The 72,089-nt window shown below is 37.1% G+C and overlaps 2 protein-coding genes across 3 annotated transcripts in view; both read left to right on the top strand.

Moving 5' to 3' along the window:
• Positions 1-23,098, top strand: part of LOC133646770 (uncharacterized) — a 37,333-nt gene extending 14,235 nt beyond the window's left edge. For both annotated transcript variants that reach the window (XM_062042526.1, XM_062042525.1), the window contains exons 8-15: positions 12,515-12,559; positions 13,073-13,135; positions 13,197-13,259; positions 18,456-18,521; positions 21,968-22,030; positions 22,181-22,237; positions 22,340-22,468; positions 22,651-23,098. In XM_062042526.1, the coding sequence (XP_061898510.1) occupies positions 12,515-12,559; positions 13,073-13,135; positions 13,197-13,259; positions 18,456-18,521; positions 21,968-22,030; positions 22,181-22,237; positions 22,340-22,468; positions 22,651-22,931 (767 nt within the window). In that variant the 3' untranslated portion in view covers positions 22,932-23,098. The remainder of the gene's footprint in view (positions 1-12,514; positions 12,560-13,072; positions 13,136-13,196; positions 13,260-18,455; positions 18,522-21,967; positions 22,031-22,180; positions 22,238-22,339; positions 22,469-22,650) is intronic.
• Positions 23,099-58,245: 35,147 nt separating this feature from the next.
• Positions 58,246-66,212, top strand: LOC133645758 (forkhead box protein A1-A-like). Its single transcript, XM_062040627.1, has 2 exons — positions 58,246-58,347; positions 64,735-66,212. The coding sequence occupies exons 1-2, from the start codon at positions 58,285-58,287 to the stop codon at positions 65,800-65,802; spliced, it is 1,131 nt and encodes a 376-aa protein (XP_061896611.1). The 5' UTR covers positions 58,246-58,284; the 3' UTR covers positions 65,803-66,212.
• Positions 66,213-72,089: the final 5,877 nt, after the last annotated feature.

Here is a 72,089-nt window from a genome sequence, read left to right as displayed (position 1 = left end):
AAGGCGCTAGACAAGGCTAGGAAAAAATACAAGCAAACCTGAGAATGAAGCACAAGACGAACTAGTGAGTCCGCTGGCGAGTCTAAGTACAACTGCGTCTGAAGCAAACAGTAGACAAAGTTCCGGCGCCCACCTGCCGTCAGTAACCAGGTTAAATAGGTTACCCCTAATCAATCTCAGGTGTGTGCTGCTGCCTTGCGCCAGCTGCACTCAATACTGTGGACGAGAGAGAGAGTGAACATGGTGTGCAGACAGGCCTACCTGGCCTGTCTGGGAATCGAACGTAAAATTCCTTGATCAAGTCCTTGTCAATTATAAGCGATCTAGAAATCCATGACCGTTCCTCCAGGCCGTACCCCTCCCAGTCTACCAGGTATTGGAAACCCCTGCCCCTTCTTCTCACATCCAAGATGGTGTTTACTGTAAATGCTGGGTGACCCTCAAGCAGCCTGGGTGGAGGAGGTGGTACCTCAGGAGGACTGAGCGGGCTGGATGCGACAGGCTTGATGCGGGACACGTGAAAAACAGGATGGCACTTGAGAGATCTAGGAAGATGGAGCTTGACTGCAACACGATTGATGATCTTGACAATGGGGAATGGTCCAATGAACCTGGGAGCCAGTTTCCTAGATTCGGTGGCCAATGGTAGGTCCCGGGACGATAACCAGACCTTCTGTCCCAACTGGTAGTGTGGGGCTGGTGTGCGATGGCGGTTGGCTAAGAGTTGGTTCCTGGCCGATGTTCTTCTTAACGCCGCCCTGGTGTTGCGCCAAGCCTGGTGAGCCCGATGCAGGTGTGCAGTAACGGATGGAACGTCGGCACTGGGTTGGGTAGAAGGAAAAACTGGTGGTTGGAAACCATAGGCGACGTGAAATGGAGACAGGCCGGTGGCAGATCTAATGAGGGAATTGTGAGCGTATTCGATCCATGGGAGATTCTCAGACCAGGTCGAAGGTTGCTGATGACAAGTGCACCGGATGGCTGCCTCCAGGTCTTGGTTGGTCCGCTCGGTCTGTCCATTGCTCTGAGGGTGGTAGCCGGAGGACAGGCTAGGGGAGGCCCCCAGAGATTTGCAGAATGCCCTCCAGACGGCCGAGGAAAATTGTGGTCCTCTGTCGGATACCACATCAGTGGGGATGCCGTGCAGCCGGAAAGCGTGGAGCACTAAAAGTTGGGCTGTTTCAAGAGCTGAAGGCAGCTTGGGGAGGGCCACGAAGTGGGCCATCTTCGAGAACCGGTCCACAATGGTCAAGACAGTGTCATTTCCCTCGGAGGGGGGCAGTCCTGTGACAAAGTCCACAGCTATGTGTGACCACGGGCGGGAGGGGATGGGTAATAGGTGTAACAGTCCTGCTGGAGCCTGGTGGGATGCCTTGTTCCGGGCGCAGATCCGACATGCTGCCACAAACGCCTTCGTATCTGCCAGAATGGATGGCCACCAAAAACGCTGGGAGAGGACAAAACTGGTGCGACGAATACCTGGATGGCAAGCGATCTTCGACCCATGTGCCCAATCCAGAACGCTGGAACGGAGCCGAGGAACCACAAACAACCGACCTGGTGGGCAGCCCCGAGGAGATGTGTCCGACTTCAGGGCCTCCAAGACTTGCCGCTCGATGTCCCACTGGAGTCCCCCAATGATGTGGGTATGGGGAACAATAGGTTCATGTGAAGAATTCTCAAAGGACGACGAGTAGAGACGGGACAGGGCATCGGGCTTCCCATTCTGAGAACCAGGTCGGAAAGTGATGATAAAGTTAAAACGGGTCAGAAATAGTGCCCACCTGGCCTGGCGGGGTTCAGTCTCTGTGCGGTCCTTAAGTAGGACAGGTTCTTGTGGTCCGTGTAGATGATGAATGGTAGCTCCGCCCCTTCCAGCCAATGTCTCCACTCCTGAAGGGCCAAGATGACCGCCAGAAGCTCCCTGTTGCCAATGTCATAATTTCTCTCAGCAGGGGATAGGCGACGAGAGAAGAAAGCACAGGGGTGCAACTTCTAGTCGGTGATAGATTGCTGGGAGAGTACGGCCCCTACACCTGAATCAGAAGCGTCCACCTCAACAAAAAATTGGAGAGAACGGTCAGGGTAACACAGAACAGGAGCCGAAGTAAACAATCTTTTCAGCCTCAAGAACGCGGAATTGGCTTCGGGTGTCCATTCAAACGGAACCTTAGTAGAGGTTAGCCTCGTAAGTGGCTCAGCGACGCGACTAAAATTACGAATAAGTCGCCGATAAAAATTAGAGAAGCCCAAGAATCTCTGAAGGTGCTTCTTGGAAACCGGAGTGGGCCAATCTACTACTGCTTTTACCTTGGCGGGGTCCGGTCTGAGTCTACCCTCCTCAATGATAAAACCTAAGAAGGGAATGGAGGCTGAGTGAAACTCGCATTTTTCCGCCTTTACGAACAGTTTGTTCTCGAGCAATCGTTGAAGGACTAACCGAACCTGCTGCACATGTTCGTCAAATGTTGATGAATAAATTAATATATCGTCCAGGTAAACAAAGAGAAACCGACCTGTCATGTCCCGAAAAATGTCATTAATGAAGCCCTGAAAAACGCCAGGTGCATTAGTAAGTCCAAAAGGCATGACAAGATACTCAAAATGTCCGAGAGGAGTGTTGAATGCGGTCTTCCATTCATCCCCCTCTCGGATGCGAACAAGATGGTAAGCGTTACGTAGATCGAGTTTAGTAAAAAACCTAGCTGATTGTAAGGGAGTAAAAGCAGAATCAAGGAGTGGAAGAGGATACTTATTCTTGACAGTAATCTGATTAAGAGTGCGGTAGTCTATACAAGGCCGTAGGGACTTGTCCTTCTTTTCGACAAAAAAAAATCCAGCGGCTACAGGTGCGGTCGAAGGGCGAATGAGGCCCGCAGCTATAGATGTGTTTATGTATTCTTCTAGAGCTTTGAGTTCGGTGTTAGACACCTTGTACAAACGGGTCGATGGTAAAGCCGCTCCGGCTAGCAAATCAATGCCACAATCGTAGGGTCGGTGGGGGGGAAGTGAGAGTGCTCTATCCTTGCTAAGCACCGCTCTTAAGTCATGGTAGTTCTTGGGCACGTTTGTCAAGTCTATGTTCTCTATAACAGCGGTAAGTGGCGGTGTGTGAGATCCTGCTGCGGAACGAAGACAATGTGTGTGGCAGGTCACACTCCAATTAATAATGGCCGAACGAGGCCAGTCTATGTGCGGGTTATGCTTATGTAACCAGGTTAACCCTAGAATGACGGGCGCGGACCGTGATGGCACAACAAGAAAAATTATTTTCTCACAATGATTACCAGACAAGCGCAGGTTGAGCGGGAGTGTCTGGTGGGTTATGCTGGCTAATAGGCGCCCATCAAGAGAATACACCCTCTTGGGCACATACAGTTTGACAACAGGAATCTTATGGAGTCTCATGAACTCAAAATCCAAAAAGTTATCATCTGCTCCTGAGTCAATAAGAGCACAAATGTCTATTTGTTGGTTAGACCAAGAAAGAGTACCTTTAAGCTGCATTCTGCCTGCGGCCAACGAAGGAGAACGGCGACCTCTGGTGGACGTGTCCTCTGGTGAGTGAGGGCGTACTCGTGGCCGTGCGGCGGGGCGCGGCAGTTCTTTGCAGCGGGAGATGAGATGATCAGCGGCCCCACAGTATAGGCAGAGTTGGAGGCGAACGCGGCGTTCCCTCTCGGCGGTGGTGAGTCGGCGGCCTCCCAGTTGCATCGGCTCATCTATCTGCCACGAAGGAGAGGTGTCTTCGGGAACGAGTTGCTACGTCTTGCAGATGGCAGGTCTAGCAGGCGCTGATTGGCTGCTAGGTGGGGCTTGTCTCCCTCGTCGATCCCTCCTCTCCTCCAATAGGCGGAAGTCGATTTGCACCGCCAGCTCAATGAGATCATCCAGATTCGTCCTGAGTGACAGCGGGATTATCATGTGACGAATCTCGTCCGCGAGACCCAGGAAGAAAGCGTCCAACAGCGCCGAGGGACCCCAGTCACAGTCAGCGGCCATGGTGCGGAACTCGATCGCGTAATCCGCGACCCGTCGTGAACCCTGTTGCAGCCGGAAAAGGGATCTTGCTGCCTCTCTACCTGGGAGTCGTCGTTGGAAGATCTGCTTCAAGGATTTGGAAAAGTCCGCGTATGTGGAGCTGGAGGTGGTCTGACGGTTCCATTCAGCAGTCGCCCAGGTGCCAGCACGGCCAGACAGGTGAGAAATAACAAACGCTACCTTAGCCCGCTCAGAGGTGAAAGCGGAAGCGTTTAGTTTGAAATGAAGTTCACACTGCGTAAGGAATTGTCTTACGTCTTCCTTTTCCCCGGAAAAACGTTCGGGTCGGGATAGCCGTATGTTGCTGGTACTTGCGGGTTGTGTAGGCTGGTTGGATGCTTGGTCAGGCACAGTGGTCGAAGTGGGTACGACGGTGGCTAGCAGCATGTTGACTCGCTCCAACATGGCGTCTTGACGCTCCGACATCCCCTGTAGACCTCGGCTAAGGTGGTCCAGCTGGTCCCCCTGCTGGTTGATCCGTTGAGCATGGCCTTGAAATGCTCTCTTCCAGGAGTCTGTCTCTGCGGGTTCCATAGTATTGGCCGGAACTTTCTGTAACGATCTGGAGTGGTGGATCCCAAGGATGCAGAGACGTTTGCGTGCTGTCAATAGTCTTTCTCTTCATTCAAGAGGAGCACACAATAGCAAAAACAAAGGCGATGGTGGTAAACTAACAAAAACACACCATGTAAAAACTACCAATATAACTACCTACAAAAAAACAAAAGCGCTAGACAAGGCTAGGAGATATACTTCATGAAAGAAGTATTACTGAAAAAAACAAAGTACAAAATAAAGGCGCTAGACAAGGCTAGGAAAAAATACAAGCAAACCTGAGAATGAAGCACAAGACGAACTAGTGAGTCCGCTGGCGAGTCTAAGTACAACTGCGTCTGAAGCAAACAGTAGACAAAGTTCCGGCGCCCACCTGCCGTCAGTAACCAGGTTAAATAGGTTACCCCTAATCAATCTCAGGTGTGTGCTGCTGCCTTGCGCCAGCTGCACTCAATACTGTGGACGAGAGAGAGAGTGAACATGGTGTGCAGACAACAACAGAAATGAGCAAGGATAAATCAGATTACCACACACTGTTTCATATCATTTCTCTTTACAGGAGTAGGAAGAAGTAAAGCTTATTTAATCCTACCCCTTTCCCACTTCATACAAATATATACATCATTTAGTGACCTTTTTATAATAAAATATCTGTGAATTAATATATACAACAGTTTTGTAATATGTAATTAATTAATTCAGTCATTATTAATATACTGAGATGAAGAATATCTTATTTTTAATAAGGTTGAAAGTATTTCTCATAATTCTTCTTCTTTGTACTTTGTAAGCACTATTCATTTGAACAACCTCTTAAACTGGATCATATCAGTACAATGTTTACCTTCTTTACTTAATCCATTCCATCATTTACTTCCACATCATTTTAGCTGTTTGCAATTTTACCAAATCATCAAACTTTAATATTTTTGACTCAATAAATAAAGTGTTTGTATTCTTTATATCCAACATTATGTATCAGTCTAATTAATTTTTTTTGTAACACGGTTAACGAATGTAGCGCACATTTGTAGTTATTTCCCCACATTTCTGCACAAAAACTCAGATATGGTAATACTATAGTAGCGAGCAGTAGAGAATGTGAAGTGATTTGTTAAACCCAATATTGTGTTTTTTTCCATATACAAGAATCGATAAGGAATCGGTTCGATAAGAGGATTCGATAATAGGCTCGAACTCGATAATTTCTTATCAAACATCATCCCTACCCAGTACTATGTAGTATTTGTAGTAAAAAGTACTCCTTAGTATTTCTAGTTATTACCCTTTATTGGTAGTGGGTAGTGGCCAAGTGGACTTGGCAACTACTTCAGGGCGTGACGACCCTGCCTGACACGAGTCCCGGGCTCAGCTGGCTCCGGCTGACAGTACCCGGTATGGGCCCCTGTCCAGAGTTACGGATAACGGAGTGGAGCCCTGCAGGTGGTCTGGTGCTCGATACAACACTTTTCCGGCAGCTCCTGCAGCCAAACTGATGCCAAACGTATTGCTATGCTTTCCTTTGGACTACGTTAGTAAGGCCGAGAGGGGGATTCTGACGAATGGGCTACCCAGGATCTCCATACCTCTAGCCCAGGCTTGCGCCAAAAAACTGGAGAGGCTACTTCAGTGCCACTGTCAAAAGTAGCAGAAACAACACGGGAGATAGCAGTTACGAGTTATAAGCCGTTTTCGATTGGCGTAGTATATCGGCGCTACGGGTTATCTCCGTCAGTGGGAGGGACCATCGCGTCCTACTGGTCAGTTACCGCCCACCTTAAGCTGGGCAGCCCCTGGTTAATAAGGTACTGACCGGCCACGGGCCGCCTGCTTCATCGGGTGCTTGGAGCTTAAAGGACTGACTTGAAAAGCGGACTGTAAATACTGCACCAGGCAAACAACGAAAACAGAAAACACAGCTAGTCTTGCGTTTAGCAAACTGGAACGTCAGGACCATGAGTCCTGGCTTCTCGGAAGATCTATCCACGGTTGACGACAATCGGAAGACGGCCATCATAAACCGCGAGCTCAAGAGGCTTAACATCGATATTGCTGCCCTGCAGGAGACGAGACTCCCCTCAGACGGCTATATCAGAGAAGAAGACTACACCATATTTTTGTAGGAAAGAGAGCCACAGGAACAACGTCTGCATGGTGTCGGACTTGCAGTGAGGAACTCGTTACTCTCCTCAACTGAACCACCAAATTGAGGCACAGAACGCATACTTTCTCTTCGCCTGTCAAGTGCTTCAGGTCCAGTAAACATCCTGAGCATTTATGCTCCTACTCTTTGCAGCTCTGCAGAGGCAAAGGATCAGTTCTACAATCATCTGGACTCTATCATCACTGACATTCCTGCCACTGAGCACCTGTTCTTACTAGGAGACTTCAATGCTCGAGCGGGATCAGACCATGACCCCTGGCCCAAATGCATTGGACACTTTGGCATAGGAAAACTAAACGAGAATGGACAGAGGCTACTAGAACTTTGTTCCTACCACCACCTTTGTATTACCAACACGTTCTTCTCGACAAAGCCACATCACAGGGTTTCCTGGAGGCATCCCAGATCAAAAAGTTGGCATGAACTAGATCTAATCATCACAAGAAAATCGTCAATGAACTGCGTTCAAATCACCCGCAGCTATCACAGCGCTGACTGTGACACGGACCATTCACTGATTGGCAGCAGGGTGCGTCTTCAGCCCAGACGGATTCACCGTACAAAGCAGAAAGGTCGCCCACGCATAGATACTGCCAAAATGCATGCCCCCGACCTACGTGAATGCTTCGCCGAGTCCATCGAAAATGCACTCCAGGAAAGCCCTGCTGGTAATGCTGAAGAACGATGGAACTACATCCGCGATGCTGTTCACAGCACAGCCATGGCCATCTATGGTAAGAGAGAAAAGAAGAACCCAGACTGGTTTGTCGCTGGGCTTGCAGAGATGGAGCCCATCATCGAAGCCAAGAGAACAGCCCTAATGAGTTATAAGAACGATCCATCTGCAAAGACACTTGAGGCTCTCAGGAAGACAAGAAATAACGCCAAACGCATTGCAAGGCAATGTGCTAACAGCTACTGGCTCGACCTCTGCGAGAGTATCCAACTGGCTGCAGATAACGGTAATTCTCGTGGCATGTATACAGGTATGAAGAAAGCTTTCGGACCAACTACCAAGAAGGTAGTGCCACTGAAATCCTCCACTGGAGAAGTCATCACAGACTGTGGGCTCCAGATGGAAAGATGGGCCGAGCACTACCAGGAACTCTACTCCCGGGATATTGCAGTCAATGACACTAAAATTGAGAACATCAAGAACCTACCTGTCATGGATGATCTCGACAAGCTTCCAACCTTAGCGGAGCTCAAGATGGCAGTCAACTCCCTTACCTGTGGCAAAGCTCCAGGGAACGATGGCATTCCCACTGAGATCATCAAGAACAGTAAGGACACTGTTCTTCTAGACCATCTTCATGAGCTTCTATGTCAATGCTGGGATGAAGGAACAATTCCTCAGGATATGCGTGACTCAAACATCATCACACTGTACAAAAATAAAGGTGATCGCAGCAACTGCAACAATTACCGTGGAATATCCCTCCTAAGCACTGTCGGGAAGACCTTCGCTAGAGTGTTACTCAACAGACTGCAATTGCTTGCGGCCCGTGTATATCCAGAATCGCAATGTGGATTCAGGTCGGGGAGATTGACCATTGACATGATATTTTCTATCAGACAATTACAAGAGAAATGCCGTGAGCAGAGACAACCATTGTATATCGCCTTCATCGACCTTACAAAGGCCTTCGATTTAGTTAGCAAGAAGGCTCTCTTCAAGCTTTTGCACAAGATAGGCTGCCCACCAAAGCTGCTGAAGCTGATAACATTATTCCATGAAGATATGCAAGGAACTATCCAGTATGACGGCTCCGCATCAGCTCCATTCCCAATTGAGAATGGAGTGAAGCAAGGATGCGAGCTTGCTCCTACGCTCTTCGGAATCTTCTTCTCGTTGCTATTGTCAGAAGCCTTCAAATCATCTGACGATGGTGTTTACAAGGAGCGACGGGAAACTGTTCAACCTCGCACGTCTCCGGGCAAAGACTAGAGTGCGTAAAGTCCTCATCAGAGAGATGCTCTTCGCAGATGATGCTGCTCTGGCCTCACCATCAGAGGAAGAACTACAGAGGCTGATCAACAGCTTTTCTGATGCATGCAAAGACTTTGGCTTAACTATAAGCCTCAAGAAGACCAACATTATGGGACAAGAAATGCGCAACATTCCAAAGATCTCCATTGGAAACCACACCCTGCAAGTTGTTGAGAACTTCACCTATCTTGGCTCAACCATATCCAGCAATCTCTCTCTCGATGCCGAGCTCAACATCCGCATCGGCAAAGCATCTACAACGATGGCTAGACTCTCCAAGCGTGCTTGGGAGAACACACTGCTAACCATCAACACGAAAATGAAGATCTATCAAGCCTGTGTTCTCAGCACTCTACTTTATGGCAGTGAGTCATGGACCTCGTATGCACGCCAAGAGCGCCGTTTGAACTCCTTCCATCTTCAGTGCATAAGGCGGATTCTGGGAATCAAATGGCAGGATCGCATCCCGAATAAGGATATCCTTGAGAAAACAGGAATGAAGACAATCTTCGCTCTCCTTACACAACGACGTCTGAGATGGCTTGGCCATTTAAGTCGAATGGATGACACTCGCATTCCAAAAGACATCCTGTACGGAGAACTGGCCTCTGGAACAAGGGCTGTGGGAAGACCTGTCCTTCGTTTTAAAGATGTGTGTAGGCGTGATATGAAGGCCAGTGACATCAACCCATTAAACTGGGAAGATCCTTCAGCTGAACGTGGGAAATGGAGGAAGTGAGTGAAGGAGGGCGTACATCAGAGTGACTTAAGAAGAGTAAGACAGTGGGAGGAGAAGCGTGAACGTAGAAAGCGAACAGTCACACCCCCACTGAATCAACCAACAATACAATATGTATGCAGGAACTGCAACAAAGCATGACTGTCAAGAATTGGTTTATATAGTCACAACAGGCGTTGCACATGAATTGACATTTGAGCGCAAAACTCTATTGTCTCTCGAGACAAACAGATGCCAGTAGTATTTCTAGTAGAAAGTACTACAGTGTTAGTAGTATAAAGTACTATTTAATCTAGTGGTAAAAAGTACTATCTAGTATTTGTATTACAAAGTACTATGTAGTATTAGTAGTAAAACGCACCAGCTAGTATTTGTAGTAAAAAGCATTATGTACTATTTGGAGTAAAAAGCACTATGTAGTATTTGTAATAAAAAAATATTATCTACTATTTGTGGTAAAATGTACAATGTAGTATTTGTATCCCACTGAATTAGTAGTAAATAGTAATATGTCGTATTTGCTATAAAAAAGTACTATCTAGTATTTGTAGTAAAACGTATGTGTGTCTCACCGCTTTAGTAGTAAATTGAAATATGTAGTATTTGTTATAAAAAGTACTATGTAGTGTTTGTATCCCACTGCATTAGTAGTAAATAGTAATATCTATTATTTGTAGCAAATTGTAATACCTAGTATTTGTTGTAAAAAGTACTATATTGCATTTGTAGTAAAAAAATTATATTTAGTATTTGCATTAAAAAAATATTTAGTATTTGTAGTAAAAAGTACAAAACCCAAAACTAGAGAAGTTGGCACATTGTGTAAATGGTAAATAAAAACAGAATACAAGGATTTGCAAATCATTTTCAATTTATATTCAATTGAATAGACTGCAAAGACAAGATATTTAATGTTAGAACTGAGAAACTAAATTTGTTTTTGCAAATAATCATTAGCTTAGAATTTAATGGCAGCAACACATTGCAAAAAAGTTGGCACAGGGGCATTGTTACCACTGTGTTACATGGCCTTTCCGTTTAACAACATTTAGTAAACGTTTGGGAACTGAGAAGACCAATTTTTGAAGTGGAATTATTTCCCATTCTTGCCTAATGTACAGCTTAAGTTGTTCAACAGTCCGGGGGTCTCCGTTGTGGTATTTTAGGCTTTTTTTCAATGGAAGACAGGTCTGGACTACAAGCAGGCCAGTCTAGTACCCGCACACTTTTACTATGAAGCCACGCTGTTGTAACACATGGCTTGGCATTGTCTTGCTGAAATAAGCAGGGGCGTCCATGATAACGTTGCTTGGATGAAAACATATGTTGCTCCAAAACCTGTATGTACCTTTCAGCATTAATGGTGCCTTCACAGATGTGTAAGTTACCCACGCCTTGGGCACTAATAAGTTAAAGTACCAATGATTGTCACACACACACACTAGGTGTGGTGAAATTTGTCCTCTGCATTTGACCCATCCCCTTGTTCACCCCCTGGGAGGTGAGGGGAGCATTGGGCAGCAACGGTGCCACGCCTGGAAATCATTTTTGGTGATTTAACCCCCAATTCCAACCCTTGATGCTGAGTGCCAAGCAGGGAGGTAATGGGTCCCATTTTTATAGTCTTTGGTATGACTCACAACCTACCGATCTCAGGGCGGACACTCTAACCACTAGGCCACTGAGTAGGTATTCAGCATTAATGGTGCCTTCACAGATGTGTAAATTACCCATGCCTTGGGCACTAATACACCCCCATACCATCGCAGATGCTGGCTTTTCAACTTTGCGCCTAGAACAATCCGGATGGTTCTTTTCCTCTTTGTTCCGGCGAACACAACGTCCACAGTGTCCAAAAACAATTTGAAATATGGACTCGTCAGACCACAGAAAACTTTTCCACTTTGCTTAGCTCGGGCCCAGCGAAGCCGGCGGCGTTTCTGTACTATATCATATTTGTAGTAAAAATGACTACGTAGTATTTGCAATAAAAAAAATATGATCTAGTATTTGTAGTAAAAAATATTTGTGTCCCACTGCATTCATAGTAAATAGAAATATCTAGTATTTGTAGCAAAGTGGAATATCTAGTATTTGTTGTAAAAAGTACTATGTAATATTTGAAGTAAAAATTACTATGTAGTATTTGCTATTAAAGTATTATTTGGTATTTGTAGTAAAAAGTATTTGTGTCCCACTGCTTTAGTAGTAAATAGAAATAATTAGTATTTGTTATAAAAAAGTACAATGTAGTATTTGTAGTAAAAATACTATGTAGTACTTGCAATAAAAATACTATCTAGTATTTGTTGTAAACAGTACTATATAGTATATGTATCCCACTGCATTAGTAGTAAATAGTAATATTTAGTATTTAAAGCAAATTGTAATATCTAGTATTTGTTGTAAAATTCATCAATCAATCAATGTTTATTTATCTAGCCCTAAATCACAAATGTCTCAAAGGGCTGAAAGAAACTGAAAGTACTATGTAATATTTGAAGTCAAATTACTATGTAGTATTTGCTATAAAAAGTACTATTTAGTAATTGTAGTAACATTTATTTGTGTCAAACTGCTTTAGTAGTGAATTTAAATATCTAGTATTTGTTATAAAAAGTACTATGTGGTATTTGTAGTAAAAATACTATGTAGTAATTGCAATAAAAAATATTATGTAGTATTTGCAGTAAAGAGTACTATAAAGTATTCGTATCCCACTGCATTAGTAGTAAATAGTAATATCTAGTATTTGTTGTAAAAAGTACTATGCAGTATTAGTAGTAAAATGACTGTGTAGTATTTGCAATAAAAATAACTATGTAGTATTTGTAGTAAAAAGTACTATGTAGTATTTGTGTCAAAAGTTGGATCTAATTGAGCACACACTTGTTCGTTGTACGTCAAATATCAAAACTGTTATAGTCAGCACTAATCATTGTTGTCACGACAACCAATTGTCATCATCTAGTTTCTATAGCGACAACTTCAGAGTGCGTGTGTGTGTGTGTGTGTTTGTTTACAGCCGCTGTGGGGACCTCACTGAACCACACACGAACACAAAGTGAAGGTAAACACGTGTGTGTGTGTGTGTGTGTGTGTGTGCGTGTGTGTGTGTGTGTGTGTGTGTGTGTGTGTGTGTGTGTGTGTGTGTGTGTGTGTGTGTGTGTGTGTGTGTGTGTGTGTGTGTGTGTAAATGGGTTGTACTTGTATAGCGCTTTTCTACCTTCAAGGTACTCAAAGCGCTTTGACACTATTTCCACATTCACCCATTCACACACTGATGGCGGGAGCCATAACCACGACCCATCAGGAGCAAGGGTGAAGTGTCTTGCTCAAGGACATAACGGACGTGACGAGGTTGGTAGAAGGTGGGCATTGAACCAGGAACCCTCAGGTTGCTGGCACGGCCACTCTCCCAACTGCACCACGCCGGCCCCCCCCCCCCCCCCCCCGTGTGTGTGTGTGTGTGTGTGTGTGTGTGTGTGTGTGTGTGTGTGTGTGTGTGTGTGTGTGTGTGTGTGTGTGTGTGTGCGTGCGTGCTTGCAAGAGGAGGACGCACTGGTGAGCTCCTTGTGTGCAGGTGTAAAGGTGCGCCTGAGTGTGCTGGAGAACCTGCTGGAGGACTTAAGGAGGACCAAGTCAGGTGAGGTCCTTGAAGGTTCTAGAAGGAGCAGGCAGTTCTAATCCATTCTTTCACCTTTCAGTCCAATCCAGTCAACTTTCCAGCATGGAAGTGCGACTGGCTGACAGCTACAACAACACTGCAAGTATGCTAATTAGTTAGCCCAACACATCAGATATGTTAGCAAGGATGCTAAATACACATTAGCAGTGTACATTTGTGGGGCGCCGACATCATGGCAGTGCATGAAGACGGTTCCAATTCAAACAAGTTACGAGTGTTAGCAGAAAGGTACACTTCACGTCCTTTCATATCCCAAGATCCTTTGCACACTGAACTCTGAAAATCATTTTCAACATGGCAGCGCTATGCGGAGCAGAAAGAGCACTTAAAAATGTAAGTATATCTTTATTTACTCATTTAAAACAGCTAAAAGCAGACATGTGGTGACAGTAGTGATTAACATTTGTTTTCAAATATGACACCTCCACTATTGTATTGTTGAGGGTCCTCCGTGCTCTTTACTCCTGTCTTTACCCCGAGGGAGAGCCATTTATCCGGCCACTGCAGACGGCTTTGTGCCCGGAGCTTTTCTCAACGTTGGAAGTAAAGCCTTACATCTCTTAATTTACTTTTTTAGACTGCAAGAAGTTGACTTAATTATGTTCTAGTACTATGTGGCCGGAATAATGAAATATTGTAAATGTGTGCATCAATGAAGTGATATTAGCTATTCTGTTTTTTGTGTATATTTGCATGTTATTTAAAAATGTTTTCTATAAATGATTAATGTGTTTAACTTTTCTATTTTGTTTTGCTGTGCAGAGCAATCAAGGAGGAGGACTTGGACAACAACAGACCAAAAAGAAATGACACAAAACACTTAAATACCAGTTTGGAGGATCATTAAAAATAAAGTATTTTTATAACATGTATAAATTAATAAACTCATGTACTGAAACTGCAGTTGTTTCGATTCATTTTCTCTGCCATCATTGAAAATAATCACAATATTGTGTTATCCCAATGTTTACTGTTACTGGCTATAATGCAAGGAAGTAGAAAAGTACATCAATGGTGAATGACATAATAAAGTAACTGCTAAATAGGATTGTGTGGTATAGACTGTGAGGACTCCTTTTGGAATGTCTGCGTGTTTTTAAAGATACATGTCCCACTATTACAAACATTACAATACCATCAACTAATATTCATGACAACCATCTCCCATAAACGCTGTAACCACAGGAAAATCAGACACCGGCGTTGCCGTTAGCTCTTAGCCACTTCCTCTAAAATAAGGTAGAGGACCAAGAAAACACAAAAAAACAATCCAACATTCTTTTTTAAGTTTGTCATTATTCAACCTCGTGGCGTGACTGTAAGGGCGGGGACAACAGACCTAACCGGGAAGTGTCTCGTAGGCTAAACCGTCCCGATTCATATCACAGGACTCTCGCCAGGACCCACACTTTGTCGACCGTATGGGCTGGGTCCTTGGAAGGATGCAGCCCCTGAATTGACACAATTGACAGCTATCATCTGATGAGAAATGTTAGCAATGAAGCTAACTACACATTAGCTAATGGAGAAATGTTAGCAAGGATGCTAAATACACATTAACTAATCAGAAATATTAGCAATGATGCTAACAAATCAGAAATATTAGCAAGAATGCTAAATACACATTAGCTTATCAGAAATGTTAGCAATGATGCTAATAAATCAGAAATGTTAGCAAGAATGCTAAATACACATTATCTAATCAGAAATATTAGCAATGACACTAAATACACATTAGCCAATTCAAAAATGTTAGCAATGATGCTAACTACACATTGTCTAATGAAAAATGTTTGCAATGAAGCTAACTACACATTAACTAATGGGGAAATGTTAGCAAGAATGCTAAATACACATTAACTAATCAGAAATGTTAGTAATGACGGTAAATACACATTAGCCAATTTAAAAATGTTAGCAATGAAGCTAACTACACATCACTTAATTTGGAAAATGTTAGCAAAGATGCAAAATGCACATTAACTAATCAGAAATGTTAGCAACGATGCTAATAAACCAAAAATGTTAGCAAGTATGCTAACTACACATTAGCTAATCAGAAACGTTAGCATAGATGCTAAATGCACATTAGCTAATGTGTCACTTACAGTTAGGAAAGTCTCTGTGTGACACATTAATAAAAGTAAAAAGTATATCAAAGTACTTCATTTACTTACTTAACTACTAATCAGTGAGACAAGTAAACAAAAGTACCGTATTTTCCGCACCATAAGCCGCACCTAAAAACCACAATTTTTGTCAAAAGCAGACAGTGCGGCTAATAACCCGGTGCGCCTTATATATGGATTAATATTCATATTTATTTTCATAAGGTTTAGGTCTCGCAACTACGGTAAACAGTCGCCATCTTTTTTCCCCGTAAAAGAGGAAGCGCTTCTTCTTCTACGGTAAGCAACCGCCCCATAGAAGAGGAAGCGCTTCTTCTTCTACTGTAAGCAACCGCCAAGGTGAGCACCCGCCCCCGGAGAAGAAGAAGCTCGCGGATATTTAATTTCATTTGTTTTTCTGTAAAGACAACAAAATGTCTCCTACTAAGAGACACGCGTACAAGGTTCCACTGGCTTTTGATATTCATGTGAACCGCACTGTGGATACAACGGGAACACGTACGGTGAATATTCGCACCACAGGGAATGAGAAGTCGTCCTACTGTGGTTCTAGCTTGCCATGCTAACGGCCCGAAACTTCCACCCACGGTGATATTCAAAAGGAAGACCTTGCCAAAAGAGAACTTTCCAGCCGGCGTCATCATAAAAGCTAACTCGAAGGGATGGATGGATGAAGAAAAGATGAGCGAGTGGTTGATAGACGTTTACGCGAAGACACCGGGTGACTTTTTTCACGCAGCGCCGTTCCTGTTGATCTACGACTGCATGCGCGTCCACATCACAGATGGTGTCAAAAAACAAGTGAAGCACACCGAAGAAGAATAATTCGAGGGATTTGTAGATGAGTAATAACTTCAGAAAGTGAGCTTTAAATGTTTATTTTGTGTGTTGTGTGACACTGACGTATGAGCAACGTTGAGTTATTGATGTTGCTATTGCTCTGCACTATTTTGAGTGTTACTATTTTTGTGATTGCACATTTGCACATTACATTTTGGGAGTGAACAGAGTTGTTAGAACGCTGGTTTGTAATATATTATTAAAGTTTGACTGACCTATCTGACTGTTTTGTTGACATTCCCTTTAGCGTAGCGTAGGTGCGGCTAATAGCACGGGGCGGCTAACAGGTAAACAAAGTTTTGAAATATGCCGTTCATTAAACGTGCGGCTAATAACACGGGGCGCCTTATGGTGCGGAAAATACGGTACAAAGTATATCAAGGTACTTCACTTACTTAACTACTAATCAGTGAGACAAGTAGACAAAGGTACAAAGTATTTCAAAGTACTTCACTGTGACGGACTCGTCCCGTCTTGCGGGTTCCCTGGACCATCAAATAGAGACATCTTCGCTTCAAGCAGGGTTGTGACTTTGTTTATTTTTCAATATCAAGTCTTTTGTGCTTTTCAGCACTTGCCTCCCTCTGCTGCTCGTTCCGCCGTCTCTTCAGATTTTCAGCCGGCCGCGTCTTCTGCGACTTTTGCTCAGTCTCTCTCGCTCCTCCAGCACTCCGGGCTCTCCACCTCCTTTCACCCCGTCGTCCTCGGCCGCCGCCTTCTTAAACACTGCGAGGGGATCATCAGCTGATTGTGACCAGGTGCGCGATCCCCACACCTGGTCACGATTGCCTCGCCGCTTGCTCGCCGTCCCCGCCTCCTCGCCGCCATCCCGGAGCGGGCCTCGGCGCAGCACGCCCAGCCGTTGGTCCTCCGTCCCCGCCTTACCACATTCACTTACTTACTTAACTACTAATCAGTGAGACAAGTAGACAAAAGTCAAAAGTATTTCCAAGCACTTAACTTACTTAACTACTAAGCAGTGAGAAACGCAGATAAAAGTAAAACGTATTTTAAAGTACTTAATTTACTTAACTACTAATCAGTGAGACAGGTAGACAAAAGATACAAAGTATTTCAAAGAGGGCTCTGCAGGATGTGGGTCTGTCCCTCAACAGACCATCCTTAATCTGCTCGGAAAGTCCGCGATGGAACGCGCTCTGGAGAGCTCTGTCGTCCCAACCATTGTCAGCCGCAAGTGTGCGGAACTCGAGGGTGTAGGCAGCCACAGAGCGTGATCCCTGCTGTATGGTGTGCAAACGCCCTGCCGCGTCCCCCTAATCCTTGGGGTGGTCGAACACCGCCCGTAACTCGGCCCGGAAAGCAGCGTAGTCGGTGCCCAGGCCCACGGTTCTGTCCACGGCAGCAGTGGCCCACTTGAATGCCGGTCCTGTCAGTAGCGCAAAAATAAAAGCAATCTCGGCCCCGTCGGATGAGTAGCCCGAGGGTTGGTGCTGAAAAAGTAGGTCGCACTGCAAGAAAACACTCTACAAAGTTCAAAGTCGCCCTCGAAGGGCCTTGGGCTAGCAATCTTGGGTTCCCGGGTCAGAGTGGTGCTTCCAGGTCCAGGAGCAGGAGTGGCAATAGGGCTAGCCACGGGTTCGGAAGCTTGCCTTGGGCTAAGGTTGTCCAACCTAGCATGCAGCCGCTCAGGACCGCTCCCATGATTGCGAGATCATGTGTCCGTGGGATCTGGACAGGGGGGCAGACTGGGGTCTGCCGGTGTCGCCTGGTTCCGACACTTACTTACTTATCTAGTGATACTTACTTAACTACTAATCAGTGAGACAAGTACACAAAGGTACAGTGTGTATCAAAGTACTTCACTTACTTAACTACTAAGCAGTGAGAAAAATAGAGAAAAGTCAAAAGTATTTCAAAGTACTTCATTTACTTACTTAACTACTAATCAGTGAGACACATATAAAAGTATTTCAAAGTACTTCACTTACTTACTTAACTACTAATCAGTGAGACAAGTGGACAAAGGTACAAAGTATTTCAAAGTACTTCATTTACTTAACTACTAATCAGACCAAACATTTGACAACAACACTTCCTGGTTATGCACCAATCACGGTTAAGGCAAACGAGCAGCATTCACAAAGCTAACATTAGAATATTTGTATACTTTTTTACATCATTCAAGTATTCAAAGTACATCAACTTGCATCTAACACAAACCTGAAAAACAAAAATACAAGGTTTTTCAGCAAAAACTGTGTCTTCTACTTTTAATCTCCAAAAGGGATTAGCTCCGCCCTAATAGGATTAGCTCCGCCCCCTGACACTTTTATCTTGTTCTCCTTCAGGTCAGGCCAAGCAACTTTCCAGCCTGGAGGCACAACTCACTCACACCCTCAACAAAACTCACACTGGTACTGTTTTGTTCAATATCATCTTCTTCTCTCATGTATTATATATATATATATGTATATATATATATATATATATATATATATATATATATATATATATATATATATATATATATATATATATATATATATATATATATATGTATATATATATATATATATATATATATATATATATATATATATATATATATATACATATATATATATATATGTATAGTGTTTGATGGTGCTGATGGCTGCTTCGAGTAGCAGGTCATGGTCCAGCGATAGTGACCATCATCCAGGGCCTTTGGGTAGCAGCTGAGAAGATGTTCTAAGGAGCATCTACCAGAGCATAGAGAGAGGAATCTGTCACACCCTCCCCCCCACACATGGAGGTTTGCTGGCATTAAAGACTGCCTGCAGTAGGAACCGGACGCGGTGGAAGTCTGCCTGCATAATGTTTGACCAGGTGACTTTGTGCAGGCTCTCCCATCTAGCCAATGCTCCCTGCTGCCAGAGTCCCACTTGCTCTACCTTCAAGCCTGCTTGGATCTTTTCCTGGAGTAGATGGGGTTCTCTCTTTGCCCCAGGCCCAGCTGACCCAGCACTTAATGAAGTAGCCTAAGCCTGCTCTTCCTGTTACTAAGACCCCCATTGGTGCCTTTTGCCTTAGGCATGACTCTGCCACCTCCACTGCTTTTGTTGACCTCCACTCCCTGCCTGTCCTCACCTCAATCCCGCAGTCCCTAGAATCTCTGTCCTGTTGGGCTTCACTTGTGCGGGCCACCTTGGATTCTTCAGGGTAGCTGCCAGGGTGTTACTTGTCCTGTACAGGGCAGCGCTGTTGAGGCTTCGAGGAAGGCTCAGCCATTTTGGAAGAAAGCTGCTGATCTTCCTTTCAAACTTGTATACCTTGGTGAGCCACCCTCCTAGCTTTTCAGTCGACTTCTGGATAGCAGCTGGGGTCAAAGAGCTTTCCCAAACTCGTGACCGAATGGGATTTTCATTTTTGCGATAGAGAACTGGAATTTATCCACCACCTTTCCCCGCTTTAATACCATGGACCAAGACTTGGAGTGTTTGAAAACTAATCTGAGCTCATGTGAAGAGTCTCCCCAATCCCTGCATCATCCACTTGCTCCCTGGGACTGATGTTGTTGGGATGGTAAAGTCATCCATATGGGCTTTTAAAGGGGGCTGTCCAACACCTGATCTGGATTCTCTGCATTCCACCTCAGCAGCCTTCACCACCATGTTCATCTCTAGTGCCAAAAGGATAACGGAGATAGTACAGCCTGTTAACATTCCTTTCTCAAATGATGCCAGTCTAACCCTACTTAGCCAGAACCTGTAATTATAATAATCCAGGATCAAGTCTTTGGTCTTGCTGGGAACATGGTGGCGGTGTAGCGCAAGTTGAACTAGTTTGTGTGGGATAGACCCGTAGGCGTTAGTAAGGTGCAACTACAACACAGCAAGAAAGACCGGTGGGACTACACAAGTGTGCTCCTTGCAACCGGGACCTCCAGGGATTACACCCTTCAATCAATCAATCAATCAATGTTTATTTATATAGCCCTTCTACAATGAAGAGTCCATGTAGTTGTTCTCAAGGAGGAACTCAGTCAGTCTTCAGGAGACGATGCCAAAGAACACCTTCCCTTCCACACTCAGTAGAGAGATTGTCCAAAACCAGTTGATGTTTGGAATTGTCCAGGGTCTACCCTGCCGTCTGCCCGACTGCAGCTGGGATAGGCTCCAGCCCTGCACAACCCCGAAAGAGACAAGTGGTAGAAAATAGATGATGTTTTTCGAGTCCTTCTTGAGAAGCCAAACTCCCTCTGCACACCTCCACTAGTTGGCCACTCTCCCCCTGCCTGAAGAAAACATGGACACTTCCAGTCGGTGATGGCTTACATAAGTATACACAAGTTGACACGTCTCTTACTGCAATGGACATCAGCATTTCCAGGAAGTTGGAGCAAGAACAATGAAGAAGAGTACTTGTGGTCACTGGAAAAGCCAGACGTGGTGCTGTTTTTTCTTGGTTTTTCACGATTCCATCGTTTTGTCACTCGGCTTGGTCCTTCACTTCCAATCCTTTTCTTCTTGTTGATATTTGAAGGACAGAATCAATCTCACTGTACTTTGATAAAACAAAACATCAAAAAGTGGAATAAAAGAGCAAACAGGTTAAATGTAACAAGAAGAAGGTGTAACCACTAGACCACTGAGGTGGATTATAAGAAATAATAAAATCGTATAATAGACAAATTAAACTGAAATGTATCTAGATACTTAAGTGTTAAAAGTAAAAATATATATGTATGACTTATTTTTAACACTTTTATAAGTGGGAACTAACCTGACTCTCGCCAGATCCTTGTCGTTCGCTGAGCTCCACACATTGATCTGGGAGTTCTCAATAGACAGCAGCAGCTTTATTATTGTCCATTCTTAACATGTACAAGACACATAAGAACTGAAATTACATTTTAGGAGATGTATTTCAGAAGGCGGGGCCTTGTAAAAAAATCATTGTATGTGATTGGATAAACCACTTGTTCGTTATCTCGAATGACGTGCTACTTCAACCACTCACATCGAAATCAACCCTGTGACGCTAATGAGAGCGGCGCTGGGAAATCCAAACCCGGTCGGAAGAAGAGCCAAAACATCCTTGCCACCAATAAATGCCTTCAAAACCATCCTCTGTTCATATTTTAAATCATTAATATTGGATCGATGTCGCAAAACAGTTGCAATAGCAGAATCAATATGAGCACACGACTCCTCGCTACGTGCCGCCATTGTTGTTTGAATCAAACAGTCACTTCGGCGTTACGTCACATCTATGAAATCCCACCCGACGATCATGATTGGTTCATTATTTTTTGCTATCTGGAAGGAGTTTACAATGCCCTCGAGCCCAGACCCTTGTGTTGAGCTCAGCGAACTACAAGGGTCTGGCGAGAGTCAGGTTAAGTGGGAACCCTTTTGGATCCCCAATAATTTTAATGGCATTTATTTTTAAACTGGCATTGCTCTAAAAATGATAATGCATCAAAACAATGTTGTTATGAGTTATTGGCATTATTATTGAGGAAATATTGCATATTTTGTGTTTTTGCCTTATAAAAACAATGTTGTCTTTGTCAAAAAGGGCCTAAAACAAACAAATAAAAGAATAATGAAAACCTATAATCAATGTATAGATCTGAAGTTGATCTTGAGATTTAAGGATTGAAAGTTATTTGAAAAACTACGTATATCAATTATTTTGAACATTTTTATGAGTGGGACCCTTTTGGGTCCCTGGGAATTTTAGTGGCATTTTTTTAAAATTGTCATTGTGTGTGTGTGTGTGTGTGTGTGTGTGTGTGTGTGTGTGTGTGTGTGTGTGTGTGTGTGTGTGTGTGTGTGTGTGTGTGTGTGTGTGTGTGTGTGTGTGTGTGTGTCAGTGTTGCAGCACAAGTTGAACATCACTGATCAGAAGATGAACGTATTGAAGACGACAACAGAAGGTCAGTGTGTGTGTGTGTGTGTGTGTGTGTGTGTGTGTGTGTGTGTGTGTGTGTGTGTGTGTGTGTGTGTGTGTGTGTGTGTGTGTGTGTGTGTGTGTGTGTGTGTGTGTGTGTGTGTGTGTTGCTGACGTGCTGTTTTTCCTGCCACAGAGCTGATGTTGCGCATGCGTGTTTTGGAGCAACACGGCCAGCGGTCAGATGACAAAGGTATGTGTTGAAAAGTGTGCGGTGGGCGTGGTCAGGTGGCAAAGGTGTGTGTTGAAAGGTGTGCGGTGGGCGTTGTGTTGACGTCAACGATGTCGTCACCAGGCGAGACAAAGGTGGCCTTCGCCGCCGCACTCACCGACTCAGGGTCAGTGGGACCCTTTGACCAGGAAACTACGCTGATCTTCTCCAAGGTTTTCACCAACGTGGGCCAAGCTTACGACGTGACCTCAGGTGACCATGGACGTGTGTGTGTGTGTGTGTGTGTGTGTGTGTGTGTGTGTGTGTGTGTGTGTGTGTGTGTGTGTGTGTGTGTGTGTGTGTGTGTGTGTGTGTGTGTGTGTGTGTGTGTGTGTGTACACGTGTAAGTACGTGTGTTTGCGCAACGACGTCACCATCTCCTTCACCGTGCGCAGGTGTGTTCACGGCTCCCATAGGCGGCGTTTACGCGTTCAGCTTCACGGCGGCCGACTTCCTGAAAGGCTACATGGGCGTCGCCTTGTACCGCAACCAGCAGCCAATCGTCTTCAGCCTTGACCTCAACGACCATGGAGGCTACGCGTCCGTCGCCAATGGAGTACTGCTGGGGCTGGAGGCGGGCGACCGCGTGCGCCTGAGTCTGCCCGCCAGCTACCGTCTCTACGACGATGCCCGAAACTTCAGCGTCTTCAGCGGCTTCCTGCTCTTTGCGCTGTGACTCATCGACTGCAAATAGACAATCTTTGTATACAGGAAGCAGTTTCAAAATGTGTCACATTGTTTCCATGGTTACACTAAAGTTTGTTCAAACGACAGTCTGTGGTTTTTGCTGTTTCTTCACACCGGAAGTCACATTTAAAAGGAGCGGGTCTAAGTGTCCTTGAGGGGCAGAAACTCCCTTTTGACCGCAGCAGAAGTGTGTACTCCTCCAGCAGGCTTGCCTTCAAAAAGCCCCCTGCCGGATCCCAGTGTCAGAGAGTCAAGCTCCGCCCCCATGGCCTGGAGGGCTTCTGATAGGTGCTGGATCATATGACTCTGAAGGTTTCAAACCTGCATCGTCCCTTGGCTCTGCGCCGCCGCCAGCCTGAGGCCCCTACCCCGGCATAGTGGGGGTCGGGGATGGGTGGAGCTCCAGAAGGGGTGGTCTTGATGGTAAGGGGTGGGGCAGGATGGTTACCATGCCAACTTCTGGAGGAAAAAGAACAGTTAGGGCGGCGCTAGCTTGAGGGTGCGTGGCTTGAGGGGTAACCAGACAGGAGAACCTGGCCCCCGTTGCCCCCGCCGGGAGGTCCAGGGAGGCTCGATCGAGGGCGTCTCCCAATGAGACGGAGCAGGACAGCTTAGCCACGGAGCTAGTCATGGGGCTCATGTAGGAGCGCGAACCCCCCGACCCAGATGGGTAGAAGAACTTCCTGAGCGTCGTCATGGCAAGGGAGAGAGTGTGGGCTTTGGCACGGCAGCGGTGAGGTGGCGGCAGGGGCCATATGGGAGGCTGGTGAGACGGACCGGAGGTGAAAGGTGAAAGGCAGTCTGAAAGAGATCCAGCAGTAAAACATGAGTTGTCACTTCCGGCCTGTGCATGTGTTCTGATGGTACCTGGCTAAACCAAATGGGACTGGTCCACTAAGGAAGTGTCAGGCTGGAAGACCACACCCACTTACTTTCTGCACACCCTTCTTGCTGTGGGAGGGTTGGAGGTTTTGCACCTCATCTTCCAGAGAACAACTTTCCTTTTGGCTCTGGTCCTGGTTTTGGTCCATCAAAAGATGAACCTCAGAGACCAGAGGATAGGACTTCTTCTCCCTGGCTTCCGACCCGGTCTGAGACCAAGGTATGATATCATCGTGACAGGGCACCGAATTAAACCAAGATCCTATGCGAAAGCTGTGAATAATGAAGGTGAACCAGATGAAATGGATATTGTCTCAGCAGAACAGCAAGTGGTCAACTTTCTGCAATCAAAGGAAATTGAAATCGACACTAATACCATCGAAACATGCATCCCACTGAACGGAAGAAACAACAACGCCACTCCAGTCGTGTTCGTGGAACTCGTAAACAGAAAATCTAAAATGGCATTGCTGAGACAGGGAAAGAAGCTGAAGGGAACAAATGTGTACATGAATGAGCATCTCACAAAACGTAATGCTGGAATCGCCAAGAAAGCACACGACTTGAGAAAGCAGGGAAAAATCCAGGGAACTTGGAGTGCCAAATGTAAAATCTACATCAAGCTGAATGGAGGTCCAGAAGCAAGAGTACTTGTTGTCCATGACATCAAGGACCTGGACACATTTTAAAGTTTACACAGCTTCCACAACAATGATGATAATGGACTCTGACAGAAAACAAGCACCTAAATTCAACATCAACACTACTATGTTCCAAGGGACGACTAAACAAGAAGACCTAGATTCCGGATTGCATCCACCTACACTTATTGAGATTATTGAAGCAACATTAAAAATTGTTGAACTAGAAAATATGGAACTAAAAAACTTCTGCAAAAAGATCATAAAAACCAGGATTTGGAAAATGATATAGATCCAGATACAATTTTGTTCTCCCACATCAGTAATAATTGTTTTTATTACACAGATGAGCAATGTAATAGCAACATTAAATGTGATAAGAAATTGTCAATTATTCATTTTAATAGCAGAAGCTTGTATGCAAATTACAACAACATTAAGAACTTTTTGGAACACATCAATGAACCCTTCAAAGTGATCGCTGTCACAGAAACATGGATTGATGATAAAAAAGGAATAGATTTTGATCTGGAAGGATATAAACTAAACTACATCAACAGAACCAACAAAAATAGAGGAGGAGTAGTTGTGTACGTGATGAAGAACCTGAACTACAAAGTGGTAAAAAACATGTAATTTTCTATAATATCTTAGAATGTATAACCATTGAAATATGTCAGGAAAAAAGCAAAAACATATTCATCAGTTGTATATATAGATCACCTAAGTCATGTATAGAAACATTTGAAGAATGGATCAAGGCAAATTACAAGGACAATGGTAAAAAAATAATGTTCTTATGCGGTGACTTTAATATTGACTTATTGAACCCTAACAAGCAAAAGTCTATTGATGACTTCATTGATACAATGTACAGCATGAGTTTATATCCTAAAATCACAAAGCCAAGCAGAATCACGGGACATTGTGCCACGCTTATTGATAATATTTTTTACCAATGATTTTGATAATAACACTACAAGTGGTCTACTTATAACCGACGTTAGTGATCATCTGCCAGTTTTTACAATATATGATGGAAACTACAAGAAGAACATGGAAGACAAAAGGACATTTTGAAGACTGTGCACAGAGAAGAGGATGATTGCTTTCAAAATTGAGCTACAAAAGCAAAATTGGGACAATGTGTGCAATGAAAAAGAGGTTGATTAAGCATATGAACATTTCTTAAACAAGTTCATAATACTTTATGACAAACATTGTCCATGGAAACAACTCAGTAGAAAGCAGAGAAAGAATAATCAACCATGGATGACAAAAGGATTAAAAAATGCTTGTAAGAAGAAGAATACACTGTATAGAAAATGTATAGCACAAAGAACTAAAGAGGCAGAAATTAAGTACAAAAAGTATAAAAACAAACATACTACGATCATGTAGAAAAGAATATTACAGTGAATTATTGGACAGGAACAAAAATAATATAAGAGCAACATGGGGCATCCTCAATAGCATTATTAAAAACGGCACTAAAAGGGATTACCCCCAATACTTTTTAGATGGAAATAAAAATAATGACAACATAAAGGAAGTAGTTGAAAGTTTCAATAATTACTTTGTAAATATTGGACCAAAATTGGAAGAAAGGATTCCAGACCCAGTTTCAATTGAGGACTATAATGATACCATAGAGCGAAATCCCAACTCCATGTTCCTCAGTAATGTGACACAGGAGGAAATAGTTATCGTGAAAAAATGTAAATCCAAGACTTCAACTGATTGTAACGGAATTGATATGGAAACGATAAAAAAGGTTATTGAAGAGATCTCAGGACCATTAATGTATATTAGTAACCTATTGTTTCAAACAGGTACATTTCCAAACAAAATGAAAATAGCTAAAGTTGCACCAATTTATAAGACTGGAGACAAACACCAATTTACAAATTATAGTCCTGTTTCTTTACTTCCACAATTTTCTAAAATCATTGAAAAACTGTTCAATAACAGATTAGAGAGTTTCACAAACAAAAATAGAATACTCAAAGAGAACCAGTATGGATACAGAGCTAATGTTTCAACTTCAATGGCTTTAATTGAAATTACAGAAGAAATTACCAATGCAATAGATAGTAAAAAATGTGCAGCAGCAGTTTTTATGGATCTAACTAAAGCATTTGACACAATGAATCACGATATTTTAATCAAAAAAACTGGAACGATATGGCATCAGAGGGTTAGTCTTGAACTGGATAAGAAGTTATCTAACAAACAGGAAACAATACGTGAAGCTAGGCGAACACACTTCTACAATGATAAATATATCCTGTGGTGTACCTCAGGGATCAATACTAAGACCTAAGTTATTCAATTTCTATATATATGACATTTGTAAAGTTACACAAGATTTAAAGTTAGTATTATTTGCGGATGATACAACAGCGTTTTGTTCAGGAGAGAACACACAGAAGATAATACAAATAATTACAGAAGAAATTAACAAATTAAAAAGATGGTTTGACAAAATCAGACTATCGTTGAATCTCAGTAAAACTAAAATAATGCTATTTGGTAAGAGTAGAAGAGAAAGTCGAACACAAATACAAATAGACGGAATAGAAATTGAAAGAGTAAATTAAACCAAATTTCTAGGTACAATGATTGATGATAAATTGAACTGGAAATCTCATGTAAAAAATATACAACATAAAGTAGCAAGAAACACATCAATAATGAATAAAGCAAAACATGTTCTAGACCAAAAATCACTTCATATTCTCTACTGCTCGCTAGTGTTACCATATCTGAGTTACTGTTTAGAAATATGGGGAAATAACTACAAAAGTACACTTCATTTATAAACGGTGTTACAAAAAAGATCAGTTATAATAATACATAATGTTGGATATAGAGAACATCCTTTATTTATTGAATCAAAAATACTGAAATTCCATGACATAGTGAATTTGCAAAGAGCTAAAATTATACACAAAGCAAACTATAACCTGCTACCCAAGAATATACAACAATTTTTCTCAAAAAAAGAGGAGAAATATAATCTTTGAGAAAAATGTAATTTAAAACATGTGTATGCACGTACAACACTTAAGACCTTCAGTATATCAGTATGTGGAATTAGATTATGGAATGGATTAAGCAAAGCAATCAAACAATATACTAATATGATCCACTTCAAGAAACTGTTCAAACTTAAAGTGTTTACAAAGTACAAAGAAGAAGAACCATGATAAACATTCTGAATTTATTTCATCCATCCATTCTTTCATTGTCAAAATAATCTTACTTTTCTCATCATATGAAATATAACTTACTTCACCAATTATTATTTATTTATTTATTTTTATTGTGATTACTTATGGAGTATATTGTGAATACATTGACAACAGGAAGTGAACAAAAGTTTTAGCAACTGTTATGTAAAAGAAAAGGGGTAGGATTAAATCAGCTCTGCTTCTTCCTACTCCTTTTCGAACATGTTGAAAAGAGAAACTGGAAATTGTGATGTATCATGTGGTATGCTTGCATGTTCGAAATAAACTCAAACTCAAACTCAAACTCAAACTCAAGGTACGGCCTGATTGAGGAGCAGAACCGGACGAGAGCACAAATGAAAAGAGAACCATAGTGTAAGTTGTAAAAGTTTGGCTCGTACCTTGCAGCAGAGTTCTGGGAAAGGAACCTGGACAAGATGCTGAGGCTCTCGTTGGAGATGTGAGCGCTTCTGCTCGGTCCATCTGCCAAAAGAATAGAAACATGTGGCACGTGCCCCTTTGGACTTGGAGCAGAGTCACCTGTCACCTGCGACGTGATGAAGTGTATCTTCAGGAAGGCCTCCTGGTCCGGAGTCTGAGGGACAGGTCCAGCCTCCACCTCCTTCTCCAGCGAGTTGCCGTCCTCACTGAAGTGTTCCGTTTCTGACAAGATACAAATCTGACTTTTTGACTTACCTGCACTGAGTCAAGGTCCTGATCTGAGGCCTCACCTTCTGCTGCTGGTTCTGGACTTGAGTTTCTGGAATTTAATCTGGACTCGGTTTGACCCTCTACCAGGCCGCGAAAATACATATTTCATTTGATTGAGTGAGAAACAACTCCTTGCCCATTTCATCTTAAAGTATTTGCCGAAAGCAGACCGAGTCAAGCGTGTGACGGCCTCGGTTAGGGTTAGGGTTAACCCAACCCGTTGACCTAACCCTCTGTGCATGATTTACTAGTATACTCTTAGGAGTATTAAAATAACTATACACTTTACTTGTTGAAGCATCCTTTAAAGAGCTGACATGTATCCCCAAACAGTGGTTGCTAAAAAGTATTTGATAGTAATAGTTTTAATATTGACACATCTCATCTGTGCATATACTCCTTAGGAGTATTACATATATGTTAATAAAGTACCTGTGAAACTGGGTACTTGTTGAAGTATCCTTTAAAAAGCTTAACCCAAAACGACTTCTTAGTGGTTGAGAAAAAGTGACTCAAAGTAATATTTTGACATTGACACATCTCATCTGTGCATAATTTACTACATTGCCCTGTGGAGTACTATATAATTCATAGTAAAGTACCATTTACACGTAAAAGTACACACTTTATATTAAAGTTGAAATGACAATAGGGTTAGGGTCGGGTAATCCTGACCCTAACCCTACTTTATTAGGTTTAGGGTTATGAAATCTGTGTCAATATCAAACCATGACTTTGTGTCACTTGTTGGTAGGGTTGATGTGACTTTTATAGAGGGTACTTCAACATGTAAACGGTACTTTATCAGAAAAGGAGGAGCTGGTAGAAAATAAACAATGCTACATCCGTGATTTGGACGTGGTTCAGGGTTGAAAAGTCAGATGTTGAGCAGAAATTGTCATTAAAAATGATATGATAAAACCCTAGGACTTGGCTGGTAGTAAGTCAATCCATCGAACGGAAAATGAGAACCAACTCAATAACTTTGTTGTCAGCGATCACTAGAGTTGGGGTTAACGTGACAAACCTTGATCTGTTTTTCATTTTTCATAAAATAGAAGTGTGTTTTTAATCACTTCAAGACACAGGCAACAGTCCAAGCCCTGCAGCTGGGCACTGTGGGTCCCTTGAAAAGACCAAGGACATTTAGAAACCAGGACCAGACTATGACTGGAGCTGCTTTAGAACCTCAGAAGTACAACAATTCTTATGGGATATAAATAAATACATATTTCACCTGATTGAGTGAGAAACAACTCCTTGCCCACCAACTCTCCAAGAACCCGAGTGAAGAAGACCCAAGAAGACCGGAACAGCTTGAGGACAAGTTTCAAAAAACCCGAGTGAAGAATACCCAGGAAGACCAGACCAACCTAAGGACAAGTTTCAAAGAACCCGAGTGAAGAAGACCCAGAAAGACCGGAACAGCTTGAGGACTAGTTTCAAAGAACCCGAATGAAGAAGACCCAGGAAGACAAGACCAGCTTGAGGACAGGTTTCAAAAAACCCGAATGAAGAAGACCCAGGAAGACAAGACCAGCTTGAGGACAAGTTTCAAAGAACCCGAGTGAAGAAGACCCAGGTAGACCGGCACAGCTTGAGGACAAGTTTCAAAGAACCAGAGTGAAGAAGACCCAAGAAGACCTGAACAGCTTGAGGACAAGTTTCAAAGAACCCGAGTGAAGAAAACCCAGGAAGACCGGAACAGCTTGAGGACAAGTTTCAAAGAACCAGAGTGAAGAAGACCCAAGAAGACTGGAACAGCTTGAGGACAAGTTTCAAAGAACCCGAGTGAAGAAGACCCAGAAAGACCGGACCAGTTTGAGGACAAGTTTCAAAGAACACGAGCGAAGAAGACAAAGGAAAACCAGAACAGCTTGAGGACAAGTTTCAAAGAACCTGAGTGAAGAAGACCCAGGAACACTGGAACAGCTTGAGGACAAGTTTCAAAGAACCCGAGTGAAGAATGCCCAGGATGACCAGACCAGCTTGAGGACAAGTTTCAAAGAACCAGAGTGAAGAAGACCCAGGAAGACAAGACCAGCTTGAGGACAAGTTTCAAAGAACCGAAGTGAAGAAGACACAGGTAGACTGGCACAGCTTGAGGACAAGTTTCAAAGAACCAGAGTGAAGAAGACCCAAGAAGACCTGAACAGCTTGAGGACAAGTTTCAAAAAACCAGAGTGAAGAAAACCCAGGAAGACCGGAACAACTTGAGGACAAGTTTCAAAGAACCAGAGTGAAGAAGACCCAAGAAGTCTGGAACAGCTTGAGGACAAGTTTCAAAGAACCCGAGTGAAGAAGACCCAGAAAGACCGGAACAGCTTGAGGACAAGTTTCAAAGAACCCGATTGAAGAAGACAAAGGAAGACTGGAACAGCTTAAGGACAAGTTTCAAAGAACCCGAGCGAAGAAGACCCAGGAATACCAGAACAGCTTGAGGACAAGTTTCAAAGAACCCGAGCGAAGAAGAACCAGGAAAACCGGAACAGCTTGAGGACAAGTTTCAAAGAACCCGGGTGAAGAAGACCCAGGAAGACCGGAACAGCTTGAGGACAACTTTCAAAGAACTAGAGTGAAGAAGACCAAAGAAGACCTGAACAGCTTGAGGACAAGTTTCAAAGAACCCGAGTGAAGAAGACCCAGGAAGACCAGATCAGCTTGAGAACAAGTTTCAAAGAACCCGAGTGAAGAAGACCCAGGAAGACCGGAACAGCTTGAGGACAAGTTTCAAAGAACCCGAGTGAAGAAGACCCAGGAAGACCGGAACATCTTGAGGACAAGTTTCAAAGAACCCGGGTGAAGAAGACCCAGGAAGACCGGAACATCTTGAGGACAAGTTTCAAAGAACCCGAGTGAAGAAGACCCAGGAAGACCGGAACAGCTTGAGGACAAGTTTCAAAGAACCCGAGTGAAGAAGACCCAGGAAGATCCGGAACATCTTGAGGACAAGTTTCAAAGAACCCGAGGGAAGAAGACCCAGGAAGACCAGAACATCTTGAGGACAAGTTTCAAAGAACCCGAGTGAAGAAGACCCAGGAAGATCCGGAACATCTTGAGGACAAGTTTCAAAGAACCCAAGTGAAGAAGACCCAGGAAGACCGGAACAGCTTGAGGACAAGTTTCAAAGAACCCGAGTGAAGAAGACCCAGGAAGACCGGAACAGCCTGAGGATAAGTTCCGAAGAACCCGAGTGAAGAAGACCCAGGAAGACCGGAACAGCTTGAGGACAAGTTTCAAAGAACCCGAGTGAAGAAGACCCAGGAAGATCCGGAACATCTTGAGGACAAGTTTCAAAGAACCCGAGTGAAGAAGACCCAGGAAGACCGGAACAGCTTGAGGACAAGTTTCAAAGAACCCGAGTGAAGAAGACCCAGGAAGACCGGAACAGTTTGAGGACAGGTTTCAAAAAGCTTTGCAGCCTGAGGAGTTTTTACATTGACTTTGATTTTTAATAAAAATACATATATAATCATGTTTGAGATGTGATGACATCATCAATAAAAATACATGACTATAATCATGTTTGAGATGTGATGACATCATCAATAAAAATACATAAATATAATCATGTTTAAGATGTGATGACATCAGTAAAATACATACATAATAATGTTTGAGATGTGATGACATCATCAATAAAAATACATAAATATAATCATGTTTGAGATGTGATGACAACATCAATAAAAATACATAAATATAATCATGTTTAAGATGTGATGACATCAATAAAATACATACATAATAATGTTTGAGATGTGATAACATCAATAAAAATACATAAATATAATTATGTTTGAGATGTGATGACATCATCAATAAAAATTAATAAAATCATGTTTGAGATGTGATGGCATCATCAATAAAAATACATAAATATAATCATGTTTGAGATGTGATGACATCATCATTAGAAATACATATATAATCATGTTTGAGATGTGATGACATCATCAATAGAAATATGTATACAAGCATGTTTGAGATGTGATGACATCATCAATAAAAATACATAAATATAATCATGTTTGAGATGTGATGACATCATAAATAAAAAAACATAAATGTAATCATGTTTGAGATGTGATGACATCATCAATAGAAAACCATATATAGTCATGTTTGAGATGTGATGACATCATCAATAAAATAAACAAATGTGAGATTTGGACAAGAATGGTGCAAACGCTTCATTAAAAGCATTAAATAATCCCATGAAGTGATGTTTACAAAGTATTCAATTCTTCAGTAATATACAAACTACTGTATTTATGTTAATAATGTTTAACAATCAATGCATCATTTATTCTAAGCATTTGCTTAGTGATTACTAAAATGAGAAATGTATCTACGATCTACATACCTGCTATTTTTTACGTCACCTTTTGTTCGTTTTAATTCATGGATTACATCACATTATTCATGCTGAAAATCATATTGTTTCCATTGTCGCCACCACTGTGGGAGTTCTGCTTTTTCTTCTTTGTCTGTTATTTCTTTTTGTCGGCACTGTCGGCCTTAAATCGACTCAGAGTGTAAACAACTGGCGAGAAACACCAAATTGTGCGTGTGGAACAAAAAGTGGAAAAACCGTGACAGAAGTATCAACTTGAAGAAAATTGTTTTTCTACTTGCAAATCCTTTTCAAACATTTGTTTGTGTTTGAGAAGGAATTGACAATGTTTGCTCAAAACGAAGGAGACAATAATGGAGGACACTACTGGAGAACGTTTGGTCCCAGGGACTGCAAAGGAGACTCCTCCTGGTGAAGGTGTGACGGTCACTGCGCCTGAAGACCAGCTGGACACAGTTCCTGCGCTGAGAGGGTCTACACGTAGACTTTTGTCCTTGGTGCTGATGAAAAGACACTGGTGGAGTCTGTGCAGAACGTGGCCTTGAACTAAATTGGTTCCTAGGTTCCCTGAAGACATCTTCTTGCTGATTGGTCAGTCGTGAGGCCACACCTCTGGAAGTAGCTCCAAGCAAAAAAATAAACAATAAAAATAAAAAATTTAAATGGCCAAAAGTCTGAATCTGGGGGGAAAATGTGTGAAACTTGAAACAAATTGAAACTGTAAAAAGTATGATTTGGGGCGGCATGGCGTGGTGGGTAGAGCAGCCATGCCAGAAACTTGAGAATTGCAGATTCTCCCCCTGCCTCATGCCATCCAAATCACTGCCGTTGTGTCACACTTCACCCTTGCTCCCAGTGCCACTCACTCACACCGTTGAATGAATGATGGGTGGTGGTCGGAGGGGTCGTAGGCGCAAACTTGCAGCCACGCTTCCGTCAGTCTACCCCAGGGCAGCTACAAATGTAGCTTACCACCATCAGATGTGAATGTGGAGTGAATGAATGGTGGGTTCTCACTTCTCTGGGAAGCGCTTTGAGTGTCTAGAAATGCGCTATATAAATATAATCCATTATTATTATCAAAATAAGATTTGAATCTGAAATGTCAAAATACAGGGTGTTCCAGAAGTCTTGGGCACATTTCAAGTCCTCGTATCAGCTGAACTATGAATGGTAGTAAGATGAAACTGGGACCATTTTACAACTAGATGTATTCAGATTTTTTTTTAATGCTAATGATTTTTTTCATATTTTTTCGGATCCAGCATTCACTTAAGCATTAAAGGCCTTTTGCGTCCTAGAATTAGCAATAATTGGACTGTCAGCTTGATGCGTGCCGTGGGACCAACGGTGCTCACATCGAACATCTTTGAACATTCCGTGAAAAACTGGAGATTGCAAGCTCTCAGAATAGATCAGATGCGTTTTGTATCTTTCCGAGTTTTGAAGATATTTAATGTCAAAATGTGACTTCTGGTTCTGGAACAGCCTGTGTATGAAAGTGAAAATAAAAAATGTATTTAAAGGAATTATAAGTGTGAATCAAAATTATATTCAACGGAAAAAAAAGTTGAGTTTCTGTTTTTTTATGTTGAATACACTCATGTATTTGACGACATTCAGCATCAAACCTTTAACCTTCAGTTTCAAAGTACATTTTGTCAAATACAAAACGTTTAGCTCGCCTGGACTAATTCTTTAATGACACCCACGGAAAATGTGTGGAAATCAACAATGCCAGGTTTTAATGTGTAGAAATATGGGGATAGTTGTTGTACTCAATACGGCCACTGGATGACACTACAAGACCAGGTGTGTGGGTTAGCCTTATGGCATACTGAGTGACTGTTTTGGTGTGTACACACACATACATATATATATATATATATATATATATATATATATATATATATATATATATATATATATATATATATATATATATATATATATATATATATATATATATATATATATATATATAGGTGGCGACTTGTCCAGGGTGTACCCCGCCTTCCGCCCGAATGCAGCTGAGATAGCCTCCAGCACCCCCGCGACCCCAAAAGGGACAAGCAGTAGAAAATGGATATGTATATATATATACAGTATATGGTGTGCGTCATTAGCTGACTGCACTAAAGGTGTTTTGTGATGTTGTCCCACATATGTTTGCATGAGAAACAAAACAATGACAATAATGATAACCATTACGATAATGATAAATGAGTATATGAACAAGAAGACATAATGAACCTTTTTGAGCAGAGGATAATGATGATCATAAACAATAACAATGAGGATAATGATGAGAATAATGATAATGATGAGGATAATGATAATGGTGAGGATGATGATATTGATGAGAATAATGATGAGGATGATGATATCCGTGAGGATAATGATAATCATTAACAATAATAATGAGGATAATAATGATAATGATGATGATTAAGAGGATTAAGAGGATAATGATAATCATAAACAATAATAATGAGGATAATGATGAGAATAATGATAATAATGACAATGATGAGAATAATGATAATCATAAACAATAATAATGAGGATAATGATGAGAATAATGACAATATTAGGATGATGATAATAATGAGGATAACAATAAGGATTATGATAATGATAATAGTGAGCATAATGATAATAATGAGGATGATTTTGAGGATAATCAATCAATCAATCAATGTTTATTTATATAGCCCTAAATCACAAGTGTCTCAAAGGGCTGTACAAGCCACAACGACATCCTCGGTACAGAGCCCACATACGGGCAAGGAAAACTCACCCCAGTGGGACGTCAATGTGAATGACTATGAGAAACCTTGGAGAGGACCGCAAATGTGGGTAACCCATAATGATAATCATAAACAATATTAATGAGGATAAGGATGAGAATAATGATAATGATTAGGCTGATGATATAAATGAGGATAATGATAAGGATTATGATAGTGATAATGATGAGAATAATGATAATGATGACGATGATGATATAAATGAGGATAATGATAAGGATTATGATAATGATAATGATGAGAATGACGATAATGATGAGGATGATGATAATTATTAACAATAATTATGAGGATAATTATGAGAAAAATTATAATGATTAGAATGATGAGGATAATGGTTATCATAAACAATAATAATGAGGATAATGATGAAAATATTGGTAATAATTAGGATGATGATATTAATGAGGATATTGATAAGGATTATGATAATGATAATGATAAGAATAATGATAATGATGACGATGACGAGGATGATGATCATTATAAACAATAATAATGAGGATAATGATGAGAATAATGATAATAATGACGATGATGAGGGTAATGATAATCATAAACAAAAATAATGAGGATAATGATAATAATAGTGATAATAGTGACGATGATGAGGATAATGATAATTGTAAACAATAATAATGAGGATAATGATGAGAATAATGGTAATAATGACGATGATGAGAATAATGGTAATCATAAACAATAATTTTGAGGATAATGATGAGAATAATGATAATGATAAGGATGATAATATTAATGAAGATAATGATATTGATGAGAATAATGATGATAAGGATGATGAAGATGATGATGATGATGATGATGATGATGATGATGATGATGATGATGATGATGATGATGATGATGATGATGATGATGATGATGATAAAAGGTGTTTTCCCAAAGAAAATGAAAACGGCAAAAGTTATTCCCATCTTCAAAAGTGGAGATAAGCATCAGTTCACCAACTATAGGCCTATTTCTATACTCTCACAATTTTCAAAAATCCTTGAAAAATTATTTGTGTCAAGATTAGACAGTTTTATTGACAAGCATCACTTGCTAAGTGAACACCAATACGGTTTTCGACCAAACAGGTCCTCTTCCATGGCAGTGATGGAACTAGTTGAGGAGGTAACCACTGCAATTGATAAGAGGGAGTTTGTTGTTGGCGTTTTTATTGACCTGAGCAAGGCCTTTGACACCATCGATCATACATTGCTTTTAAACAAAATGCAGAGGTATGGTTTTAGAGGTCTTGCTCATGATTGATTGAAAAGTTATCTTGGTGGCAGAGAACAGTACGTGCATATGAATAATGTAGATTCAGATAAAAAGATTATAACACATGGAGTACCCCAAGGTTCTGTATTGGGACCAAAATTGTTTTTATTGTACATTAATGATATCTGTAAAATCTTTAAAAAACTAAAATGTATTCTCTTTGCTGATGATACAAGTCTGTACTGTTCTGGGCAAGACCTTGGCCATCTCTTAGGGACTGTTGAGAGTGAAATCCACATACTAAAGCAATGGTTTGATGCCAATAAACTATCAATCAACCTAAATAAAACAAAATATATAATTTTTGGAAATAGGAAAAATAACAAACAGTGTCATATAAGAATTGATGATATGGAGATAGAAAGGGTGTATTCAACAAAATTTTGGGGAATCCATATAGATGATAAATTAAATTGGAAACTGCACATAAATATACTTAAGACAAAGATGGCAAAAAATATTGCTATGTTACATAAAATCAAAAACTCCGTAAATCAAAAGGCTCTTATCATGTTATATAATTCTTTTGTACTCCCTTATCTTAATTATTGTGTCGAAATCTGGGGTAACAATTACAAAACAAACATTAAATCTATATTCTTACCTCAAAAGAAAGCGATTAGAATTGTAAATTATGCAGATTATCATGACCATACCAATGCTCTGTTTATTAAATTAAAAACATTAAAACTGCACGATCTTGTTGACCTCAACACTGCTATTGTGACGTACAAAGCTCATAACCACATGCTGCCTGGGTGTCTACAGGAGAGGTTTAAACCCAGAGAGAATCCCTATGACCTCAGAGGTTCAGCTGTCTTCCAGAAAGCTAAGATAAGAACAAGCTTAAAAAGTAGATGTGTTTCTGTCAGGGGGGTTCAACTGTGGAACAGCTTGGATTATTCCTTAAAATGTTCCAGTTCTATTCACACATTTAAAAAACACTTTAAGACCAATGTCTTGAAAAAATATATCACTCTTGAATCAACACAGTAGTTAATACTATGATCAATGTTAATTCAAATACTAAATGTGGGTTATAAATAATAATGGAAGTACAATTGTTTGTATATAGTATATAAATTGGTACAAAGGTTTAACATGTCTACAAGGATATTTCACATGCCTTTACTGTGTATATAATTGAACTGTGTTTATGTTATGTATAATGTGTATTTATAATATGTTGTACAATGGACATTCAATAATTTTCGGAAGTTTATTTATTTTGTACTTGACATTGTTTATAGGGTTAGGCGCAATAAGTGTTCAACTTCAGCCTAAACCCTTTCGGTCTGCAACATTTTCATTTTCAATTTCATTTTCAATTTATGAATGTATAACTGTTTGTTTATTTTGTCGAAGGTTGACCGAAGAATAATAAAACTTGAACTTGAATGATGATGATGATAAGAATAATGATAATTAGTGAACTATACATGTTCAGATTTTACGTCAAAAAGTCAAGACCTACAATAACATCGTCAAACAGGTCAGAACCAGGGGCGCGTCCAGACTTGGTTTTCTGGGGTGGCATCTAGTTCTGCAGGGGTGGCTAAAACAGTTGGTGTACCCCAGGAGAAGCTGTAGCTACTATAGTAATTCCCCACAGTTAAAAAGTATGGAGTGAACCTTCTTGCTGACATGAAACAATATTGCAAAATATTGAGCTGGCAACAAAATCTTAACACAGTATGTTAACGTTCCTCTTTAATAAAGTACAAATTCCATAACCTTTATTTACATTTAAAATACTAACACAGTATGGCAACGTTCCTCTTTAATAAAGTACAAATTCATAAACCTTTATTTACATTTAAAATACTAACACAGTATGTCAACGTTCGTTCCTCTTTAATAAAGTACAAATTCATAAACCTTTATTTACATTTAAAATACTAACACAGTATGTCAACGTTCGTTCCTCTTTAATATAGTACAAATTCATAAACCTTTATTTACATTTAAAATACTAACACAGTATATCCACGTTCCTCTTTAATTAGGTACGCATTCATAAACCTTTATTTACATTTAAAATACTAACACAGTATGTCAACGTTCGGTTTTAATTAGGTACGTTATTTACATTTTAAAATACTAACACAGTATGTCAATGCTCCTCTTTAATAAAGTACAAATTAATAAACCTTTATTTACATTTAAAATACCAACACAGTATGTCAGCATTCCTCTTTAATAAAGTACACATTCATAAACCTTTATTTACATTTAAAATACTAACACGGTATGTCAACGCTCTTCTTTAATAAAGTAAAAATTCATAAACCTTTATTTACATTTAAAATACTAACACGGTATGTCAATGTTCCTCTTTAATAAAGTACATTCATAAACTTTTATTTACATCTAAAATACTAACACAGTATGTCAACGTTCCTCTTTAATAACATACACATTCATAAACCTTTATTTACATTTAAAATACTAACACAGTATGTCAACGTTCCTCTTTAATAAAGTACAAATTCATAAACCTTTATTTACATTTCAAGAGATCAGGTCCTCATTCACTCTTTACGCTGTTGGCAATACAATCATTTCAAATATTATACAGTGAGAGAATTTCGAGTGTTAAAAGATGCACACAATTTTAGAAAGTTATTGTGGACTTTAACCATGAGGCAGTAGTCCACACTGTAGAAGTCCATTAAAAATATATGTCGGATGACCCTTGGTTTGGGGACACCTGTTACTGATATAAGTATTTCTCTGGCATACCACTAGATACTCTATACTCTCGGCAGGGTCCTTGAGGGTGCATGGGAGTTTGCCCAACCAGTCTACATGTGTTTTGTGGACTTGGAGAAGGCATTCGACCGTGTCCCTCGGGAAGTCCTGTGGGGAGTGCTCAGAGAGTTTGGGGTATCGGACTGTCTGATTGTAGCGGTCCGCTCCCTGTATGATCAGTGCCAGAGTTTGGTCCGCATTGCCGGCGGTAAGTCGGACACGTTTCCAGTGAGGGTTGGACTCCGCCAAGGCTGCCCTTTGTCACCGATTCTGTTCATAACTTTTATGGACAGAATTTCTAGGCGCAGTCAAGGCGTTGAGGGGATCTGGTTTGGTGGCTGCAGGATTAGGTCTCTGCTTTTTGCAGATGATGTGGTCCTGATGGCTTCATCTGGCCAGGATCTTCAGCTCTCGCTGGATCGGTTAGCAGCTGAGTGTGAAGCGACTGGGATGAGAATCAGCACCTCCAAGTCCGAATCCATGGTTCTCGCCCGGAAAAGGGTGGAGTGCCATCTCCGGGTTGCGGAAGAGACCCTGCCCCAAGTGGAGGAGTTCAAGTACCTTGGAGTCTTGTTCACGAGTGAGGGAAGAGTGGATCGTGAGATCGACAGGCGGATCGGTGCGGCGTCTTCAGTAATGCTGACGCTGTATCGATCCGTTGTGGTGAAGAAGGAGCTGAGCCGGAAGGCAAAGCTCTCAATTTACCGGTCGATCTACGTTCCCATCCTCACCTATGGTCATGAGCTTTGGGTTATGACCGAAAGGACAAGATCACGGGTACAAGCGGCCGAAATGAGTTTCCTCCGCCGGGTGGCGGGGCTCTCCCTTAGAGATAGGGTGAGAAGCTCTGCCATCCGGGGGGAGCTCAAAGTAAAGCCGCTGCTCCTCCACATCGAGAGGAGCCAGATGAGGTGGTTCGGGCACCTGGTCTGGATGCCACCCGAACGCCTCCCTAGGGAGGTGTTTAGGGCACGTCCGACCGGTAGGAGGCCACGGGGAAGACCCAGGACACGGTGGGAAAACTATGTCTCCCGGCTGGCCTGGGAACGCCTCGGGATCCCCCGGGAGGAGCTGGACGAAGTGGCTGGGGAGAGGGAAGTCTGGGCTTCCCTGCTTAAGCTGCTGCCCCCGCGACCCGACCTCGGATAAGCGGAAGAAGATGGATGGATGGATGGATGGACCACTAGTTAGAGCACACAAATGCAACATTTAGCACAGTTTAAAAACAATGCTTCAAATCATTTTGCCTCTGAGTGGGGTGGCCTATCAAATTCTTGGGATCGTAGCCCGAGTCTCTCAGGCTGACATGGAGGTGCTGATGCATGCTTTTATTTCCTGTCGTCTAGACTACTGCAACGCTCTCTGGTCTTCTGGTCTGACTGTATAATGCATATGTTCCTTTTTGACTGTACTTGAATGTATAATAGACTGTATGTATATTATTCACATGTGAATAATGCTGTATAATAGACTGTATTCATATTATTCACATGTGAATAATGCTGTTGTGGTGGAAAGTCCAGGTTTTAAATGAGAACAAAAGTGGATTTAACACAAGAGATTTATTTTACTCATAATTAAATGGTACAATGTTTGGATTGAATTGCAATGCACACAGACAGTTTTCCCCGGGAGCGCCCGTCAGCATGGAATGAAAAAAAAGCTCTCTCCTTGGTTGGACTTCGTCATTTTATCTGTTTTCCTTGTGCGTCAAGGTCCTGTTGTTTTCGACCTGTTTGTTCCGCAACATCCTCGAATCCCTTAGTCATACTAGACAATCAAAACATTTTGTAGAATGGTCAGACCGACTGTATATTCAACTTTCACCCATATTTGATCCTTCATTGGTTCAGAATAGAAAAGAATGAAACGAGCAGACATTCTTGACAGACACGAAATATAGTTCAAAGGTCAGAAATTCCACTACACTGTATAAAATACACATGTAAAAAATACCTAAGTGTTTATTGTTTATTGTGAGCGAACTGTGGTGCTGAATTTCCCCAGGGATCAATAAAGTACTTTCTATTCTATACTATTCTATTCCCAAAAAGAACATCAGAAGTCTACAAATATTACAAAACACACACTACACCAGTTTTAAAGTCGCTGCATTGGCGACTCGTCTGCTTCAGAGTGGATTTTAAAATTATTTTATTAGTTTTTAAATGTCTTGCGCCTTCTTATCTATGTGACCTGCTTTTACCATATCACCCCTGGCAGATCCTGTGGTTCGGTATTTGGTAAAGCCTTTGAGCTGTACCCTGCTTTCCTTGTCCAGGGTGTACACCGCCTTCCTTGTCCAGGGTATACTCCGCCTTCCTTGTCCAGGGTGTACTCATCCTTCCTTGTCCAGGGTGGACCCCGCCCTCTGCCCAAATGCAGCTGGGATAGGCTCCAGCACCCTATGACCCCAAGAGGGACATGCGGTAGAAAATGGATGGATGGATAATGATGAGAATAATGATGAGGAGGATTAAGATGATGATGATGATGAGAATGATGAGAATAATGATGATGATAATGATGATGATGATGATGATGATGATGATGATGATGATGATGATGATGATGATGATGATGATGATGATGATGATAATGATAATGATAACAATGATGATGATGAGGAGGAGGAGGATGATGACGATAATGATGATGATGATGATGATGATGGTGATGATGACAATGATGATAATGATGATGATGATGATGATGATAATGTGGATGATGAAAATGATGATCATGATGATGATGATGATGATGATGGTGATGATGAAAATGATGATGATGATGATGATGATGATGATATAGGTATGATGATGATGATGATGATGATGATGATGATGATGATAAGAATGATGATGTGGATGATGAGAATGATGATGATGATGATAATGGTGATGATGAGAATGATGATGAGGAGGAGGAGGAGGGGAGGGGGAGGATGATGATGATGATGATGATGATGATGATGATGATGATGATGATGATGATGATGATGATGATGATGATGATGATGATGATGATGATGACTTGTGCATGCTGACGAGGACCAGAGGGTGGGAGCACATTACACCAGTTTTAAAGTATCTGCATTGGCTACTCGTCTGCTTCAGGGTGGATTTTAAAGTTATTTTTATTTGTTTTTAAATGTCTTGCGCTTTCTTATCTATCTGACCTGCTTTTACCATATCACCCCTGGCAGATCCTGTGGTTCGGTATTTGGTAAAGCCTTTGAGCTGTACCCCGCTTTCCTTGTCCAGGGTGTACTCCTCCTTCCTTGTCCAGGGTGTACTCCTCCTTCCTTGTCCAGGGTGTACCACGCCTTGTGCCCAAATGCAGCTTGGATAGGCTCCACCACCCCATGACTCAGAGAGGGACAAGCGGTAGATGGTGACGATGATGATGGTAATGATGATGATGATGATGATGATGATGATGATGATGATGATGATGATGATGATGATGGTGATGATGATTGATGGTGATGATGAGAATGATGATGATGATGATGAGAATAATGATGATGATGATGGTGATAATGTGGATGATGAAAATGATGATGAAAATGATGATGATGATGATGATGATGATGATGATGATGATGATGATGATGATGATGATGATGATAAGAATGATGATGTGGATGATGAGAATGATGATGATGATGATGATAATGGTGATGATGAGAATGATGATGAGGAGGAGGAGGAGGAGGGGGAGGGGGATGATGATGATGATGATGATGATGATGATGATGATGATGATGATGATGATGATGATGATGGTGGTGGTGGTGGTGATGATGATGATGATGATGATGATGATGATGATGATGATGATGATGATGATGATGATGATGATGATGATGATGATGATGATGACTCGTGCATGCTGACGAGGACCAGAGGGTGGGAGCACACTACACCAGTTTTAAAGTATCTGCATTGGCTACTTGTCTGCTTCAGGGTGGATTTTAAAGTTATTGTATTAGTTTTTAAATGTCTTGTGCTTTCTTATCTATGTGACCTGCTTTTACCATATCACCCCTGGCAGATCCTGTGGTTCGGTATTTGGTAAAGCCTTTGAGCTGTACCCCGCTTTCCTTGTCCAGGGTGTACTCCTCCTTCCTTGTCCAGGGTGTACGCCGCATTCCTTGTCCAGGGTGTACTCTTCCTTCTTTGGCCAGGGTGTACTCCTCCTTCCTTGTCCAGGGTGTACCACGCCTTGTGCTCAAATGCAGCTTGAATAGGCTCCAGCACCCCATGACTCAGAGAGGGACAAGCGGTAGATGGTGATGATGATGATGATGGTGATGATGATGATGTGATGATGATGATGATTATGATGACGATGACGACAATGATGAAGATGAAGAGGAGGATTATTATGATGATGATGATGATGATGATGATGATCATGATGCTGAAGAGGAGGATTATTATAATGATAACAATGATGATGATCATGACAATGATAATGATGATGAGGATAAGGATTATATTGATGATGATGATGATGATGATGATGATGATGATGATGATGATGATGATGATGATGATGATGATGATGATGATGATTAGAATGTGCATAATCAATATTTTAATTACGTTATTAACATTTTAGGAATATTTCATTCAAAGAATGAACATTTTAGTATTAATTCAATCAAGTCACGATACATTAGAGTAATATTTCAATTAAGTTATGAACATTTTAGTTATATATTTCATTTAAGGTATGAACATTTTAGTAATATGTCAATCAAGTAATAATAATTTTTTATAAGATTTCAATCAAATTGTGAACATTTAAGTAATATTTTAATTAAGTAATGATACATTTTAGTAATATTTTAATTAAGTAATGATACATTTTAGTAATATTTTAATCAAGTTATGAACATTTTAAAAATATGTCAATCAAGGTATGACAATATAGTAATAATTCAATCAAGTTATGAACATTTTAGTAATATTTCAATCAAGGTATGAACATTTGTGTAATATTTCAATCAAGTTGTCAACATTTTATGAATATTTCAATGAAGTTATGAACCTTTTAGTAATTTTTTAATCACGTTATGAACATTTTAGTCATATTTAATTCAAGGTATGAACATTTTAATAATATTTCAATCAAGTTATGATATATTTTAATAAAATTTCAATCAAATTATGAACATTTTAGTAATAATTAAATCAAGTTATGAACATTTTACTAATATTCCAGTCAAGTAATGATACAGTTTAGTAATATTTCAATTAGGTTATGAACAATTTAGTAATATTTCAATCATGTTATGAAAATGTATTAATATATTATTCAAGGTATGAACATTTTAGTGATATTTCAATAAAGTTATTAACATTTTAGTAATAATTCAATCAAGTTATGAACATTTTAGTAATATTTCAATCAAGTAATGTTACATTTTAGTAATATTTAAATTAAGTTATGAACAATTTAGTAATATTTCAATCACGTTATAAAGATTCTAGTGTTATTTTAATCAAGTATTGATACATTTTAGTTATATTTCAATCAAGTTATGAACACTTTTGTAATATTTCAATCAAGTTTTGCATATTTTAGTAATTTTTCAAACAAGTTATGAACATTTTCGTAATATTTAAATCAAGTTATAAACATTTAAGTCATATTTCAATCAAGTTATGAACATTTTAAGAATGTTTCAATCTAGTTGTGAACATTTTAGTAATATTTCATTCAGAGTATGAACATTCTAGTAATATTTCAATCAAGTTATGAACATTTTAGTAATACGTCAATCAAGTAATTAACATTTTAGTAATACGTCAATCAAGTAATTAACATTTTAGTAATGTTTCATTCAAGGTATAAACATTTTAGTAATATGTCAATGAAGTTATGAACATTTTAGTAATGTTTCAATCAAGTTATGAAAATGTTTGTAATATTTCATTTAGTTATGATTCATTTTAGTAATAATTAAATCATGTTATGAAAATTTGTAAAATATTTCAATGAAATCATGAACGTTTTTGTAAAGTTTCAATCAAGTTGTGAACATTTTATGAATAATTCAATCAAGTTATGAACACTTAAGTAATTTTTAAATCACGTTATGAACATTTTAGTAATATTTAATTCAAGTATTGATACATTTTAGTAATATTTCAATAAAGTTATGAACGCTTTTGTAATATTTCAATCAAGTTATGCACATTTTAATAATTTTTCAAACAAGTTATGAACATTTTCGTAATATTTAAATCAAGTTATGAACATTTAAGTCATATTTCAATCAAGGTATGAACATTTCAAGAATGTTTCAATCAAGTTGTGAACATTTTAGTAATATTTAATTCAAGGTATGAACATTCTAGTAATATTTCAATCAAGTTATGAACATTTTAGTAATATGTCCATCAAGTAATTAACATTTTAGTAAAATTTCATTCAAGGTATGAACATTTTAGTAATATGTCAATCAATCAAGTTATGAACATTTTAGTAATGTTTCAATCAAGTTATGCAAATGTTTGTAACATTTAATTTAGGTTATGAACAATTTAGTAATATTTCAATGACGTTATGAAAATGTATTAATACGTCAATCAAGTTATGAACATTTTAGTGATATTTCATCAAAGGTATGAACATTTTAGTGATATTTCAATCAAGTTATGAACATATTAGTAAAGTTTCATCAAGTTGTGAACATTTTATGAATAATTCAATTAAGTTATGAACATTTTAGTAATTTTTCAAACACGTTATGAACATTTTAGTAATATTTATTCAAGGTATGAACATTTTAGTAATATTTATTCAAGGTATGAACATTTCCGTAACATTTCAATCAACTTATGAACATTTTAGTTATATTTCAATCAAGTTATGAACTTTTTTGTAATGTTTCAATTAGGTTATGAACAATTTAGTAATATTTCAATCACGTTATGAAAACGTATTAATATGTCAATCAAGTTATGAACATTTTAGTGATATTCCATCAAAGGTATGAACAATTTAGTAATATTTCAATCACGTTATGAAAATGTATTAATATGTCAATCAAGTTATGAACATTTTAGTGATATTCCATCAAAGGTATGAACATTTTAGTGATATTTCAATCAAGTTATGAACATTTTAGTAATAATTAAATCAAGTTATGAACATTTTAGTAATAATTAAATCAAGTTATGAACATCTGTGAAATATTTCAATAAAGTTATGAACATTTTAGTAAAGTTTCAATCAAGTTGTGAACATTTTATGAATAATTCAATCAAGTTATGAACATTTTAGTAATTTTTCAAACACGTTATGAACATTTTAGTAATATTTATTCAAGGTATGAACATTTTCGTAACATTTCAATCAACTTATGAACATTTTAGTTATTTTTTAATCAAGTTATGAACATTTTTGTAATGTTTCAATCAAGTTATGAACATTTTAGTAATATTTCACTGAAGTTATGAACATTTTAGTAATATTTCAATCAAGTTATGAACATATTAGTAATATTTCAATCAAGTTATGAAAATGTATTAATATATCAGTCAAAGTATGAACATTTTAGTAATAGTTCATTAAAGGTATGAACATTTTAATGATATTTAAATCAAGTTATGAACAGTTTAGTAACATTTCCATTAAGTAATGACACAGTTTAATAATATTTAAATCAAGTTATGAACATATTAGTAATATTTCAATCACGTTATGAAGATGTTAATTATATTTCAATCAAGGTATGAACATTTTAGTAATATTTCAATCAAGTAATGATATATTTTAGTAATATTTAAATCAAGTTATGAACATTTTTGTAAAATTTCAATCAAGTTATGCACATTGTAGTACTTTTTCAAACAAGTTATCAACATTCTCGTAATATTTAAATACAATTAGGAACATTTAAGTCCTATTTCAAAAAGTAATGAACATTTTAGTAATAATTCAATCAAGTTATGAGCATTTTAGTAATAGTTCAATAAAGTTATGAACATTTTAAGAATCTTTCATTCAAGTTATGAACATTTTAGTAATATTTCATTCAAGGTATGAACAATCTATTAATATTTCAATCAAGGTATGAACATTTTAGTGATATGCCAATGAAGTTATGAACATTTTAGTAATATTTCATTCAAAATACGAACATTTTAGTAATATGTCAATGTTCATGTCATTTAATTAATATTTCCATCAAATTCTGATCATTTTAGTAATGTTTCATTCAAGGTCTGAACATTTTAATTATATTTCAATCAGGTTCTGTACATTTTAGTAATAATTCAAAGTCATTTAAGGTATGAACATTGTATTGCTAGTTCAGTCAAGTTATGAACATTTTAGTAATATTTCAATCAAGTTACGAACATTTTAGTAAAACGTCAATGAAGTAATGAACATTTTAGTAATATGTCCATCAAGTTATGAACATTTTAGTAAAATGTCAATCAAGTAATGAACATTTTAGTAATATGTCAATCAAGTTATGAACATTTAAATAATATTGCATTAAATTTCTGAAGATTTAATTAATACGTCAATTAAATTATAAACAATTTAGTAATATTTTTATCAAGTTAGGAACATTTTAGTAATATTTAAATCAAAGTAAGAACATTTTAGTAATAATTCAATAAACATATGAACATTTTACTAATATGTCAATCAAGTTAATAACATTTTAGTAATATTTCAATCGTGTTATGAACATTTGAGTAATATTTCTATAAAGTTATGAACATTTTAGTATTAAGTCAATCAAGATATGAACATTTTAGTAATATTTCAATCAAGTTATGAACATTTTAGTAATATTTCAATTAAGTTATGATTATTTTAGTAAAATGTCAATCAAGTTATGAACATTTAAGTAATATTTCATTCAAGTTATGAATATTTATGTAATACGTCAATCAAGTTATGAACATTTTATTATTATTTCAATGAAGTTATGAACATTTATGTAATACGCCAATCAAGTTATGAACAATTTAGTAATATTTTTATCAAGTTAGGAACATTTTAGTAATATTTAAATCAAAGTAAGAACATTTTAGTAATAATTCAATAAACATGAACATTTTACTAATACGTCAATCAAGTTAATAACATTTTAGTAATATTTCAATCGAGTTATGAACATTTGAGTAATATTTCTATAAAGTTATGAACATTTTAGTATTAAGTCAATCAAGATATGAACATTTTAGTAATATTTCAATCAAGTTATGAACATTTTAGTAATATTTCAATTAAGTTATGATTATTTTAGTAAAATGTCAATCAAGTTATGAACATTTAAGTAATATTTCATTCAAGTCATGAATATTTATGTAATACGTCAATCAAGTTATGAACATTTTAGTATTATTTCAATGAAGTTATGAACATTTATGTAATACGTCAATCAAGTTATGAACATTTTAGTATTATTTCAATGAAGTTATGAACACTTTAGGAATATTTCAATCAAGTTTTGAACATTTTAGTAATATTTCAATCAAGGTTTGAAAATTTTAGTATTATTTCAATCAAGTTATGAACATTTTAGTAATATTTTAATCACGTTATGAACATTTTAGTAGTTTTTCAACCAAGGTGTTAACATTTTAGTAATGTTTCAATGAAGTCATGAACATTTTAGTAATATTTCAATCAAGTTATGAACATTTTAGTCATATTTCAGTCATGTTATGAATATTTGTAGTATTTTTTAAATCAAGTTATGAACACTTCAGTAATATTTCAATCATGTTATGAACATGTTTGTAATACTTCATTCAAGTTATGAAAATGTTACTAATATTTCATTCACTTTATGAACATTTTAGTAATATTTCAATCAAGTTATAAACATTTTAGTAATATTTCATTCAAGGTATAAACATTTTAGTAATATTTCAATCAAGTTATGAACTTTAGTAATATTTCAATCACGTTATGAAAATTTTAGTAATTTTTCAATCAAAGTATTAACATTTTAGTAATGTTTCAATTAAGTCATTAACATTTTAGTAATATTTCAATCAAGTTAGGAATATTTTAGTTATATTTCAATCACATTATGAACATGTTTAGTATTTTTTAATCAAGTTTTGAACACCTTAGTAATATTTTAATCATGTTATGAACATTTTAGTAATATTTTATTCAAGATATGAACATTTTACTGATATTTCATTCACATTATGAACATTTTAGTAACATTTCACTCAAGTTATAAACATTTTAGTAATACTTCATTTAAAGTATAAACATTTTAGTTATATTTCAATCAAGTTATGAACATTTTAGTAATATTTCAATCAACTTATGAATATTTTAGTTATATTTCAATCACATTATGAACATGTTTAGTATTTTTTTAATCAAGTTTTGAACACCTTAGTAATATTTCAATCATGTTATGAACATTTTAGTAATATTTTATTCAAGTTATGAACATTTTACTGATATTTCATTCATGTTATGAACATTTTAGCAATATTTCACTCAAGTTATAAACATTTTAGTAATATTTCATTTAAAGTAAAAACATTTTAGTAATATTTCAATCAAGTTATGAACATTTTAGTAATATTTCAATAAGGTAATGATCCATTTTAGTAATATTTCAATTATGTTATGAACATTTTAGTAATATTTCAATTACGTTACGAACATTTTAGTAATTTTCAATCAAAGTATTAACATTTTAGTAATGTTTCAATGAAGTAATGAACATTTTAGTAATATTTCAATCAGGTTATGAACATTTTAGTTATATTTCAATCACGTTATGAACATTTTTAGTATTTTTTTAATCAAGTTATGAACACTTTAGTAATATTTAAATCATATTATGAACATTATAGTAATATTTCATTCAAGTCTTGAACATTTTATTAATATTTTATTCAAGTTAGGGTACGTGGAAAGTTTTAAATGTTATCATTAAAAAAACATGACAAATAAGGAACATCCAAGCTATTTCATAGAAAATAATCAAACTATAAATGACCCTAAGGAAATAACGAATGCTTTTAACACCTTCCTTGTGAATGTTGGACCTAATTTAGCAAATTAAATTGTACAACCCGAAAACAGTGTCAAATTTAATGAACAAACCATTCAAAGCAACTTAGAATCGTTTTTTATTTCCCCCGTTCATGAAAGTGAAATCACAAAAACTGTAAATTCTGAGAAAAACAAGAAGTTAACAGACTGCTGTGACTTGGACTTTTCTATGATCAGAGAAATTGTTGATTTTATAGCTGTTCCCTTCACTTTATATATGCAATATTTATTTTATAAAAGGTGTCTTCCCAAAGAAAATCTTCAAAAGTGGAGATAAGCATCAGTTCACTAACTATAGGCCTATTTCTCTACTCTCACAATTTTCAAGTCCTTGAAAAATTATTTGTGTCAAGATTAGAGAGTTTTATTGATAAGCATTACTTGCTAAGTGAACACCAATACGGTTTTCGATCAAACAGGTCCCCTTCCATGGCAGTGATGGAACTAGTTGAGGAGGTAACCACTGCAATTGATAAAAGGGAGTTTGCTGTTGGCCTTTTTATTGATCTGAGCAAGGCCTTTGACACCATCTATCACACATTACTTTTAAACAAAATGCAGAGGTATGGTGTCAGAGGTCTTGCTTATGATTGGTTGAAAAGTTATCTTGGTGGCAGAGAACAGTATGTGCATATGAACAATGTAGATTCAATTAAAAAGATTATAACACATGGAGTACCCCAAGGTTCTGTACTGGGACCAAAATTGTTTTTATTGTATATCAATGATATCTGTACAATCTTTAAAAAACTCAACTGTATTCTCTTTGGTGATGATACAAGTCTGTACTGTTCTGGGCAGGACCTTGGCCAACTCTTAGAGACTGTAGAGAGTGAACTCCACATACTAAAGCAATGGTTTGATGCCAATAAACTATCAATCAACCTAAATAAAACAAAATATATAATTTTTGGAAATATAGGAAAAATAACATACAGTGTCATATAAAAATGTATGATATGGAGATAGAAAGGGTGTATTCAACAACATTTTTGGGAATCTATATAGATGATAAATTAAATTGGAAACTGTACATAAATATACTTAAGATAAAGATGGCAAAAATTATTGCTATGTTACATAAAATCAAAAACTCTGTAAATCAAAAGGCTCTTAAAGGCCTACTGAAATGAATTTTTTTTATTCAAACGGGGATAGCAGATCCATTCTATGTGTCATACTTGATCAGTTCGCGATATTGCCATATTTTTGCTGAAAGGATTTAGTATAGAACAACGACGATAAAGTTTGCAACTTTTGGTCTCTGATAAAAAAAAAGCCTTGCCCCTACCGGAAGTAGCGTGACGACACCGGAGGAAGGACTCCTCACATTTCCCCATTGTTTACAATGCAGCGAGAGAGATTTGGACCGAGAAAGCGACGATTACCCCATTAATTTGAGTGAGGATGAAAGATTTGTGGATGAGGAACGTGAAAGTGAAGGACTAGCGTGCAGTGCAGAACGTATCTTTTTTCACTCTGACCGTAACTAAGGTAAAAGGGCTCAATGGATTCCACACTCTCTCCTTTTTCTATTGTGGATTACGGATTTGTATTTTAAACCACCTCGGATACTATATCCTCTTGAAAATGAGAGTCGAGAACGCAAAATGGACATTCACAGTGACTTTTATCTCCACGACAATACATCGGCGAAACACTTTAGCTACTGAGCTAACGTGATAGCATCGTGCTCAAATGCAGATATAAACAAAAGAAATAAACCCCTGACTGGAAGGATAGACAGAAAATCAACAATACTATTAAACCCTGGACATGTAAATACAAGGTTAATGCTTTCCAGCTTGGCGAAGATTAACAATGCTGTTGCTAACGACGCTATTGAAGCTAACTTAGCAACCGGACCTCACAGAGCTATGATAAAAACATTAGCGCTCCACCTACACCAGCCAGCCCTCATCTGCTCATCAACACCCGTGCTCACCTGCGTTCCAGCGATCGACGGAAGGACAAAGGACTTCACCGTGCGGTCGGCGGCTAGCGTCGGCTAGCACGTCTGCTATCCAAGTAAGTCCTCCTGGTTGTGTTGCTAAAGCCAGCCGCTAATACACCGATCCCACCTACAACTTTCTTCTTTGCAGTCTCCATTGTTCATTAAACAAATTGCAAAAGATTCACCAACACAGATGTCCAGAATACTGTGGAATTTTGAGATGAAAACAGAGCTTTTTGTATTGGATTCAATGGGCTCCGAATACTTCCGCTTCAATTGTTGACGTCACGCGCAAACGTCATCATATCGAAACGTTTTCAGCCGGAAGTTTGCCAGGAAATTTAAAATTGCACTTTATAAGTTAACCCGGCCGTATTGGCATGTGTTGCAATGTTACTGTAAGATTTCATCATTGATATATAAACTATCAGACTGCGTGGTCGGTAGTAGTGGGTTTCAGTAGGCCTTTAACATGTTATATAATTCTTTCGTACTCCCATATCTTAATTATTGTGTTGAAATCTGGGGTAACAATTACAAATCAAACATCAACTCTATATTCTTACTTCAAAAGAAAGCGATTAAAAATGTAAATTATGCGGATTATCATGACCACACCAATGCTCTGTTTATTAAATTAAAAACATTAAAACTGCACGATCTTGTTGACCTCAACACTGCTATTGTGACGTACAAAGCTCATAACCACATGCTGCCTCGGTGTCTACAAGAGAGGTTCAAACCCAAAGAGAATCCCTATGACCTCAGAGGTTCAACTGTCTTTCAGAAAGCAAACACAAGAACGAGCTTAAAAAGTAGAAGTGTTTCTGTCAGGGGGGTTCAACTGTGAAACAGCTTGGATTATTCCTTAAAATGTTCCATTTCCATTCACACATTTAAAAAACACTTTAAGACCAATGTCTTGAAAAAATATATCACTCTTGAATCAACACTGTAGTTAATACTATGATCAATGTTAATTAAAAACAAAATGTGAGATATAAATAATAATGGAAGTATAATTGTTTGTATATAGTATATAATTGGTGCAAAGGTTTAACACGTGTACAAGGATATTTCACATGCCTTTACCTTTACCTATACCTTTAATGTGTATTTATAATATGTTGTACAAAGGACATTTCATAATTTTCGGAAGTTCATCTTGTACTTGACATTGTTTATAGGGTTAGACGCAATAAGTGTTCAACTTCAGCCTAAACCCTTTCGGTCTGCAACATTTTCTTTTTCAATCTATGAATGTACAACTGTTTATTTATTTTGTTGACCATTGACCAAATAAGAAGAATAAACTCAACTAAACTAAACTAACATTTAAGTAATATTTCATTCAAGTTATGAATATTTATGTAATATGTCAATCAAGTTATGAACATTTTAGTATTATTTCAATCAAGTTATGAACATTTTTGTAATATTTCAATCAAGTTTTGATTATTTTAGGAATATTTTAATCAAGTTATGAACATTTTAGGAATATTTCAATCAAGTTTTGAACATTTTAGTAATGTTTCAATCAAGGTATGAACATTTTAATATTATTTCAATCAAGTTATGAACATTCTAGTAATATTTCAATTGAGTTATTGACATTTTAGTAATATTTCAATCAAGTTATAAACATTTTAGTAATAGTTCATTCAAGTTATGAACATTTTAGTAATATTTCAATCATGTAATGATACATTTTAGTAATATTTCAATTACGTTATGAACGTTTTAGTAATATTTCAATCACGTTATGAAAATTTTTGTAATTGTTCAATCAAAGTATTAACATTTTAGTAATGTTTCCATTAAGTCATGAACATTTTAGTAATATTTCAATCAAGTTATGAAAATGTCCGTTATATTTCAATCACCTTATGAACATTTTTAGTATTTTTTAATGAAGTTATGAACACTTTAGTAATATTTAAATCATGTTATGAACATTGTAGTAATATTTCGTTCAAGTTATGAACATTTTACTAATATTTCATTCACGTTCTGAACATTTTAGTAATCTTTCAATCAAGTTATAAACATTTTAGTAATATTTTATTTAAGGTATAAACATTTTAGTAATATTTCAAACACTTTCTGAACATTTTAGTAATATTTCATTTAATGTATGAACATTTTAGTGATATTTCAATGAAGTTATGAACATTTTAGTAATATTTTAATCAATTTATGACAATTTTAGTTTACTGTAAATGAAGTTATGAACATTTTAGTAATATTTTAATCAATTTATGACAATTTTAGTTTACTGTAAATGAAGTTATGAACATTTTAGTAATATTTCAATTAAGTTATGAACATTTTTGTAATATTTCAATCAAGTTTTGATTATTTTAGGAATATTTCAATCAAGTTATGAACATTTTCGGAATTTTTCAATCAAGTTATGAACATTTTAGTAATATTTCAATCAAGGTATGAACATTTTAGTAATATTTTATTTAAGGTATGAACATCCATCCATCCATCCATTTTCTACCTCTTGTCCCTTTTGGGTTCGCGGGGGGTCGCTGGAGCCTATCTCAGCTGCATTCGGGTGGTAGGCGGGGTACACCCTGGACAAGTCGCCACCTCATCACAGGGCCAACACAGATAGACAGACAACATTCTCACTCACATTCACACACTAGGGCCAATTTATTGTTGCCAATCAACCTATCCCCAAGTGCATGTCTTCGGAGGTGGGAGGAAGCCGGAGTACCCGGAGGGAACCCACGCAGTCACGAGGAGAACATGCAAACTCCACACAGAAAGATCCCGAGCCCGGGATTGAAATCAGGACTACTCAGGACCTTCGTATTGTGAGGCAGATGCACTAACCCCTCTTCCACCGTGCTGCCCCTATTTCAATCACGTTATGAACATTTTTAGTATTTTTTTAATCAGGTTATGAACACTTTGGTAATATTTCAATCAAGTTATGAACATTTTAGTAATAATTCAATCATGTTATGAACATTTTAGTAAAATTTAATTCACGTTATGAACATTTTAGTATAAATTCAATCAAGTTATAAACATTTTAGTAATATTTCAATCAAGTATTGATACATTTTAGTAACATTTTAATCAAGTTATGAACATTTTAGTAATCTGTCAATCACGTTCTGAACATTTTAATAATATGTCAATCAAGTTATGAACATTTTAGTAATAATTCAATCATGTTATGAACATTTTAGTAAAATTTAATTCACGTTATGAACATTTTATTATAAATTCAATCAAGTTATAAACATTTTAGCAATATTTCAATCAAGTATTGATACATTTTAGTAACATTTTAATCAAGTTATGAACATTTTAGTAATCTGTCAATCACGTTCTGAACATTTTAGTAATATTTCAATCAAGTTCTGAACATTTGACTAATATTTCATTTAAGGTATGAACATTTTAGTGATATTTCAATCAAGTTCTGAACATTTTACTAATATTTCATTCAAGGTATGAACATTTTAGTGATATTTCAATCAAGTTATGAACATTTTAATAATATGTCAATCAAGTTATGAACATTTTAGTCATATTTCAATGAAGTTATGAAGATTTTAGTGAAATGTCAATCAAGTTATGAACATTTTAGTAATATGGCAATCAAGTTATGCACATTTAAGTAATATTTCATTCAAGTTATGAAGATGTATGTTATACGTCAATCAGGTTATGAACATTTTAGTATTATTTTAATCAAGTTATGAAAATGTTTGTATTTTTTTCAATCAAGTTATGATTATTTTTGGAATATTTCAATCAAGTTTTGAACATTTTAGGAATATTTCAATCAAGTTATGAACATTTAAGTAATATTTCAATCAAGGCATGAACATTTTAGTAATATTTCATTTAAGGTTTGAACATTTTAGTAATAATTCAATGGAGTCATGAACATTTTAGTAATATTTCAATTAAGTTATGAACATTTTAGTTATATTTTAATCACGTTATGAACATTTTTTGTATTTTTTTAATCAAGTTGTGAACATTTAAGTAATATTTCACTGAAGTTATAAAGATTTATGTAATACGTCAATCAGGTTGTGAACATTTTAGTAATATTTCAATCAAGTTATGAACATTTTAGTAATATTTCATTCAAGTTATGAACATTTTTGTAATATTTCAATCAAGTTATGAACATTTTACTAATATTGTATTCAAGTTATGAAAATATTAGTAATATTGCAATTAAGTCATGAATATTGTAGTCATATTTCAATCAAGTTATGAACATTTTAGGTCTATTTCAATCACATTATGAACATTTTTTGTATTTTTTTAATCAAGTTATGAACCCTTTAGTAATATTTTAATCAAGTTATGAGCATTTTAGTAATAGTTCAATTAAGCTATGAACCTCTTAATAATATTTTAATCACGTTATGAACATTTTTAGTAGTTTTTTAATCAAGTTATGAACATTTTAATATTTTTTCAATCAAGGTATAACCCTTTTAGTAATATTTCAGTCAAGTTATGAACATTCTAATAATATTTTATTCAAGGTATGAACATTTTAGTAATATTTCAATCAAGGTCTGAACATTTTAATAATATTTTATTCAAGGTATGAACATTTTAGTAATATTTCAATCAAGGTCTGAACACCCACACACACACACACTCACACACACACACGCACACACACACGCTCACAAACACACACGCACACACACTCACTTAAACTCACGCGTGCACACGCGCACGCACACACTCGCACATTCACGCACGCACGCACGCGCACGCACGCACGCACACACACACTCACACGCACACACTTACTTACCATGAATTGATTAACGTAGTTAAGTTGAAAAACTTATTGGGGTGTTACCATTTAGTGGTCAACTGTACGGAATATGTACTGTACTGTGCAATCTACTAATAAAAGTCTCAATCAATCAATACACACCCATCACACTCACAGACACACACACACACTCTCACACGCACACACTCACACACACTCACACTCACACACTCTCACACACACTCACTCACACACTCACACACTCACACACTCACACACTCTCACACACGCTCACACACACACGCGCACACTCTCACGCCCGCGCACACACTCACACTCACACAGACACAAAGTGCAACAGGGGGCGTGGTCAGACTTGTGATGACGTCATCATGCAAGTATGTGATTAACAAAAGAGAAATATTAACAAGAATCATTTTATTTACACAAGCAACTATTTCTAACACATATAGTAGTACTCATATCATTGTACTACTAGTCAAGCACCCTGAAGTATTGTCAGTGTAAAAGATGAGTACCACTATATCATTGTACTACTAGTCAAGTACCTTGAAGTATTATCAGTGTAAAAGATGATTTGAAGATTATTGTTATTATTATTATTATTATTATTATTATTATTATGTGATGATGATGATGAAGATGCCAATGACAATGAAGATGATGAAGATGATGATGATGATGAAGGAGGCTTCCTCCTCCTCCTCCTCACTGACTCTCTCTACTCCTCCTGTCAGTCTCACCCTCAACACCAGGACCACCAGCAGCAGGACCACCAGCAGCAGAAGCAGGAGTAAGACCAGGACCAGGACCAGGACCAGGACCAGGACCAGGACCAGGACCAGAGCAGGAGCATGCTTGGTGCAGTGAAGATGGAAGGCCACGACGCTCCTGATTGGACTTTTTATAACGACGAGGTTACTTTTCTTCTTTTTAGCCTTCTTCTCTCTTCTTCTTCTTCTTTTCATTCTTCTCTCTTCTTCTTCTCTCTTCTTCTTCTCTTTAATTCTTCTCTCTTCTTCTTCTTTCTTCTTCTTCTCTTTCATTCTTCTCTCTTCTCTTCTCTTCTCTTTTATTTTTCTTTTTTCTTCTTCCTTCTTCTTCTCTTTCATTCTTCATTCTTCTTCTTTCTTCTTCCTCTCTTTTCTTTTTCTTACTTCTTTTTTCTTCTCTTTTCTTTTTCTTTATTCTTCTCTCCTTTTTCTTCTTCTTTCTTATTATTTCTTCTTCTTTCTTCTTTCTTCTTTCTTCTTTCTTCTTTCTTCTTTCTTCTTTCTTCTTTCTTCTTTCTTCTTTCTTCTTTCATTCTTCTTTCTTCTTCTTTCTTCTTCTTCTCTTTCATTCTTCTTTCTTCTTCTCTTTTCTTTTTCTTTCTTCTTCTTACTTCTTCTCTTCTCTTTTTCTTTCTTCTTCTTTCTTCTTTTTCTTTTTCTTTCTTCTCTTACTCTTTAATTAATCTTTCTTCTTCTTCTTCTTCTTCTTCGTCTTCTTTCTTCTTCTTCTTCTTCTTCTTCTTGTTCTTCTTCTTGTTCTTCTTCTTTCTTTTTCTTCTGTCTTCTTCTTTTCTTTTATCCTTCTTTCTTCTTCTTTAATGTTCTTCCTTCTCCTTCTCCTTCCTCCTTCCTCCTGTCATGTTGACAAAAAGTGTTTGGGGTGGAAGTGAAGAAAAGTTGACATTCCACTGAAAACTGAACTCTGACTTTTTTTTAATTTCATTCCACTTTTTCATTCATTTTCCCAGCTCATGAGTAATCATGAATATTAATGATGATGATGATGATGATGATGATGATGATGATGATGATGATGATAATGATGAAAGATCCATTTTTAATAACAAGAGATTGTTCTTTTATTTTTTTTACATTTTAGAAAAAAACATTTTCATTTCAAGCTTTTGAAATCTTTTCGCCTTCAAATACTTCATTATCATCATCATCATCATAATAATGATGATAATAATGATTATCATAAAAACATAATAATCATAGAAATATCAATCAAAGTATAATAATAACAATAATTATTATACCTATAATAATACATCATCAACATCACATGAAATATGTCTAATTAGTCTTGATTTAATAATAAATAATCTATTATGTAATAATAATACCATTAAATAATCTATGACCCTGCCTAAGGACGGGAGTAGTGCTTCTGGACCGGCTTCTGTACCTATATTGTTGACTGAATGGACTATTGTGAAAAGTCATTGTTTTAATTTCAAACTTTAAAGACCTTAAATAATGAATAATAATATATAATATATAAAATAATAATACCATAAAATAATGTATGATATAATATTGATGATAAAAATACCATTAAATAATCTATGATGTAATAATATTGATCATAATTATACACTTAAATAATATATGATATAATAATATTAATAACAACAATACCATTAAATAATGTATGATTTAATAATGATAATAATAATAATAATAATAATAATAATACAATTAAATAATCTATGATGTAATAATTATAATAATAATACTATTCAATAATCTATGATGTAATAATGATAATAATAATACCATTCAATAATCTATGATGTAATAATGATACTAATAACACTAATAAATAATCTATGATTTAATAATGACAATAATAATACCATGAAATAGTTCAAGTTTAATTTATTCACACATTTCAACATTTGATATGTAATATATATAATTCAACAATGACATAGATAATAAAAATAATAGTGAGATTAAATATGACAAATAAGTCATGAGCTAATAATAATTATTTTAATAATAATAACATAACATTAAAACTGTGTGAAATAATAACACGACTAAGAGGGTTTAAATGTTTCGGAGAAGACAAAAACGTTTTCATGTTTTTTGCCGTTTGACATTTATCACTTTTTTAATGATAATAACAACATAATCTGTTTTAACGATAATAATAATATAATCTTTTTAATGATAATAATAAAAATATTTTAAATGATAATAATAACATAATTATTTTTAATGATAATAATAAAATAATATTTTTAATGATAATAATAACATAATCTTTTTTAATGATAATGATAACATCATCTTTTTTAATAATAATAATAATAATAATAATAACAATCTTTTTAATGATAAAAATAACATTATCTTTTTAATGATAATAATAACAAGCTTTTTTAATGATAATAATAACATAATCTTTTTAATGATAATAGTAACAATCTTTTTTAATGATAATAATAACATAATCGTTTTTAATGATAGTAATAACATAATATTTTTTAGTGATGATAATAACATAATATTTTTAATGATAATAATAACATAATTTTTTTTAATGATTATAATAAAATAATATTTTTAATCATAATAATATTTTTTTTAATTATAATAATAACATTATATTTTAAATGATAATAAAAACAATCTTTTTTAATGATTATGATAGCATAATCTTTTTTAATGATAATAATAACATAATAACATTTAAAATATGGGAGATAATAACAGGACTCAGAGGCTTTAAATGTTTCGGAGAAAACGGAAACGTCTTCATGTTTTTTGCCATTTGACATTTTTCACTTTTTTCTCTTTTCAGTTTTATATTTAATACGTTCTTATTATCCACATATTGATCATCGTTATCATCATAATATTCAATAATAACATCATTGATTCATTGTTATGTATTTCTAAATGATGCAGACGTTGGGAAAGAAACCATTTTACTTCAAATAAATGTGGAAGTAAATGTTATAAATGATCAAAAATATATGTTTTATTCATTTCTTCCTTGCTGGTCTTTTTAGTAAATATTCCATGAACATATCTAATTGTTGTAATTATCATATCTAATTTTTATAAATTTTATATCTAATTTGTATTCATATTATATCTAATTTTTATTAATATCATATCTCATTTTTATAAATATCACATCTCATTTTTATGAATATCACATCTAATTTTTTTATTAATATCATATCTCATTTTTACTAATATCATATCTCATTTTTATAAATATCATATCTCGTCTTTATTAATATCATATCTCATTTTTATAAATATAATATCTCAATTGTATTAATATCACATCTCATTTTTATAAATATCATATCTCATGTTTATTAATATCGTGCCTCATTTGTATTATATCTGATTTTTATAAATATCATATCTCATTTTCATAAATATCATATCTAGTTGTTATAGATATCAATAAATTCGATATCTCTTGTTCATAAACATAAAAAAATATCATATTTATTTTTTATAAACATCAATAAATATCATATATCATGTTTATAAACATAAATAAATATCATATTTCATGTTCATAAACATGAATAAATATATCTCATTTTCCTGCGCTTGCCTTTTCACGCGCTGCCTGCAAGTCCGTCATACAAAAAAGGAAATCAATAAAAATATTGTTTTGGGTTTTTACATATCGGACTTCTTTTCAATGGTTTATGGAATCAAAATACATCAAAGATCAAAAAATGTTTTATCATTATTGTTATTATTACGTTCAATAATTCTCATACTCGTATCTATAATGATTCATCATTATTACATCATTGTCATCATGTTATATATATTGTTTTATTATTTCTTCATCATGTGTATCATCTTTTATTAACGCCTATTATCTTTGATGACATTTATTATAAACACAAGTTATGATATCATTGATATTTAAATTATTTTCACTTTTTATTACAATTGTTATTTTTTACTTCTTATCATTATCTTTAAAGACATTACTATAAACACAATTTATGATTTGTAGTAATATTTGGTATGTAGTTGTTGTATTAATATTTGGTATGTAGTATTTGTATTAATATTTGGTATGTAGTTATTGTAATAGTATTTGGTATGTATTATTTGTAGTAATACTTGGTATGTAGTTATTGTATTAGTTTTTGATATGTAGTATTTGTAGTAATATTTGCTTGGTAGTGATACTAGGTAAGTAGTAGATGGTTGTATTGTGCTAGTGTTGGGTTAGTAGTAGGGTGTAGTGGGTGAAGTAATCCAAAACCAGTGAAGTTGGCACGTTGTGTAAATGGTAAATAAAAACACAATACAATGATTTGCAATTCCTTTTCAACTGATATTCAATTGAATGGACTGCAAAGACATGATATTTAATGTTCGAACTGAGAAACGCATTATTTTTTTGCAAATAATCATTCACTTAGAATTTAATGGCAGCAACACATTGTCTTGCTGAAATAAGCAGGGGCGTCCATGATAGCGTTGCTTGCATGGCAACATATGTTGCTCCAAAACCTTTTTGTACTTTTCAGCATTAATGGTGCCTTCACAGATGTGTAAGTTACCCATGTCTTGGGCACTAATACACCCCCATACCGTCACAGATGCTGGCTTTTAAACTTTGCACTTATAACAATAACAATGATATTAGGAACCGTAGAAGGTGAAATCCCTAAATTCCTTGCAATAGCTGGTTGAGAAATGTTGTTCTTAAACAATTTGCTTTGTTGACAAAGTGGTGGCCCTCGCCCCATCCTTGTTTGTGAATGACTGAGCATTTAATGGAAGCTGCTTTTATACCCAATCATGGCACCCACCTGTTCCCAATTACCCTTTTCATCTGACGGATGTTCCAAATAAGTGTTTGATGAGCATTCCTCAACTTTCTCAGTCTTTTTTGCCATTTGTGCCAGCTTTTTTGAAACATGTTGCAGGCATCAAATTCCAAATGAGTTAATATTTGCAAAAACTAACACATTTTCTCAGTTTGAACATTAAATATCTTGTCTTTGCAGTGTATTCAATTGAATATAAGTTGAAAAGGATTTGCAAATCATTGTATTCTGTTTTTATTTACCATTTACACAACGTGCCAACTTCACTGGTTTTAGGTTTTGTATGTGTCCTGGTATATTTGGTTAGTAGTAGGGTGGAGTGGGTGTAGTAGCATGTGTACTGGTATATTTGGTTAGTAGTAGGGAGTAGTGGGTGTAGTAGTATGTATACTGGTATATTTGGTTAGTAGTAGGGAGTAGTGGGTGTAGTAGTATGTATACTGGTATATTTGGTTAGTAGTAGGGAGTAATGGGTGTCGTAGTATGTGTACTGGTATATATGGTTAGTAGTAGGGAGTAGTTGGTGTAGTAGCATGTGTACTGGTATATTTGGTTAGTAGTAGGGAGTAATGGGTGTCGTAGTATGTATACTGGTATATTTGGTTAGTAGTAGGGAGTAATGGGTGTCGTAGTATGTGTACTGGTATATATGGTTAGTAGTAGGGAGTAGTTGGTGTAGTAGCATGTGTACTGGTATATTTGGTTAGTAGTAGGGAGTAATGGGTGTCGTAGTATGTATACTGGTATATTTGGTTAGTAGTAGGGTGGAGTGGGTGTAGTAGCATGTGTACTGGTATATTTGGTTAGTAGTAGGGAGTAGTGGGTGTAGTAGTATGTATACTGGTATATTTGGTTAGTAGTAGGGAGTAGTGGGTGTAGTAGTATGTATACTGGTATATTTGGTTAGTAGTAGGGAGTAATGGGTGTCGTAGTATGTGTACTGGTATATATGGTTAGTAGTAGGGAGTAGTTGGTGTAGTAGCATGTGTACTGGTATATTTGGTTAGTAGTAGGGAGTAATGGGTGTCGTAGTATGTATACTGGTATATTTGGTTAGTAGTAGGGAGTAATGGGTGTCGTAGTATGTGTACTGGTATATATGGTTAGTAGTAGGGAGTAGTTGGTGTAGTAGCATGTGTACTGGTATATTTGGTTAGTAGTAGGGAGTAATGGGTGTCGTAGTATGTATACTGGTATATTTGGTTAGTAGTAGGGAGTAATGGGTGTCGTAGTATGTATACTGGTTATTTGGTTAGTAGTAGGGAGTGATGGGTGTCGTAGTATGTATACTGGTATATTTGGTTAGTAGTAGGGAGTAATGGGTGTCGTAGTATGTATACTGGTATATTTGGTTAGTAGTAGGGAGTAATGGGTGTCATAGTATGTATACTGGTATATTTGGTTAGTAGTAGGGAGTAATGGGTGTCGTAGTATGTCTACTGGTATATATGGTTAGTAGTAGGGAGTAGTGGGTGTAGTAGCATGTGTACTGGTATATTTGGTTAGTAGTAGGGTGTAGTGGGTGTAGTGTCCACACGGTGGCGCCAACACACGTTGTTTGACCTTTGACCTCCAACAAGCGGTAATGTTTCTTCTTAATCAATCAATCAATGATCAATTAATCAATCAATCAATCAATCAATTATTCACTCGATCAATTGATTAATCAGTGACTGGCTTGTCACGTCCTGTTTTCCAGGTGTATTCCCCGATGGCGGCGGCGGGTCTTGGGATGGGCGCAGTGTCGAGCTACATGTCGGGCGGCGGTACAGCATCCGCCTCGTTCAATATGTCTTATGGCGGCCCCGGCCTAAGCCCCGCCCCCATGTCAGGGATGGGCGTGTCCAGCCTGTGTAACGGTGCGCTGAGCCCGTCCTGTGTGGGGGCGGCGCCGTCCCAGCAGGCGGCGGTGGCGGCTCTCAACCCTTACAGCGGCACCTGTCCGAGCGTTAACGGTGCGACGGCATATGGGGGAGGAGGCGGCCCCAATAGGGGTCGGGACGGCAAGGCGCTGAGGCGAAGCTACCCGCACGCCAAGCCGCCGTACTCGTACATCTCGCTCATCACCATGGCGATTCAGCAGGCACCCGGCAAGATGCTGACGCTGAGCGAGATCTACCAGTGGATCATGGACCTGTTCCCCTACTACCGGCAGAACCAGCAGCGCTGGCAGAACTCCATCCGCCACTCGCTCTCCTTCAACGACTGCTTCGTCAAAGTGTCGCGCTCGCCCGACAAGCCCGGCAAAGGCTCCTACTGGACCCTGCACCCGGACTCCGGCAATATGTTTGAGAACGGCTGCTACCTGCGGCGCCAGAAGCGCTTCAAGTGCGACAAGAAGGTCCGATTGGAGGGCGGGAAGGAGCGAGGGGGCGGAGCCTCTCCCTGCGGGGACACCCTGAAGCCTCTCGGACTCTCTGACTCCGCCGGCAGAACAGCGCCGCCCTGCTCTGAGCTCAAGATGTCGAGCTCTCAGCTGCTGTCTTCCTTGTGCCTGCCGCCGCCGCCGCTGGCGCACCTTACGCACGAGGCCCACATGCACCTAAAGGGCGATGGCCACTACGCCTTCGACCACCCTTTCTCCATCAACAACCTCATGTCATCCGAGCAGCACCACAAACTGGACCTCAAGGCCTACGAGAGCCTGCAGTACTCGTCGTACGCCGCGCGCCTGGACCCGCCCGCCCTCGCCGCCAGGTCGGCCGAGGCGCTGGAGGCGTCCTACTACCAGGGGGCGTGTCCTAGGGCGCTCCTCGACACCTCCTAGACCATAGGGGGCGTGTCCTAGGGCGCGCCTCGACACCTCCCGGACCGCACTTCCTGTCGCGGGCCTCGCATGCGGCCTGGCTGCGGGACTTCCTGTCGGGACACAAGCTACTTCCTGTTTGGACTTCCTCGTGCGCGGCTCTGTGCACGCTCCCGCAATGTTGATGTTTGGGGTCAAAGGTTAGCAAAGACTGGAAGGGTCACGACCTCCTGATGTAAAATAGCAATTGTGTGCATGACAAGGAAATTATCATGCTTTAACTTATTCTGCTTTTCAAAATAAAATGACAAGGAAATTATCATGTTTTAACTTATTCTGCTTTTTAAAATAAAATGACAAGGAAATTATCATGTGTTAACTTATTCTGCTTTTCAAAATGAAATGACAATATGGTCATGTTTTAACTTATACTGCTTTTCAAAATAAAATGACAATATGTTCATGTTTTAACTTATTCTGCTTTTCAAAATAAAATGACAAGGAAATGATCATGTTTTAACTTATTCTGATTTTCAAAATTAAATGACAATATGATCATGTTTTAACTTGTTCTGCTTTTCAAAATAAAATGACAAGGAAATTATCATGTGTTAACTTATTCTGTTTTTCAAAATGAAATGACAATATGGTCATGTTTTAACTTATACTGCTTTTCAAAATAAAATGACAATATGTTCATGTTTTAACTTATTCTGCTTTTCAAAATAAAATGACAAGGAAATGATCATGTTTTAACTTATTCTGATTTTCAAAATTAAATGACAATATGATCATGTTTTAACTTGTTCTGCTTTTCAAAATAAAATGACAAGGAAATTATCATGTGTTAACTTATTCTGCTTTTCAAAATGAAATGACAATATGGTCATGTTTTAACTTATACTGCTTTTCAAAATAAAATGACAATATGTTCATGTTTTAACGTATTCTGCTTTTCAAAATAAAATGACAAGGAAATGATCATGTTTTAACTTATTCTGATTTTCAAAATTAAATGACAATATGATCATGTTTTAACTTGTTCTGTTTCTCAAAATAAAATGACAAGGAAATGATCATGTTTAAATTATTCTGCTTATCAAAATAAAATGACAATAGGATCATGTTTAACTTATTCTGCTTTTCAAAATAAAATTACAATATGTTCATTTTTTAACTTATTCTGCTTTTCAAAATAAAATGACAAGGAAATGATCATGTGTTAACTTGTTCTGCTTTTCAAAATAAAATGACAATATGATCATCCATCCATCCATTTTCTACCGCTTATTCCCTTCGGGGTTGCGGGGGGCGCTGGAGCCTATCTCAACTACAATCGGGCGGGAGGCGGGGTACACCCTGGACAAGTCACCACCTCATCACAGGGCCAACACAGATAGACAAACAATATTCACACTCACATTCACACACCAGGGCCAATTTAGTGTTGCCAATCAACCTATCCCCAGGTGCATGTCTTTGGAGGTGGGAGGAAGCCGGAGTACCCGGAGGGAACCACGGGGAGAACATGCAAACTCCACACAGAAAGATCCCGAGGCCGGGATTGAACTCCCGACTACTCAGGACCTTCGTATTGTGAGGCAGACGCACTAACCCCTCTCCCACCGTGCTGCCACAATATGATCATGTTTTAACTTATTCTCCATCCATCCATTTTCTACCGCTTGTCCCTTTTTATTCTGCTTTTCAAAATAAAATGACAAGGAAATAGATAGATAGATAGATAGATAGATAGATAGATAGATAGATAGATAGATAGATAGATAGATAGATAGATAGATAGATAGATAGATAGATAGATAGATAGATAGATAGATAGATAGATAGATAGATAGATAGATAGATAGATAGATAGATAGATAGATAGATAGATAGATAAATAGATAGATAGATAGATAGATAGATAGATAGATAGATAGATAGATAGATAGATAGATAGATAGATAGATAGATAGATAGATAGATAGATAGATAGATAGTACTTTATTGATTCCTTCAGGAGAGTTCCCTCAGGAAATGATCATGTTTTAACTTATTCTGCTTTTCAAAATAAAATGACAATAAAAAATGATCATGTTTTAACTTATTTTACTTTTCATAAGAAAATGAGGAGGAAAAAAACTTGTAAATTATTATGCTTTTCAAAATAAAATTACAATATAAACATGTATTAACTTATTCTGCTTTTCAAAATAAAATGACAACATGATCATGTTTTAACTTATTCTGCTTTTCAAAATAAAATTACAATAAAAAATAATCATGTTTTAACTAATTTTACTTTTTATAAGAAAATGAGGAGGAAAAAAATGTGTAACGTATTCTGCTTTTCAAAATAAAAAGACATGGAAATTTTGTTTTAACTTGTTACATACTAACTTTATTGATCTCAAGAAACTTTATCGATCCCACAATACAACCTTTATTGATCTAAAAAAAATACTTTATTGATCTCACGATACAAACTTTATTGATTTCTAGTTACAAACTGTACTGACTTCTAGATACAAACTTTATTGATCTCTAGTTACAAACTTTATTGATCTGTAGATACAAACTTTATTGATCTCCCAATACAAACATTATCGATCTCCCTACACAAACTTTATTGATCTCTAGTTACAAACTTATTTCATCTCTAGATACAACCTTTATTGATCTCTAGTTAAAAACGTTATTGATCTCAACATACAAACTTTATTGATCTCAAGATACAAACTTTATTGATCGCCAGATAAAAACTTTATTGATCTCTAGATAAAAACTTTATTGATCACAAGATACAAACTTTATTGATCTCAAGAAACGTTATTGATCTCACGATACAAACTATTGATCTCTAGTTACAAACTTTATTGATCTAAAGATACACACTTTATTGATCTCTGGTAACAAACTTTATTGATCTCTGAATACAAACTTTATTAATCTCAAGAAACAAACTTTATTTATCTCTAGATACAAACTTTATTGATCTCAAGATACAAACTTTATTTATCTCTAGATACAAACTTTACTAATCTCAAGATACAAATTTTATTGATCTCAAGATACAAACTTCATTGATCTCAAGATACACACTTTATTGATCTCAAGATACAAATTTGATTGTTCTTTAGATACAAACTTTATTGATCTCAAGATACAAACTTTATTGATCTCAATATACAAACGTTATTGATATCTAGATACAAACTTAATTAATCACAAGATACAAACTTTATTTATCTGAAGAAACTTTATTGATCTTTAGATACAAACTATTGATCTCTCGTTACAAACTTTATTGATCTAAAGATACACACTTTATTTACCTCTAGTTACAGACTTTATTGATCTCTAAATACAAACTTTATTGATCTCAAGATACACACTTTATTTATCTCTAGTTACAAACTTTATTGATCTCTAAATACAAACTTTATTGATCTCAAGATACACACTTTATTGATCTCAATATACAAATTTGATTGATCTTTAGTTACAAACTTTATTGATCTCAAGATACAAACTTTATTAATATCTAGATACAAACTTAATTAATCACAAGATACAAACTTTATTGATCTTAAGAAACTTTATTGATCTCATGATACAAACTATTGATCTCTAGTTACACACTTTATTGATCTCTAGTTACAAACTTTATTGATCTCTAAATACAAACTTTATTGATCTCAAGATACAAACTTTATTGATCTCAAGATACAAATTTGATTGATCTTTTAATACAAATGTTATTTATCTCAAGATACAAACTTTATTGATATCTAGATACACACTTTATTGATCTACAGATACAAACTTTATTGATCTCAATATACAAACTTTATTGATATCTAGCTACAAACTTTATTGATCTCAAAATACAAACTTCATTTGTACATAAAAACTTTCTTGATCTCAAGAAACAAACTTTATTTATCTCTAGATACAAACGTGATTGATCTAAAGATACAAACTTTATTGATCTCAAGATAAAAACTTTACTGATCTCAAGATACACACTTTATTGATCTCAAAATACAAATTTGATTGATCTTTAGATACAAACGTTATTGATCTCAAGATACAAACTTTATTGATATCTAGATACACACTTTATTGATCTCAAGATACAAACATTATTGATATCTGGATACAAACGTTATTGATCTCAAAATATAAACTTCATTTGTACATAAAAACTTTATTGATCTCAAGAAACAAACTTTATTTATCTCTAGATACAAACTTTATTGATCTCAAGATACACACTTTATTGATCTCATGATACAAACGTTATTTATCTCTAGATACAAACTTAATTGATCTCAAGATACAAACTATATTTATCTCTAGATACAAACTTTATTGATCTCAAGATACAAATTTTATTGATCGCTAGATAAAAACTTTATTGATATCAAGAACTTATTTCATCGACCCCTACATATAAACTTTATTGAACACAAGATACAAACTTTATTGCTCCATAGATACAAACTTTATTGATCTCAAGATACAAACTTTATTGATCGCTAGATAAAAACTTTATTGATATCAAGAACTTATTTTTAATCGACCCCTACATACAAACTTTATTGAACACAAGATACAAACTTTATTGATCCATAGATACAAACTTTATTGATCTCTAGTTACAAACTTTATTGCTTGCGAGATAAAAACTTTGATATCAAGATACTTATTTTATCGACCCTTACATACAAACTGTATTGATCTCTAGATACAAACATTATTGATGTGTAGACAAAAACTTTAGTGATGTGTAGATCATTTTTATAGCCATGTAGATAAAAACTGTATAGAAGAGTAGATCAACTTTATTTCTGTGTAGACAAAACTTTAGTGATGTGTAGATAAAAAATATATAATAATGTGAGTATAAAAACGTTGATGTGTTGATTAAAATGTTATTGTTGTGTAGATAAAACGTAATATATGTGTAGACAAAAACATAATTATTGAGTAAATAAAAACTTTGATGTGTGCATAAAACCTTTATTGATGTGTAGATAACCCCTTTATTAGCGAGTACATAAAACTTTATTGCTAAGTAGATACAAATTGTATTGATGTTTGAATAAAAACTGTATTTCTGTGTAGACCACAGTGTTAATGCCAGTGTTGGGCAAGCCCAGCTTTCAAAAGTGAGGCCGCAACTTATTTTTGACCGTGATTTGAAGCATTTTTATGAGAAAGCTTTTTATCTTGATTTATGGCTCTTTGATTGATCCAGGATATTATTTTCAGTGATGTTGTGTTGGCTTGGAAATACAAAACCCAAAACCAGTGAAGTTGTCACATTGTGTAAATTGTAAAGAAAAACAGAATACCATGATTTGCTAATCCTTTTCAATTTATATTCAATTGAATAGACTGCAAAGACAAGGTACTTAATGTTCGAACTGGAATACTTTGATATATGTTTTTCAAATATTAGCTCCTTTGGAATTTGATGCATGCAACATGTTTCAAAAAAGCTGGCACAAGTGGCAAAAAAGACTGAGAAAGTTGAGGAATGCTCATCAAACACTTATTTGGAACATCCCACAGGTGAACAGGCTAATTGGGAACAAATGGGTGCCATGATTGGGTATAAAAGCAGCTTCCATGAAATGCTCAGTCATTCACAAACAAGGATGGGGCGAGGGTCACCACTTGGTGAACAAATGCGTGAGCAAATTGTTGAACAGTTTAAGAAGAACATTTCTCAATGAGCTATTGCAAGGAATTTAGGGATTTCACTATCTACGGTCTGTAATATCATCAAAAGGTTCAGAGAATCTGGAGAAATCACTGCACGTAAGCAATGATATTACGGACCTTTCATCCTTCAGGCGATACTGCATCAAAAAGCGACATCAGTGTGTAAAGGATATCACCACATGGGCTCAGGAACACTTCAGAAAACCACGGTCAGTAACTACAGTTTGTCGCTACATCTGTAAGTGCAAGTTAAAACTCTACTATGCAAAGCCAAAGCCATTTATCAACAACACCCAGGAACGCCGCCGGCTTCGCTGGGCCTGAGCTCATCTAAGATGGATTGATGCAAAGTGTAAAAGTGTTCTGTGGTCTGACGAGTCCACATTTCAAATTGTTTTTGGAAACTGTGGACGTCGTGTCCTCTGGACCAAAGAGGAAAAGAACCATCCGGATTGTTATAGGCGCAAAGTTGAAAAGCCAGCATCTGTGATGGTATGGGGGTGTATTAGTGCCCAAGGCATGGGTAACTTACACATCTGTGAAGGCACCATTAATGCTGAAAGGTACATACAGGT

Source organism: Entelurus aequoreus, linkage group LG03, assembly GCF_033978785.1.
Source record: "Entelurus aequoreus isolate RoL-2023_Sb linkage group LG03, RoL_Eaeq_v1.1, whole genome shotgun sequence".
Taxonomy (NCBI): domain Eukaryota; kingdom Metazoa; phylum Chordata; class Actinopteri; order Syngnathiformes; family Syngnathidae; genus Entelurus; species Entelurus aequoreus.
Note: the sequence above shows the minus strand (reverse complement) of the source record. Positions and strands in the feature narration are given on the sequence as shown.

What these genes read in the sequence shown, in the direction of transcription:
- LOC133645758 (XM_062040627.1), top strand. Translation starts at nt 58,285, where the DNA reads ATGCTTGGTGCAGTGAAGATGGAAGGCCACGACGCTCCTGATTGGACT. An exon ending in GGACTTTTTATAACGACGAG is followed by an intron (nt 58,348 to 64,734) that starts GTTACTTTTCTT and finishes CCTGTTTTCCAG; the next exon opens with GTGTATTCCCCGATGGCGGC.